Source organism: Pimephales promelas, chromosome 8 (genome assembly GCF_988280905.1).
Source record: "Pimephales promelas chromosome 8, fPimPro1.hap1.1, whole genome shotgun sequence".
Lineage (NCBI taxonomy): Eukaryota > Metazoa > Chordata > Actinopteri > Cypriniformes > Leuciscidae > Pimephales > Pimephales promelas.
This window is the reverse complement of record NC_142776.1, coordinates 32,513,489-32,576,470: the sequence shown is the minus strand read 5'-3', so window position 1 is coordinate 32,576,470 and position 62,982 is coordinate 32,513,489. Positions and strand designations below refer to the sequence as shown.

The window sequence follows — 62,982 nt, the reverse complement described above, 5'->3', positions numbered from 1 at the left end:
AACCACAGAAAACGGAAATTCTCGGGCCAGCATCAGGTGTCCAAATTTTAAACTTAACTGCTCTATTTCATCAGAAAACAGGGCTTGAAGTGTAAAATACCGGCCTTGTCCTTTAAGTCTAAATAAATCACCAGAAGTAATAAACTAAATGTAAGCTATAAATGAACTACACCACTGTCACATGACTTTAAAGTCACCATCACAAGCTTCCGACAACTCTTTCAGTCTTTATGTTAAAAAATATCTTATTTCAGGCATTTAGCTTAGGGTCGATGGAAGCATGCTAAAATGCTAACTAATCGCCAGGTTTTGGCCTACAAAAATACGTCATCCTTGCGGCACTCTATTGGTAATGGGACAAAGTGTCAAGTCATAAGGTTATGCGTTTTATTGGGCCCAAATAATGTGACTACTATGTTTGTGAGAGCTGCTAAGCTGTCTGGGCATATAAAGCATGGTCAGCTCCTGTGCATGTGAAATGGCACCTGCCCTCTGGGGCTACATACCCAACACATAAGTCATAATATCAATTTATTTATTAGTGCATCAACGTTATAAATATCATGTCCCATTAAAACAAGAATTGAACGTAGGCTCTTATATCGCCATAGAAACTACAAAATATGTTGAACTACTGAGATGAGTGCTGCTATTGTGGTACGTTTCAACATCACTTAGATATTTCTTATTTTACACCTAATATAAGGTCATTATATTGAGATGGTGTTAGATGGTGTATCTAACTAGTAAAATAGTCATAAATGAGATCCTTTTCTTTTCTGGCAAAGGTGAGGTTTCTGGCATATTGTCCCTGGCAATGGCAAATGAACAGTCATCATAAAAGTAACTTGAATGTCACCCTCACTATTTACAGAATAAGTATGACCATGGACCACGGACAGGGCATCTGACCCTTTGCTGCTGTAAACCTCACCCAAATAACAGATTTAATGTGACAGCTAATATGACTGCAGTGCTTGAGAGGTTTCAATTTGGCCCACTACTGTTTTATTGCTGAACAAAATAGAGAGACTGCAATAAATTGTGGGAGTCGAACACGGTTGTGTTGGCAGAGCAAGTTAGCTACAAGTGAAGGTGAGTTGCTTCTTGTTCTTTCTTCTTTTACTTCCTTTTTTTCAGACGAGAACATGAAAATATAAAATATGATACATCATCATGGATTAAAAATGTATATGCAAAATTATTTAAAGCAATTTTTAAAAATCTCAGATTTCAGGCTTGATTTATACGTGGAAAGATGTACTCTACAACGGATCTGATTCTAAGTAGTGATGCATAGATCAGATTCCAGATGGTACTCATGTTGTGATGCTCAGAATGCACTAAAGTGCTTTAGATGTTAAAGTGCTTTCTTTATATGTATAAATCGCAAAAATCTATTCATAAATATTCATACTCTAGTAGCGCAGTTATTGTATGAGTGGATTATCAGTAAAGGATCATTAAATGTGCCTTTCCTTGTAAATAGTTACATAGCGATTCTCCTCATACTTCAAAACTTTGAGGAGTAAATATTATATAATCTTATTAGTATTTTAAAAATGACTTTGCACTCCAAAGCTAAAGCATAATTGCTCTGGTAGCTCATCTCTGATAAGTTTATGAGGTATGTGACCAATCAGAGGCTAAGGGGTAAAGGCTAGCCTTGCTTGTAAAAATCATTGAAAGGGATCCTGTCAACTTTAACGTGCTGTTAAATTTTTTTAATGTCAGTCTTGTGTTACTTTACGTGCAAAATGTATAATATCACGTCCTGATATATCTTTATTGGTTCAGTTAATGGCATGTTTTTGGACAGCATCAACAGTAAAAAGTTATTATTTACATGTACATAGTGTTTTACCACGTGTTATATGGTTTACAGAAAGTTTGACAATGTTTTTTTGTTTTTTTTGTTTTTTTACAGAGGACATATTGCGTGAATTTTACTATCTTGTAAAGGGTGCATTCATGGAACACTGATTGATGTCCACAAGGACATATAGCTGACAGATAGTGTTTCATATTCCTTTTTCACAAATTCTGTATCAGGCCTTCATCAGTGGTAATTAATACCTTATGAAAATATGGTTCTTAATGACAATAACAAGAGTCTGTCAGTGAAACAAGAAGAAAACAAATGCAGCTGCTTTTGAGAGTTAATCATATCCATGGGGAGCCTATAAAGTGGGACACTTTATAATAATTTGTCCTTGGCTTTTACAATTATTATTATTTTTTTTCTAATATGCTGGGAAACATCAAGTGCTCACTTCTGTCCAGATATTGTGTGACATGCCCCCAGAAAAGATGTCAGAACAAAATAAGTCCTTTTGTGTCATCGCATTTTAGGATAAAATTCATTTAATGCTAATTTTAGTAACGGAAGAATAAAGTTAATTAAGCTTAGGTGTTCTATGTCAACCTTTATTCACCCTATTAACTGTTATAACGACAATAACAATGATTACATGTGCAATTGAATGTTTTTTTCTCTTTTAATAAGACACTGCAACTATTACGAATTCTGAATTTAAAGGCAAATCTTGCATTTTGAAGATGTCAAAGCCAGCAGAAGGAACGGACGGTAAGTTAAAATCATATGAGACATGCCAAATGACAAAATTCTTTAAACCATCTGAATCATTTAATGTAGATTTGCTTTGTTCCATCATCATTGATGGCTTTATTGTTAATCAAGCAGTCTAGCTGTCCAGACCAGAGGTTGTGATAAAACATCGCCATCATGTGGTCAACAACAGCAATGTCCACAGCTTTAAAGATCCTGCAACACTTTCCTGGCGCATGTTGCATTAATTTATATGAAGTAAAGTCATTCACATAAATATGCTATTTGATGTTTGTTGGCCTTGACTCTGTATAGATCCAAAAAAAACATATTCCACTGTTTTACCAAATTAAACATCATGGAATTGTTTTTATTGATTGAATTTAGTGTTGAGGATAACACCTTGAGATGAAACGTCTCGTTTTTGAGCACATAAACATTCACTCTCACTAAAGCTCTACCTCATCCCGCCTTGCCCGGCCCACCAACTCTTTATTGGAAACAAATCCATATATAAAACATAAAGCAGTATTAAGATGCATGACAACATTTAGCCCTTACATACACATGTCTATACATATACATACGCACACCCATACCCGTATATGTACAAATAAATTAATAAAAATACTGAGTGAGAATACTGTTCTGCTACTTCAGTGTCAATTAGGAAGAGATCCAGAGTGCCTGGTGTTATGATCACACAGTATGTTGAGGAACTTCCACCTGGATGTACTACTCCTGATTTCATCAGAAAACCCATAGCCTTAAATCTACAAGAAGGTAATAGTTTTCTTCATTTTTGACCATGGATCGTCTGTCTGTCTGTCTGTCTGTCTGTCTGTCTGTCTGTCTGTCTGTCTGTCTGTCTGTCTCTCTGTCTCTCTGTCTCTCTGTCTGTCTGTCTGTCTCTCTGTCTGTCTGTCTCTCTGTCTCTCTGTCTGTCTGTCTGTCTGTCTGTCTCTCTGTCTGTCTGTCTGTCTGTCTGTCTGTCTGTCTGTCTGTCTGTCTGTCTGTCTGTCTGTCTCTCTGTCTCTCTGTCTGTCTCTCTGTCTGTCTGTCTGTCTGTCTGTCTGTCTGTCTGTCTGTCTGTCTGTCTGTCTGTCTGTCTGTCTGTCTGTCTGTCTGTCTGTCTGTCTGTCTGTCTGTCTGTGATATAACATCACTGTTCCGTACCTTCAGGCAAACTGGCCTTTTTCAAAGCTGTTGTTAATGGAAATCCAGCACCGGAAGTTTCATGGGGACGTAACAAGGGAGACATCTCTAATTCAACTAAATATGTTTCACGATACGATGAGAAGAACGGAGAATATATTCTGGAGGTGAAATGAAAAAGTTTCTTGTTATCAGCTGTTTTAAATTTCTGTTCTAAATTGTACCAATTATTGATATTGGTAGTTAAGAAGGAGATAATATATTTTATATAAATACTAAATACATTTATTTCTGTTTGGCTTTCCTTAAAAATATTTACTCCTATAATACTCCTTTCAGATACCAAATGTAGATTCAGATCAAGCAGACACATACAAATGTCTTGTTATAAATCCTTTTGGAAAAGCTGTTTGTACTGCTGCACTTAATGTCATTGAAGGTAGGAAATTCATAAAGATAATTTGAACATGATCTTTTTAGTTTTCCATTTACGGTTAAAATAAAAGTATCATAGGCATGAATCAATCTGTTTCTCTTCTTTTCAGTTGGCTTCAAGAAAAGAGAGCCAGGTATGCAAGTCAGAGCTAATGATGCTTGAAATGAAATAAACAAAAGATCTATTTATTTGGTTAAAAGAGTTCAGTGTCAAAATAACTTAAAATATGTCTAATTTTTCAGTCCCCAAAAATGACCCTGAGGAGTTCAGAAAAATGCTGAAGAAAAGGTAATGTATCACTGCATCATACAGTATATTTATATTGTATGCCCATGCAACAAATTTGATGTAACGGGGGGAGAAATAATAAAGTAAGGGAACCAGGGTTAGTTAGTTAGTTGTCATAGTAAATATTTTTCAGGCTGGGTTTTTATTTATTTTTTAGGGCAAAGAAAACCTATTGTATATTTCCCATCATTATTAAAAAAGGAAAAGGATACAGGTGGTTGCATTCACATTGAACACTGGGGCATGTTGTCACACTACATTAAGTGGGAGTTGTAATAATGATAACATGTCTTTAAACAACATGTTTTAGACTATTTTGAAGGCTTAAAGTAAAACAGTCATAAAACACAAAATCATTTATCCAAATAGACATGTTCTAAGAACTTAAAATCTACCTTAATCATATAATTTATCATTGATTTAATGTATGCCTTATTGTGCTCACTTGTTTACCCAAACCTTAAGCAAAAGTTAAGTTTCCTATACAGTTTTCAATAAATGTTGTGGTACTCTTCATTTAGGGTTGTGAAGAGAAAGCAAAAACAAACGAAGGAGGGGGAAATCGATCCAATGTTCTGGGAGGTGTTACTGAGTGCAGCCAAGAAAGATTATGAGCGCATTTGTCTGGAATATGGAGTCACTGACTTCAGGTGGATGCTGAGAAAACTCAACCAGAAGAAGAAGGAAAGAGAGGAAGAACAGTCCAAGGTCTCTTTTGCTTTGAGTAGTCAACTCTATACACTGCTGTTTTTTATGCATGTACCATATGAAAAATTTCTACTCTTGATTTTTCTATCAAGTATGTTGAAAAAGTCCACAGCATGAAACAGATTGAGGTAAAAACAGATGGAACAGCAGAATTTGAACTCGACATGAAGTTGAAGGATCCTAACAGCAAAATCCTCCTCTACAAAGTAAGTGCCCTCATTCAAATAGCCTCAAACTCATTTTCAATACTTTAAGAGTAATGCACTTCAATTGACCCTAACCAGGATGGGGAAATGCTTGACTATGGAGATGGAACTGATGATTCCAAAAAACATAATATGCAGAAATTTGGTGAAACGTACTTATTCAGCATTAGAAATGTTGGCCAAGAAGATGCTGGGTTATATCAAGTAGATGTAGAGGAGGCGAACATGTTCTCAACTTCCCTGACACGTAAGAATTTAGAATACCAATGTGTGTGTTTTTTTTTTAATCTGTAAATATGAAAAGTAAATATTGCATACATATATATATATATATACACTCACCGGCCACTTTATTAGGTACCCCATGCTAGTAACGGGTTGGACCCCCTTTTGCCTTCAGAACTGCCTCAATTCTTCGTGGCATAGATTCAACAAGGTGCTGGAAGCATTCCTCAGGGAGTTTGGTCCATATTGACATGATGGCATCACACAGTTGCCGCAGATTTGTCGGCTGCACATCCATGATGCGAATCTCCCGTTCCACCACATCCCAAAGATGCTCTATTGGATTGAGATCTGGTGACTGTGGAGGCCATTTGAGTACAGCGAACTCATTGTCATGTTCAAGAAACCAGTCTGAGATGATTCCAGCTTTATGACATGGCGTATTATCCTGCTGAAAGTAGCCATCAGAAGTTGTGGTCATAAAGGGATGGACATGGTCAGCAACAATACTCAGGTAGGCTGTGGCGTTGCAACGATGCTCAATTGGTACCAAGGGGCCCAAAGAGTGCCAAGAAAATATTCCCCACACCATGACACCACCACCACCAGCCTGAACCGTTGATACAAGGCAGGATGGATCCATGCTTTCATGTTGTAGACGCCAAATTCTGACCCTACTATCCGAATGTCGCAGCAGAAATCGAGACTCATCAGACCAGGCAACGTTTTTCCAATCTTCTATTGTCCAATTTCGATGAGCTTGTGCAAATTGTAGCCTCAGTTTCCTGTTCTTAGCTGAAAGGAGTGGCACCCGGTGTGGTCTTCTGCTGCTGTAGCCCATCTGCCTCAAAGTTCGACGTACTGTGCGTTCAGAGATGCTCTTCTGCCCACCTTGGTTGTAACGGGTGGTTATTTGAGTCACTGTTGCCCTACTATCAGCTCGAACCAGTCTGGCCATTCTCCTCTGACCTCTGGCATCAACAAGGCATTTCCGCCCACAGAACTGCCGCTCACTGGATGTTTTTTCTTTTTCGGACCATTCTCTGTAAACCCTAGAGATGGTTGTGCATGAAAATCCCAGTAGATTAGCAGTTTCTGAAATACTCAGACCAGCCCTTCTGGCACCAACAATCATGCCACGTTCAAAGTCACTCAAATCCCCTTTCTTCCCCATACTGATGCTCGGTTTGAACTGCAGGAGATTGTCTTGACCATGTCTACATGCCTAAATGCACTGAGTTGCCGCCGTGTGATTGGCTGCTTAGAAATTAAGTGTTAACGCGCAGTTGGACAGGTGTACCTAATAAAGTGGCCGGTGAGTGTATATATATATATACACACACACACCTAAAGGATTATTACGAACACCTGTTAAATTTCTCATTAATGCAATTATCTAATCAACCTATCACATGGCAGTCCAATACATTTAGGGGTGTGGTCCTGGTCAAGACAATCTCCTGAACTCCAAACTAGGGATGGGGCCGATCCGATCCAGTATCGGTATCGGGACCGATACCAGCGTAATTCACGTATCGGATTTTTCCGATCCAACCTGCGGAGAAATCCGATATTTATGATCCATGTCTGCGCTTTAACGTTGGCTGCTGAAATGACTCCAAAAGGGATTCCCCGGGGCTGCTAGTCTGCTAGCTGGCTGCAAACTGTGGAATGGATATCCTGAACGGAAGTGCAGCTCAATCATAGACTGTAAAAAATAGGGCTCAATGAGACACACAGACGCCCGCTCAAGAAATCCATTCCGCAGTTTGCAGCCAGCTAGCAGGATAGCATTGAGCTACCAATATGTTCGCTGTGTGGAAATCCTATGGTGGAAATACTTCACACTGGAAACACCGCAGCAGAGCAAGACAGCAAAATGCAATGTTTGCAAAGCCGTATAAATGAATCTTTTTGTCTGTGATGCATGTTTGCAATTCGCAGTCCAGAAGAGAAAGAGAGAGAGATCTCTCACGCGGTGCCACAGCACGCACAACACGACAGCCCTGCTTAATGAGTGATGACAGAGAAAACATAGCCTGGTTACACTTTAGATCTGTGATAGTCTGATTTCCAAAGATTAAAGAATATATTGAGGTAAAAAAAAAAAAACATTAAACAATAGCCGCATTCTGTGTAGCCAACTTCCTTCCCATCGCGGCGGTGCACTGTCATTTCTCCGTAAAACTCAAACTTTAAGACAGAATCAGCACGATCGGTAATTGTTGTAAAATGCCGTCTCTGCTGTTGCTAAATTGCGGGACGCTTTTAGTAATAAAAAGAGCTATTAAAAGCACAAAATTTGCGCAAGAGGGCGGCGCGTGCTCCGAAACAGACAAGCAAATTATACTTTGGGCTTCATATGCGCGTCTAAACGATCAAATGTAGCCTGCACAAAAATGTCAAAACGACCGGCTTGGAGATTATCACTTAACTACGTTCATTTTAGACATAAACGGTTTATGGAAATAGTTGGGAGAAAATATGGTGCATCAGTAGGTAGACTATGAAATCCGCACTAGTTCTTAAAGGGGCAGCAGTATAAATGTGACGATTGCGACATTACTGAGAACAAAACAACCAAAGGCAAAGAGAAAATCACTCACAGCTCTTGAATGAATAACTTCAGCTTTAATAAGCATAAATCTATCTATGATAAACTTTGCAGTGCTATTTTACTTTTGATTACTTTATTATAATTCTTTTTAGACGATATACCTGAATAATGTTAGTAGACCTTCCTGAAATTAAAGCACTGTGTAGGCCTGTATAATGCGTATATCTTTGTTTAATTGTCTAAATATATATATATATATATATATATATATATATATATATATATATATATTGACATAGGCTACATACGTACGCATCATCCTTGCTTGTAGAGAGGTGTTTATTTCAGCATCATATAAAATCAACAATAATGATAAATAATGTTAAAGCAAACACAGGTCTGGCATCGGAAAAGTATCGGTATCGGCCGATATCCAAAGTCAGGTATCGGGATCGGATCGGAAGTGAAAAAATGTGGATCGGTGCATCCCTACTGAATGTCAGAATGGAAAAGAAAGGTGATTTAAGCAATTTTTAGCGTGGCATGGTTGTTGGTGCCAGACGGGTCAGTCTGAGTATTTCACAATTTGCCCAGTTACTAGGATTTTCACGCACAACCATTTCTAGGGTTTACAAAGAATGGTTTGAAAATGGGAAAAACATCCAGTATGCGGCAGTCCTGTGGACGAAGATGCCTTGTTGATGCAAGAGGTCAGAGGAGAATGAGCCGACTGATTCAAGCTGATAGAAGAGCAACTTTGACTGAAATAACCACTCGTTACGACCGACACGCACAACCACAACACGCACAACCTTGAGGCGGATGGGCTACAACAACAGAAGACCCACCACCAGGTACCAGGTACATCTTCCCTACAAATAGGAAAAAGAGGCTACAATTTGCAAGAGCTCACCAAATTTGGACAGTTGAAGACTGAAAAAATGTTGCCTGGTCTGATGAGTCTCCATTTCTGTTGAGACGTTCAGATGGTAGAGTCAGAATTTGGTGTAAACAGAATGAGAACATGGATCCATCATGCCTTGTTACCACTGTGCAGGCTGGTGGTGGTGGTGTAATGGTGTGGGGGATGTTTTCTTGGCACACTTTAGGCCCCTTAGTGCCAACTGGGCATTGTTTAAATGCCACGGCCAACCTGAGGATTGTTTCTGACCATGTCCATCCCTTTATGGCCACCATATACACATCCTCTGATCGCTACTTCCAGCAGGATAATGCAACATGTAACAAAGCTCGAATCATGTCAAATTGGTTTCTTGAACATGACAATGAGTTCACTGTACTAAAATGGCCCCCACAGTCACCAGATCTCAACCCAATAGAGCATCTTTGGGATGTGGTAGAATGGGAGCTTCATGCCCGGGATGTGCATCCCACAAATCTCCATCACCTGCAAGAAGCTATCCTATCAATTCATTTCTAAAGAATGCTTTCAGCACCTTGTTCAAGCAATGCCACGTAGAATTAAGGCAGTTCTGAAGACGAAAGGGGGTCAAACACAGTATTAGTATGGTGTTTCTAATAATCCTTTAGGTGAGTGTCTATTAAATGGTACAATGTTTGTATTTGGCAATATACAATATTTGAAGCTACTGTCATGCTTCTCTTTTATGCTGCATTAATTTAGACTCAAAATAATTTTTACTTGTTATAACCTCACTGTTTAAGAGTTGTTTTGTGCCTCCAGTGCCTGATGTGGAGTTTAATGGCATACTGAAAGACACAAAAGTGGTTGAGGGGCAGGATGCAGCATTTGAGTGTACCTTATCGGACCCTGTGCCACAAATCACCTGGTGCGCCAATGATATCTCTATTGAGCATGGGGATAAATATGACGTCACAGTGTCAGAAGACAAGCAAGTCCACAAACTAACTGTGAAAAACTGTTCAAAAGACGACAAGGGAGTCTACACGGCTATTGCTGGGCTCAGGTCAAGCCAGGGGACTTTGGTTGTGGAAGGTAGAAAAATTGGTTTAGCTATTTTCCCCTCTTTGCTGAATTGTGTTTGCATGTACTTTAAATTCATTCACTAGGGGTCAAAATTTAGGATTTTTTTTTTATGTTTTTGAAACAAAAATAAAAAAGTATTATACCAACAAAGGCTGCATTTATTAGAACAGAAGTACAATAAAAAAAAGTAATATTCTTTAATATTATTACAAAAATATTATCTTCTAATTTTCAATTTTAATACATTTTTAAATGTAATTAAATCCTGTGATGACAAAGCTGAATTTTCAGCATCACTCCAGTCTTCAGTGTCATGATCCTTCAGAAATCATTCTAATATGCTGTATTCCTATATTTTGACCGGTGGTGTATTTTCAAAGCATGAGTCAAAGTAAGATCAAAGTATATCATTGGCAATGTATTGTATAGTATAGTGTGGTGTACTGTATATTTTAACTAATACTGTTTTCAGATGATCCCAATGCCCGTGGAAAAAGTGCAGATGAACAAGCCAGACGTTTAGCTGAGGAGAAGGACAGACTGCAAAGAGAAAAAGAAGAGGCGGCCAGGAGGGCACAGGCTGAACAAGATGAGGCGGACAGGAGGGCTCAAGTCGAACAAGATAAGTCAGCAAGGAGGGCACAAGCTGAGCGAGACAAGGTGGCCAGAAAGGCTCTGGAAGAGCAAGATGAGGCGGCCAGAAAGGCTCAGGAAGAGCAAGATGAGGCGGCCAGAAAGGCTCAGGCAGAGCAAGATGAGGCGGCCAGAAAGGCCCAAGCTGAAAGAGATGAGGCAGCCAGAAGGGCCAAAGCAGAGCGAGAAGCTGCTGAAATGATGGCAGCCATGGCAGCAGGAAATGGAGGTGGACAAAATGGCAGTGCAGGAGATGGGAATGAAGGTGACGGAACAGGGAAGAACAGAAAAGGAGAAGATGGTACCTTAAGAGATGATAAAGGAGATGGGCTTGATTTAGACGGATCAGGTGGAAATGGGTCTGGTGATAAGCGCAAGAAGCGTGCAAGAGTCGATGAATTGCTTCACAACAGCATCATAGGTAAGTCTGAAGCTCCATATTAAGTCAATTGATTCTCAGTGGTAAAATGATGTAATTTGACATATTTTCTGTGCACTTTTTTTCAGACCATGGAGTCTGCTTCCTGAACGGGTTGTCAGATACTACAGCCAATGTTGGAAAATCAGCAGAGTTGTCCTGCAAACTTAGTAGTGAAGATAAAACTGGATTATGGTACAAAGATGGAAAAAGGGTACAGTATTGTATTATATTTATCCTACTTTGCTAAACAAATGTTTAATATAAATGAATGTCAGTTATCATTGGTGCTCAATTATTAATAATGGCTCTTATTATTAAAGATTTTTGCTGGATAATATTTTTATGGAAACTGTGATACATTTTTTTTCAGGATTCTTTTTAAGGAACAGCATTTATTTGAAATGGAAATCTTTTGTAACATTATAAATGTCCTTACTGTCAATTTTGAGCAATTTAATCCATACTTGTTGAATAAATAATTAATTTCTTTTCTTAAAAAAATTGTTTTACTTACCCCAAACTTGTGAATGTTAGTGTAACACGGTTTCCATAAAATATTAAGCAGCACAAATGTTTTCAACATTGATTATACCAATTTTCTTGAATGATACTGAAGGATCATGTGAAACTGTCACTTGAATTTGCCATCACATTAAATAATAAATAAAATGCATATATATATATATATATATATATATAAATATATAATTTCTTTTTTTATTTTATTTTTTTATGCATCAGTTAGACTCCAAGGATGGAATTACATTAGTCAAAGATGGGGCTCACCACAAACTAATCATCCATGACTGCCAAGAACGAGATGCTGGCAAATACAAGTTTGAGGCGGAAGGACGTAAATCAGAGGCTACATTAACTGTCGAAGGTAAGTGTGTTTTCTACTTGGCTATATATAAAACTGGAAGCAAAATGCTTAGCCACTAGAGGGAAGTGAGCAATGTTGGGGCAAAGTAGTTGGCGGGTGATAATAACCTCTCGCATGTAGAATTAGACAAGCACCTTATTCTATTTTGATGTAATGCCTTCATTAAATGAGTCTCCGGACCCATAAAAGAGACATTTCTGTGTGAACATATATTTCCTTCTATAAATAAACCAACACCTCTACCACCCTGCCCTGGTTTATATCAAAGCAATTCAATTATCTTTTCTGTCTCTTCAGATCCACCCAAAATCAATGCAGATGCCTTCAGTAAATTCTCAAAGTCTGTTATTGTGAAAGTGGGAGAAAATGCTTCCTTCAAGCTACAATTTTCAGGAAAAGAACCAATTAAGATTCAGTGGTTTAAAGAGGACGAAGAGTTGCTGCAGGGTCACAGTGTCAAGATTGAAAAGTTTTCAGATCACACCCGCCTACTTCTTACTAAGTGTCAGCGCAAAGACACCGGAGAGATAAAAATCAAAATCAAGAATGAATTTGCCACTATAGAGGCAACATCAAAACGTATTGTACTAGGTATGTATTGCAAAGATTAAGAAAGGGCCTAAATATTGTATGAAAGCATATTTTGGAAGAATATTAAATGTTAAGACATCATGATACACCTGTCTGCAATGTATATTTGTAGCATACAGCTCTTACAATGCTTGTTAGCTATGTGCATGCAAATTAAAGTACCAATACTAAAAATATCAAAATTACAAATAAGAGGGAAAACTCTGAGACAGACTGACTGACCTAAGCTATTTGGTTATTGGAAGACTAGCCAACTATTATATCACTGTGACCCATCACTACTATTTATAATACGACTATATGATATTTTTTTTTTCCAGACAGACCGACCCCACCACAAGGACCTGTAGAAATTGTAGAAAGCACGTTGTCTGCCATTGAGTTTAAATGGAGGCCCCCAAAGGATGATGGAGGTTGTCCAGTGACTAACTACAACCTAGAGCGGCAGCAGCTGGGACGAAACACCTGGACTAAAATTGGAGATATTCCTGGACAGCCCACATACAGAGACAGGAACATAGATTGTGGCCGAAAGTACTGCTACAGGATCCGGGCCAAAAACTCGGAGGGCTTCAGTGACGTCATCACAACTAGTGATATTGCTGCTGGCAATTTGGGTGAGAAGATTCCTTATTTCTGTCCATATTTTAATGTAGTAAATTACCAGTTGTTTGTCTTTAGAAAAAGTAAATGGGTTTTAAATATAATAAAAGGTGTCCTTTCTGTTCCCAGCATTCCCTGGTTCTCCTGCTCCTCCTAAAATAGTCAGTGCCTTTAAAGACTGCATTAACTTGGCCTGGCTTCCTCCCTCCAACACTAGAGGGGGAAATCTCATTGGCTACAATTTGGAAAAGCGCAAAAAGGGCAGCAATTTATGGAGTCAAGTAAACGCAAAAGACGATCCAATCAGAGGTCTTTGAAAATGAATTGAATTTGAATTAAAATAGCCTAGACTTATTTCATTTTAAAACAGCACAATGTTCATTTTGTCATATGATATCTAGACAAAATATATGCAGTAAAAGATGTAATCGAAGGTGCAGAGTATGAGTTCAGAGTGATCGCTATTAACACATGTGGCCCTGGCCAACCAAGTGGGCCCTCTGAATGTGCAATTGCAAGGGATCCCAAAAGTAAGACAAATTCATACTCAATGTCACAATATACAGAAATGATGACTTGTCAGATAGAGTACAAAAAAAATAAAACATTTCTTCATTTTTAAGCAAATATTTGTGATGTCATTGCCCCCAGAGCCTCCTGGTAAGGTCAAGGACCTCAGAATAGATGGATCGAGCTACACCAGTCTGTCTCTTTCCTGGACTAAACCTACAGAAGTCAAAGGTGAGGAAGATGAGGCAAAAGGCTATTTTGTGGAAATCAGGCCCGCAGAACAAGTCGAGTGGAGCCGTTACAATACAAACGCAGTAATTCAGACTTCCCTCACTGTTGTGGGATTGAAGTCAATGGCCATGTATTGGGTTAGAGTGATCGCCACCAATGAAGGAGGAGAGGGGCTTCCACAGAGTTTTGACAATTACATTATCGCCATGCCTCCTCCAGGTAAAGTTTCATATTTTTTATATACTGTATCACTTTGACTTTTAGTTTTACACAAAAATTAGTTAATCTGAAATTTTGTTTTGTTATTGTTGTTTTTTTTTTTTCAGTAAGGCCAAAGTTTACTGACAAAAAAATGAAAAGCTTTATGGTTGTTAAAGCTGGAAACACAGTTCGTGTAAGCGTCAGTTTTGAGGTAGAGTCTCAAATCATTTTGAAAAAGTCAAAATAGTTAAAGAGGACCTATTATGCCATTTTACAAAGTCTTCTTGATTTTCTTTTTTGGGTCTACTAGCATAGGCTTGAATGCTTGAAAATTAGAGAGAAAAAATAATTTTATCATATTTTACATTGTTGCATTACCTCTCTACCCCAAAATTTAGTTCCTGTCGAATCCCCTTCTTTCGAAAAGTGCACTGTGCTCTGATTGGCTGGCTGGACCAGTATTTTGTGATTGGTCAGTAAATGTTTCAGAAATGTCACGTCCCTTACCATAACCACAAGTCATCTATAGTCCCCTAAGTTGAAAATGTTAAAAAGCATAAGAGGTCCTCTTTAAAAGGTTTTCCATGACAATTTTATCTTATACCGAAAGCATTTTCAAACATTACGAAATGGCACATCTGTTTTTTGTATAATATATATTGGCTTTTATTTTATCCACAGGCCTCTCCTTTACCAGACATCACTTGGCTAAAGGATGGTGTTCCAATAGCCAAACATGTGACAATTACTAGTTTTGAAAAGGGTTCTCAGCTATTTATTTACACATCAGAGCTGTCTGACACTGGCCTCTATATGGTCAATTTGAAGAATATGGTGGGCCAGGACACCTTCGCTATTGAAATAAGAGTCACTGGTAATCAAATTTCTTACCTAAACCTTCTATATACCGGTATACAGTACTGTTTGAATGACTAGCTAATGTACTTATGGTAATTATATGGGTACCTGTTTATTCTTAATCGTCAGATGATCCCAAGCCTCCAGGTCCAGTAGAACTGGAACAGAATGTCCATGGCTCCGTGACTCTGTCATGGACTCCTTCTCCCGATGAGAAACGAGACAACCATCTGCATTACATGGTGATGAAGCGGGACTCTGTCAAGCAAACATGGCGCACAGTGGTTGACCGCTTGTTCAACAACAAATTCACAGTCATTAACATCTTGCCTGGAAGAGAGTACAGTTTCAGAGTGTTTGCCAAGAATGATATAGGTCTCTCAGAGCCATCAGTGTCTCCAGTTTGGGGAACCACCAAACAAAGAGGTTTGTGGATGACTTTGTTGACATTTTTTGGTTTAGTTTTTTTCTTGGTTCAGTTTTTTTAGTTAGTGGTTTAATTTTATTCTTACTAACGTTACCCTGGTGAAAATAATTTTATATTTATTTTATGCAAATATACTACAAATAGATTTACATATACGTGTACTTTTTATGTAAGCAATTGGACTTATTCTATATTTTTTTATACTTGTCTGCTAAATTGGAACAACTCATTTTGTACTTAGTTCACCCACAAATGAAAATTGTGTCATTAACGACTCACCCTCATGAAGTCCCAAGCCGCCGCCTTCAAGCCGCCTTTCCACTGCACACGACAAACGACCGCCGTCGGACCGGAAGTCATTCATTTCCAATGGAGAGTCGTACGGGAGCTACGGGGAGTTCCGATCATATGCGTATGCGGAAAATTCGGATCCGTTTTGAGCTTTGGATCCGTTGAAATATCTGAACGTCTGCGGCTAGACCGTATGCGACCGGCCAACCGGAAGTGATGTATTCTAATAAAAACTATGAGCGCGAGGCTAGAATTACCAATATTTTAACTCTTTAATGTTTTTCTGTAAACGCTCGCTCTGTAAAATGTTGGTTATAATTAACTATAGCGGAAAATATATTTTATAATTATTAAACCAATATTTATACTACTATATTTTTATTTGAGATGAATTGAGGGTCATTTGTTTTGTGTAGATATATTCATGCATGCATTACATTTATTAAAATCATTAATTTTACCATTGTGAATATCCTAGGCTAGGATATTCACAATGGTGGGTAACGGTTGCTTCACGACCAATTTCAAGTTCTCAAGTTTTCAAGTTCAAGACACTAGGGGGCGAAATGCGACAATCGTATGCGAATGTCGTGTGCAGTGACCGCCGTTTATCTTCGGAACACAGTTTAAGATATTTTAGATTTAGTCCAAGAGCTTTCTGTCCCTCCATTGAATATGTACGGTATACTGTCCTTGTCCAGAAAGATGTGTAGCTTATGCCTGGCTGTAGCTGTCATCGAGGGTGCGTTAACACGGAGGTTTGTTTACATAACGTTACCGGTAACAGCTTAATTGTCGTCGCCACAAGATGGCAGCCTACACAGAACGCTGGTCGGATTCTTTTAAAGCTCCAGTCCGTAAATTCTTAAAGGTTTAGTTCACCCAAAAATGAAAATTAAGTCATTAATTACTCACCCCCATGCTGTACCAACCCCGTAAGACCTTCGTTCATCTTCGGAACACAAATAAAGATATTTTTGATTGAATCTGAGAGCCGGGTCTGGGACTGGCTCTTGACGGCCCATAAAGTCATTAAAGAAAAGGTTTAAATATTCCATGTGCCTAAAGCGGCTCAATTATAAGTTTATCAAGCGACGAGACTACTTTTTGTGCGAAAAAAACATAAATAACGACTTTATTCCACTATTCCATTACTTCCTTATGGGCGCATGCGCGAGAACTGAGACGAGGACGTTCTCATTCGTCTACTTCTTGTTACCGGCTGCTCACCGCTTAGGAGTTTTACCGCCCCTTACCGTAAAAGATGATGTGCTGATATAGCTGGAAGCGCAAAACTTTCTGTTTACAAGCAGAGGAAGATGCGCGCTGTACATACGCTTTTCAACTAGCGTATTTTCCGCACTACAAGGTGCACTTAAAAGCCTTTAATCTTCTCAAAAAACGACAGTGTTCCTTATAATCCGGAGCGCCTTATATATGGATCATCATTTTATACGGTAGGTGGCGGTAAAACTCCTAAGCGGTGAGCAGCCGGTAAAAAGAAGTAGACGAATGAGAACGTCCTCGTCTCAGTTCTCGCGCATGCGCCCATAAGGAAGTAATGGAATAGTGGAATAAAGTCGTAATTTATGTTTTTTTCACACAAAAAGTATTCTGTAGGCACATGGAATATTTAAACCTTTTCTTTAATGACTTTATGGGCCCTCAAGAGCCAGTCCCTTAGGCAGTCTATATAGGACTGATCCAGCTCTCAGATTCAATCAAAAATATCTTTATTTGTGTTCCGAAGATGAACGAAGGTCTTACGGGGTTGGAACAGCATGGGGGTGAGTAATTAATGACTTAATTTTCATTTTTGGGTGAACCAACCCTTTAAGGTTAAATTTATCCCAATTTTTTTTTTTGAGCAATTGCATAAACAGCCAGTGTTAAAACCTATCTTCTTGCCTAAAACGGTAAGCTTGTAATAATGTTTTTAATTCCAGTGGGACTGGTGGATTTCCGCGGGAAAGCGTTACGCCGCATCTGGCTAGGCTATGTTGCGTGTGAGGATGCTGGAAGTGGAGATTTATAGCCTTTTCCAGGCCCACTCGAAAACAAGGATAAATATCTGAAGGGCATTAAATGTAGTATTACGCAATGCTTATGTTTTTAACATTAACAATTTGAGAACAAAGTATAATTAATTTGCATGGTTTGACGGGACATGGCCGGCTCTATCCCTTTGGTTGCCCTAGGCGAGATTGATTTTTTGCGATTTTTGGAGGGTTTTTTTCACTAAGGTATGCATGTGTATTTAAGGACCTCATTGCCACAGGGACATTTTAAAATTCAGATGCAATCATATAAATTTTAATCTAAAATCTTGATGGTGATAGAAAAAAAATCAATTGACTCATAGCCTATGCGTTAACTAATAAATAATTCTAAAAACAAATTATGTTTGGACAATCAGTGGTCTAAGCTGCAGATCCAGCGGTGCGGTGGTCTAGGCTACTTTCCATTGAACAGGCACCTTTTCCCAAAGCAATTTACAGAATACTAATTGCTGTGAGTCCCTTGGAGAAGCCAGAGATAAGTGTCTTGCTCAAGGGCAGTGATGATAGAAGATCTATGAAACTCTCTTTATGGGTCACCCTTATCCAGGTTCATACCTCTGGGATTTGAGCTGCTGTCTCTGACACATAGCCACTAAACTATCTCTGCCTTGTCTTGTTCTGAAAATGTTATGCCAATAAAGTTGACAGCTGCAGTAAGTCTTTCTTTTACACAAGCTCTGGATTATTTTTTTGCCAGTGATGATGATCTGCATTTGTTTTGCTTCGTGTGCTCACATAGCATTTACTGTGCCTTTACTGTACCTATTATTAAACTGAAATAATCTCTTTTTGAGTTGACTTTAATATAAATATTCATCATTTTCAGAAAAATTCACATACAGCGTACCTGTTTTAAGGACCCTCGACTTCCAGGCAGCCCCCAAATTTATTGTCCCTTTAAAACTTCACAATGCTCCGCCAGGTTATGAGTGCTACATGAGCTGTGCTGCAACGGGCAACCCAACCCCACATATCACCTGGTACCATAACAATGTCAGCCTCAACACAAACCCCAACTACTACATAACAAATGTGTGTGGTGTTTGTTCACTGCTCATCCTGAGGGTTGGACCCAAAGACATGGGAGAGTACAAAGTTGTAGCCGAAAACCCTCTTGGTCATGATGAGTGCTCCACCAAACTTATAGTCAAAGGTATGTTTTCTATTTGAATATTAATTCCGCTATTTATAATTGTTGCAAATTGTGTATTTTTGCAATGACTTTTTTAGGCATTTAACTACAACTTTTTTGTTTTCTTGTCTTACAGAGTAAAGAAAGGACAACTTCAAAGAACTGTTTATGAGATCATATTTCTTTTTGGAATAAATGTAATTTACAGTATGTGGTCTTATTAAAAATAATAACATAACATGTTTCTATCCATCCATCATCCATCTATCCATCTATCTATCTATCTATCTATCTATCTATCTATCTATCTATCTATCTATCTATCTATCTATCTATCTATCTATCTATCTATCCCCTTGAGATGTCTCAAAGACTAGAGGCCATCTACGCTAAATTCAAATGAGAAGACACAAGTCACAGCAGCCTACATCTCAAGTAAAGACGAGGCAGCCATTAGCTAATTTCATTTACATACAATGAAACTGTTGTGATACCCAGATGTAAAGCTCCACTGTCAGTGTTTACTGTATTATCAACCAGTCTGAAAGCTTCAGAAAGTCTGCCAAATAGAAAAAAGAAACAAAATTAAATGAACTGAAAAAAAAACCCACCTAAACACCTAAAAAATTACCTAGTTCTTACTGTAATACTTCAGCAAATTATTTTATTGTAACAGAGGACTACTGATCCATGGATCAGGATAGAGATAGATAGATAGATAGATAGATAGATAGATAGATAGATAGATAGATAGATAGATAGATAGATAGATAGACAGACAGACAGACAGACAGACAGACAGACAGACAGACAGACAGACAGACAGACAGACAGACAGACAGACAGACAGACAGACAGACAGACAGACAGACAGACAGACAGATAGATAGATAGATAGATAGATAGATAGATAGATAGATAGATAGATAGATAGATAGATAGATAGAGGCCTATTGACATCACGAGCAAGACAATGCACTCACAGTGGAGGAATAGGCAGAAAAGTCAAAGGCCTATATGAAGAGTTCAGATGCAAAAGCCTCTAAATGCCATTTGAAATTTTCTTCTAGAATGATCATTTTTATCAAGCTTGTATATTTAAGTTCAGTGATTTCACTTAAATGGGAATGATAATTACCTATTAATTGTTATTTAAGTGAAATTACTGAACTTAAATATACAAGTTTGACAAAAATCATCATTAAAGAAGAAAAATTCAAATGGCATTTAGAGGCTTTTGCATCTGAACTCTTCATATGCTTATTTGAAGCCTCCATCTAGAAATACAACATTTTCAAAATGTTATTTTGTGTTAGGCTATTCTTTGTTATTTTGTGGATTTTTTTATTTTTATAATACTCTATAACATTAAACCAGATTTTTTAAAATTCTTTCTTAAAATGATGCAATATTCAAAATAAATTAAGCTTTTTTGTTAAATTATGTATTTATGTAACATTGGGTAAACTAACCTACAATGTGCTACACAGCGCCATGAAAATGAGACCGCCTCCAGTGCGCAACGCCCCCTACTCACGGTCCTCGGACCTCTTGCTCAAAAGTTCACTTGATTGTTATCCGTCGTTATCGCCCAATACAGCGTTAAGCTCTGGCAGAGCGGTACCAGATTTTATTCAAATCACAGAATAATCACAGAATAGTAAGTGGGAGTGTTGCAGCAGTCTACAGTGCAGATCCTCCGCGAAGCCAAGATGACCAAGCGCAAAGGGAAAAGTGCCATTAAACAGGACGACAGTTTGCTGCTCTTGGAGACGCCATCTGTAACACCACAGAGGGGATTTAAAGAATATGCTGTCCCTGCCATTGTTATCTTTATTTTCGCTGTCGGGGGATCATCGGTACTTTGGTTCTCCATTCAGCAACAGCAAACCATCGACAGTTTGACAGAGACAGTCAATGCAATGCAACTTAGGATAACCAAGTTCCAACAGCAGTTGGGGATGGGTAATGCACAGGTATTTGATTTTGGGATACTCTACAGTTAGTTAGCAAGTGTTTTTTTTACATATATAAATTAACTTTGAAATGAAAGAAATAAGTTTCCTTACTTTTACCCAAAGAAAAACAATTTGTGCTTATTGGAACATTTTGTACTAAGCACATAGTGCTTGGCCAAGTTTATATATTATGGTGTACATATTGTATTATTTGTAATTTGATTGTACAAAATACTTTATAACAAGTCTCAATGCATGCCTCATGTGCCCTTTGAATATTCCATTCGCTGAATAGTGTCACGTGGCTCCCAGGCCATTAATAGCCTGTTCTAAGCAGGATCGTGTTTCCTTTTGCCAGGCTGGCGTGTTTAAAGGACTTTATACAAATGGAATTCAAACCAACATGTAAACATGAAGATATATTAAAAAAAAACATGCAAATTATGCCTCCATCTGAAAGGAGGTCAGCACTGCATTCGTGATCAGAAATGCAATGTATTAATGTATCAATAATTGTCAAGCAATTTTTCTTTCACTGATGATGACCGTTCAATAACTGCAGTACTAACGCTGTCAATTCTCTTTAATAAAGCAATAAGTCTTGTCAACTCTGCTTAAAAGGTCTATACCATCATGGATTAAAGTGCTCATCCAGCCTAAATAATGTTATAGTAAAATATAAAATCATTAGCACAATTAGCCCTTTAAATAATAAATTCATTTTGTTTGAATTGAATTTGAATTAAAGATAATGTCACTACTGTATTTTAAATGTCAGGGGTTTTACAGCAAATACACTCAATATGTGCTTTGTGAAAAAAAAACACTCTAAGAAATCGTTTCATCAGTTGGAGGATTTAGAGGCGTTTTTGGGTATGCTTTTACAGCTTAAATTTCATTTAAAACCTCACGATGCTTTAAAATGTCAGTGGTGTTGGGCTGTTCAGATGTATTATAATACAATTATAATCAAATTATAATCAATATATATACATTTTAATTACAGATTTCTTTAAAAACCTTGGTAACTCTAATCATCTAAAGATAAACACCAGCATTGTTTTTTACAATACCTTCCTTACGAAAATCAACTAAGTAAAAGTGTGGCCGGCGACACATCATCTGAGCTTATAAATTCACCTTATATGTTATATCCTAAAATATTCACAGTGGCCTTATATGAAATGATAATTGAATTACTATAACACTATAGATTGAATGTATGATAGATTAATTTTCAGATGCTAATTGCAAATGTAGATTGACACTGGACTGAACCAACACTTAACAGGCAGCTAGGTTATGCTCAAGATATGGCTAATTGGATGTTGCATAATAATCAGATGAGTAATTGAACTTCATTGAATTTCAAATATGTTGTCTATACATCTAGATCGCCAATGTGGGTGTTTTTGAAGAGCGTCTTCAAACACTGGAAAAGGCCTACACGCAGGCCCAAAAAAAGGCAGACGTCGCCCTGGCCACCTCAGAAAAAATCCAATCTACTGATCTTCAAAGCCAAGTCTGGTCTCTTCAGTCTGAGATGAATGGCAGACTATCTGAACTCCAGCAAGAGTTTGTTTCAACTGCAGCTTTGAATTCAGTGGTCAAGAATAAGACTGAAGAGATTGAAACTCTGAAGCAGAGGCTTAATTCTATCCTCACTGCTAACACTGACGTAGCTGTTACCATTTCTGGGCTCACAGACACCGTTTTGGTCACCAAATCACGTCTCGACCAGCAGATGTCTACTGTAGAAGGTCTCACATCTGAGTTGGAGGAACAAAGAATGGAACTTAAAAGCTTGAAGGAATATTTTGTTAGAAACAAGAAAGCTCTTGAAAGGAACAGACAAGAGGTGATGGACATCAAGTGAGTAGGGGTTGTGTGGGATGGGATCATATATAATGGAATTCTCTTTAGCATTTTGGGTTTTATCAATTTGGTGTTGTTACTGATACTGATTATTCCTAATTCGTCTTTATTTGGTCTCTCTACCAGGGATCTGCTGGAGATGGAACAGACAAGAAGATCCCAAGCTCTTGAGGAGCAGCTCGTGGCTGTCCGTAGGAATCTGGAGGACCATCAGAAGAGTACTCACAGCCTTCACTCTCACCTTGCTTCCCAGCTTGATATAATCCAGAATCAGGTAGTACTTACTGTTTCGTTTTCTCCATGTGATCATTTGGGCATTTGGCACAATGTTCTTTATGTATTTCAGGTGGTATCTGAAGGCCAGCAGCCCAATTCAGAGGAAAATATTCCAGTAGAATCCCAGCAAGTGGAGCAAGCAGCAACTCAGGAGAAAGTTCCAATCAAGGATCAAAAGGATCAAACCGTTACTGAGGTGGAAACCGTAACCGAGGAGGTTCATGTTGAAGAAGGCGAGCAATTGGTACCTGAGGAGAAAGAGCCAGCTGAGGATGTTCAGTTCCACAGAGAAGAACCTGCTGAAGAGCATGCAGATTTTCCTGAGGAAAATCAAGTAAAAAAAGATGCATCTGAGGAGCAAGTAGTAACTGAAGAGGATGACCAAGCTGATGGGGTTCCATTCCACAAGGAAGAAGTTGAGGAGGAAGCAGTAACTCAACAGGATGAAATACCGGACGAACTGCGGGTATCTGACGAGGAGGAACCAGAGGAGGAGGTTCAAGTCCTGAGGGAAGAAGAAGTTATTGAGAAGCAAGTAGTAACTGAAGAGGATGACCAAGCTGATGGGATTCCATTCCACAAGGAAGAAGTTGAGGAGGAAGCAGTAACTCAACAGGATGAAATACCTGAGGAACTGCAGGTATCTGACGAGGAGGAACCAGAGGAGGAGGTCCTGATGGAAGAAGTATTTATTGAGAAGCAAGTAGTAACTGAAGAGAGTATGAAACACGAGGAAGTTCAGATCAATGATGGAGATGCTTTTGAGGAGCAAGCGCTAACAGAGACGGATGAAGTAACTGAGGAGATTCCAATCCAAGAAGAAGAAACTGTCATGGAGCAAACAGAAAGCATTCCTTCCGAGGAAGACCCAACTTCCACGGAGGAGAGGGAAATTGAGGAAAGTGTGGCCGAGGCTGTGGAGAACTTCTCACAAGATCATGCGGTTGAAGATATCAGTCAGGAGGCGACACCACAGGAGCCACTAGATGAAATTGTGAATCAGAAAGACTTGGAAGAAGATGTGTCAGACTCTGAGGAAGAAGAACCTGCTGAGGAAGAACAAGATGAAAAAGACAATTTAGCCAATAAAAGTTACCAAGATAACGATTAAAAATTAAAGACTTTTTCTGAGGACTTTAAATGATCCAAATTTCCCACTGAATTACGTGAAACGTGATACTTCACCTTTGTTGAAATGTTCCTCAGTCTTACTTTGTACTCAAAAGTGAACTTTGAACCTAGCAGCGATTTTTCATATCCAGTGATGGATTTGGTTTTCTAGTGATATCTTGAATTGCTCTGTTTACACTGAAAATGTAGATAAGGTTGATATTGTTTTACTAGGTTACACATTTAAAGAATTGCATTTCATACAGTGGTTTGCCAGCTCACTAACCTCAGGAGTGTCACTTAAATAAAACTGCTTTCTATGTTTTTTACTATTTCCATTTCCCTACCTCTCTTCTGGTGTTTAGTTGTCAGTTGAAATGGGACACGTGCTGTGTGTGTGTTTATTTGCAGCTCTTAGGTCAGGGGTTCAGGAATGTGCCGCTGATCTGGGCACTGGGGACATGTGTGTCCCATTTGTAACTATAGTGCTGATTTAAGCTCATCAAATACCTGAAAGATGAGATGGGTTTTGCCCTTAAGCAAACCACAATTCATGTTGAAAGTGAAACTGACATGAAATGAAACATTTTGATTATCTACAGTTGAACAGGAATAGAAGTGATAATGAGAATAGACCAAGATTTAAGAATAATACAAAAAAAGGTAGGCTATGCATATTGTGCCTTAACACTTTAAATATGAATAAAAACAAATTAGGAGCTCAGCAACAACAGCTGTGACAACATTACAGTGATCAATTCCTTCAAAAATGCTTTTCTGTATATTGGAATATATTTAGGTCTAAGAAGCAATAGCAAAATAACAAGTCTGCCTCTAATATATGCATTTTAATATAGCAAATATATAATTTTTGCAATGCACGATACCTAAAAACATTACAGTATTATGGGAAGGCAGACTTTGAAGGCCAATTTCCTCAGGTTAGAAACTTATGATTTTTAAATGTGTTCTATTGAAACAAATAAAAGCAAGAGGACCATATTCTGATTATCTTCAATTAAGATTATCATAAAACTCATTTCTAATTATCTTAATGACGCTAAAAAAATACTTGATGAAATTATTTATTTTCTTTTTGTGACCCGGATATGGTCAATGTCGCGACTTTTATTATGAAAAAATAATAGCTGCTCTTGTTTTCCGCTTCATAATATCTATGTTCATAATTCAGTTCGCTTGTAATGTGTAATGCGGGAAGGTGTGAGAGAGAGGGGTTCACTGTCTCCTCGTGCCTCAGTCTTCCCCGCACTGACACTTATTAATGATACCAGGGGGCTTACAGTCACCTCGGGGGGTTTCTGCAGTCCGAAGCAAGTCAGCTCTCTATTTGTTATTGGGGAATTCGCCTTATTCACTTGGCGGCCATTTTGAAAATGGAACGCCGCTGAGGGGTACACTCACCCAGAAGGATGCATGCGACGCAGCAGCACCAGCAATGAAAACTCGCAGTGCGGACCACCAATCATTCCTGTCTGCCCGAATTAACGATGCAAAATGTGAAGCAAAGTGCCAGTGACTGAAACATCCCCCGGGCTGTGTTAATTAAGGGATACAGTACCTGTATCGGAGGTTTTATCCACGACATTGAACGTAAGAATGGACGCCAATTTACCTCAGTTTCTGCAAGCTTGTAGGAAGTTGACTGTGTACTATTAGAATCTATACAAATCCATTACCATCATTATTTTTATTCTTTATGAATCTATACATATATGTAAACTTGTATTGTCACCATAGCAGCTTATCATTGTCAGTGTGTAACAGGATCAGTCAGACCTTAAAATCACTTCTCTTTCCTTTTACATACATGTGAGTGATTTGATTGTTTTACATGCATGTGTGTGTATGTAAGCTACTGGATGTGTATCTATCTAAACAATAAAGTACAATTGTATCTAGCATAGTAACTTACACAGTCAACAACTCCATATTACAGCTTAGCTTTCTAACGTTAATTACCTCTGGCTGCTGCAAGCTCGCAGAAACTGGCAAGGCGTCCATTCCTACGTTCAATGTCGTGGATAAAACCTCCGATACAGGTACTGTATCCCTTAATTAACACAGCCCGGGGGATGTTTCAGTCACTGGCACTTTGCTTCACATTTTGCATCGTTAATTCGGGCAGACAGGAATGATTGGTGGTCCGCATTGCGAGTTTTCATTGCTGGTGCTGCTGCGTCGCATGCATCCTTCCGGGTGAGTGTACCCCTCAGCGGCGTTCCATTTTCAAAATGGCCGCCAAGTGAATAAGGCGAATGAACGACGAGAAAAGCCCGGAAAACGGCAAGAGAAACTCTGGGTATACCAGGTAAAATGAACCACTCACCGGCTTTTAGCTCAGAAATGACCATGACATATAGATATGTTTTTATTATTTTTTTTAATGGCAAGGCAAACAGAACCCTGACTTTCAACACACTTAAAGTGTAACGTTAGAACATTCACATTACCTAAATCGATAGTTCCAATCACTGTCTAAAAACTGGAACACACCGCACGACTTTGGAACGAATCTGAACCGATTTTAAAATACCAGGCATCATACACGTAGCTACTGACCTTGTAAATGGTTACAGAGGAAAACCTACTCATACAAAACGACTGTGGAGTGTGGACACACACCACTAATGATGGGGAGTCGACTCCAAAAGAGTCGATTCCTCGACCTCCACTCTTAAAGGGGTAGCTCACCCAAAATGAAAAATTAAAAAGTATCCCATTATTTTCCCACCCTCAAGCCATCACAGGTGTATATGACTTTCTTCTTTCAGCAAAACACAATCAGAGTTATGTTAAAAACTCTGGACTCTTCCAAGCTTTATAATTGGAGTGGAGTCCAAAAAGTGCATCATCCATCCATCCATCATAAAAGTAATCCATATGACTCAAAGGGAAGCAGTTTTGTAAGAAAGATATCCATATTTATATCTTTATAACTATAATCACTGGCTTTCGGTAACGGCCATATCTAGTTCCGGCCGAAGAGTGCTATCTGACCCGAAACATGATACACCTAGGATCTCTTGAAGGTGAGTAAATTCTATGATCATTTTTTTATCATAGAATCATATCATTTTTGAGTGAACTAACCATGTAATTACCCATGTGTTGGAGCACAGGAATCGAAATTAAATTTAAATAAATACGTTTTAGAAATTAATTAGCCTAAACAGCTCTGAGGTCAAAAAAGTTCTTAATTGATGTCATCAGTATGACTACAATTCGAATTGTTGAATCACTGTCTACATCGAACAGTCAGATTAAGGATGTCCAAAATGCAGTTTGCTAGGTTTTAAGACAAACATTGTGATTATATGATTATACTATACATACTTCTCTTGATACGACCCTGAATCTCTGGCATCTTCCTATTTTGATAAAGGACTTTTACTTAAACTTGTACTGTTATTGTTTAACAGAGGGTAGCAATCCATACCTACCTAGGTTTGTGTAACTGACAGAAGTAGTCTTACCTGAAAAAACAGCACATTTAGAGTCTGATACTGTAGCTTCCTTCTCCATGTGTTTTTATTTTCCTCCGTTCACAGTATTGAGCAAATGCTGGCTGTGAACCCCGGGAAGACGCCCATCAGTCTGCTGCAGGAATATGGAACGCGGATAGGCAAGACTCCAGTGTACGACCTGCTCAAGGCTGAGGGTCAGGCCCACCAGCCCAACTTCACCTTCCGTGTGTCTGTGGGCGACATCAGCTGCACCGGCCAGGGTCCTAGCAAGAAAGCTGCCAAGCACAAAGCTGCCGAAGCTGCCCTAAAAATGCTGAAAGGAGGAATTCTGGGAGGGGTCGAAGGAAATGGGATGGAGGGAGAAGGCTTTGTCGGAATTGATATGGAGGGAGAATGGTAAAGATTCTGTGCTTGAAGTCCATTTGAACAGAAAATGCATTACATGAAGTATAGAAATAAGTTGGCGTACTCTTAAAAAAAACAAAGGTTTCCAGTAGCACCTCATTGCAGTACATGAGATCCAGGGGGCGGAGTTGGATCCAGATCTAAGGGGTGGAGATGGGTAGGATTAGGGGTGGGGTTATGGATCAGGGGCGGAGATGGGTGGGGTTGGGTTAGGTATCAGGGGTGGAGATGTGTAGGATTAGGGGTGGGGTTAGGGATCATGGGGTGGAGATGGGTAGGTTTAGTTATATGTAAGGTGGGAGGAGTTGGATCCTCCCCCTGGATTTTGAGTTCTGCAGTGAGGACCAAACTTAAGGTTTTTCTCTTTACATCGTGTTTTAGCTCTCAGTCAGAGATGAAATCATCCAATTCAACGCAACAAGCTGAGTGCAATCCAGTTGGAGCTTTGCAGGTGAGTGATCATGATCAAGATCATTGGCCTTCACTGAACTGCAGATTGGGTAGATCTTCATAGATACTTCAGTTCATAGCATGCATAATATATAGTTTGATATTTGTGTTTTTAAATATTAGCGTCAACCACTTTTGGCCAATATTGGAAGCAGATAATGTCGGGGCTTACATCCCGTTTATATATATATATATATATAATTAAGCATACATGTTGATAATCAGCCATAAAAATAATGCAATGTAATTTCCACAGGAACTAGTAGTGCAGAAAGGCTGGCGTTTACCCGAGTACACAGTCACACAAGAATCTGGACCTGCACACCGGAAAGAATTTACAATGACCTGCAGGGTGGAGAGATTTGTTGAGATAGGTACGTACTTATTTTTTTGTCTATAGTCATTATTTCGAAATATGCAAACCATTCAAAGGATTAAATGTTTCTTTGTCAAAACTATGTCTTGTTACATTGTTTTGAAGGTAGTGGCACATCAAAAAAGCTTGCTAAAAGAAATGCAGCGGCAAAGATGCTCTCTCGCATCCATGATGTACCAGTGGACATGCGTAGCAGCCATGAGGCCGAAGCAGAAGAAGACACTTTCAATTCAGTATGACGGGCATAATTTAGTAATGGGTGTTACACCGTAGTCACAATTTCTGTGTGGTTTCAAGAATTTGCCTGATCTTCTTTCAACAGCAAATGGGCGGCAGACTAGAGGGAGGGAAGTCTAAAGGTCTGGGCTGCACGTGGGACTCTCTGCGGAACTCAGCTGGAGAGAAAATCCTACAGTTGCGCTGCCATCCACTCGGACAGCCCGACACCAATGACTCCAATTTCTGTTCTCTCCTTCATGAACTTTCTGAGGAACAACGCTTTGATGTCAGCTACCTGGACATAGGTGAGATACAAGGCTGCTTTAATGAGATATTGAAACTACTTTGCTCACGTGAATAAGCAAAACGAGAGCCAGCCTTAGTGCTTGTTTAGATTCTGAAGATGGATGTCTTTTAGAAATGTAATCTTATTTGTTCACTCAGAGGAGCGCAGTTTGAGCGGCCTTTACCAGTGTCTGGTGGAGTTGTCCACACAGCCGATTACCGTCTGCCACGGATTTGCCTCCAGCCTGGATGCGGCACGTGCCAGTGCTGCCCACAATGCCCTTCAGTACCTCAAGATCATGGCAGGGGGGAAATAAGCCAGAGCAACTGCTCAACTGTAACTTTTTTTTTCCCCTTTCTTTTTTGTTTCCCAGGGTAAAATAGGAAAATCAGGTGAATTCTGTGACGGGGCTTGTTTGTTTGACACAGTAGATGTGCTACAATGGTCTGCAAGGCATAATGGTCTGTTGAGTCCCAGTTGGAGGATGTATTGATTACATCTTCTCCTTGAACATGACAAAAAAAAAGTCTACCCTCGCAAACAAAGACTGGGTACACTGTTCATTTGAAACCTGAGGACAATTTCTACACAAATAATTTTCCCAGAAGTCTTCAACTTTTAACTTTCCCTCTGATTTTCTTTTTTCATTTAAATTATGACATAGATACTGTATGAACTTGATGAATTGATTAAACTAAAATAGGCGGCATGATTTTTTTTTTTTTAACTTTGTAAATATTTGACTTTTGTATATTTTAATTTCATAATTTTTTTAGTAATAGAAGTTATTCCTTAACATTTATTTTGTCTCGTAGAATATTTGTAAAACATTCTTTTTCTCTCAGCCATTGAAGATGTATCATTTGTTTTAATATGAGTCTGACAGTTTGTGGTAAATATCTACCTCGTTGTAATAGTTTCTGCCTCCCAGGCTTCATCATTGGACTGGCAAAGATTGAACTCTGTATTTGAGAGTAACTGTAATTTTCATAATCAGTATAATAGAATTGATGACCAACAGTAGTACTGTGACAACATATGTAATTTGTAACAAATTGGTTAATCTGCAATTTACTGGATATTTTATCTTGAACAATAAACTTGAAATTGACATTATCTTTAGTATTGATTGTGGGATTTAGTCCTTTGTCCTTTAACAAATTCAATTAATCCTAGACAACGGTATTTTACTAGAAAGTGTGTACTAGAATGTGGTCCTGTTCAAATAAATTATTTATTACTATTGAGTAATTACAAATAAAGGCAACGTGTACTGCCGCTCACTCATGTCAAGAATAAGACCAAAAAGTGCACAGAGTGAAAAGCCAAACACAAATAAAGCTAGTTAAAAAACAGAAGTTAATATGCATCACAGTAGGCTGCTGGGTAACACATTAAAGTCAACATGAAAGCAACATTAATGCATGCTCTAGAGGCCAGTTGCATGTCTTAAAAAACTATTATGATACAAGCAGTTAGCAATCTTACTTTTCAGAATCAAATGAGACCAATCTAATTATTATTATTTCAGAAGCTTAAAGAAACAGTTCACTCAAAAAAGAAAATTCTGTCATTATTTACTAACCCTCAAGTTGTTCCAAACCTTTATGAATTTCTTTCTTCTGCTGAACACAAAAGAAGATATTTTGTGTGCAGATGATGGAATGACATGGATGAGTAATTAATGACAGAAGCACAATTTTGGGTGTACTATCCCTTTAAAGGAAAAATAGATTCAGTTTATGCAACCGGCCACTGATCGTATTGTGCATGGATATTCCGATGAAAAAGTCAATCCAATAAACTCCTGATGGATAAAACCACTTGCAAACACTATTTCATGTTGACTTAAAAGGTATTAGTAGACACACTTTGTGCCTCTTCATTGGTGTTATGTTTTCTCTGGGGTAAAGAGGGAATGGTGCACATCCTCTTCAGCATATCCACTGCTGTCAGACTGAAAACTGTCCCCTCGCAGAGGCGACGCTGGGAAAGAGAAATGATAAATGTGTAAAAAAAACCGGATAGTTTACATAGTGTCAGCCCAGATCCGGCCCATGACTGGTACGCTTGGATATGGGCCAACACTATGTTGCTGTCTGGGCACCCAATTCTTCTTCAACTGTTTCCGTGAACAAAAACGAAAGTTTGCAGATTTTCTTGTGATTTCCTGTTAGGTTGTTTCCCTGTGAAACGGTTTAGCGATAAGGCAGACAAGATAAGCCGGACCAAATTCTTGCATTTTACCAGTGTTTTTAACAAGTCAGCACAACACCTCCCTTTCTCACCACATCAACACATGCTGCTTTCTGTAACCTTGTAAGGGCGATGTTGCTTATTTTGGTGATAACACTGCATGGCTGATTAACAGATATTCAGTTGGCTTGGTTTTACTTAACTGAAAAAAAAATAGTCAAACTAGTGGCTAAAATTTGCATCACATTTTCTAATCATGGTAATGACTACTCATGTTACTTACATTTGGAATGCTGTGCCGAAACAGACAATGTGACTATGGAGCAGAATTCTGATGAAGTGGCCTCCTCTTCCTCTGCACTGTGAACCTGAATTGAAACACTATACTTAATGATAACACCACAACAGTATAGAAAACTAGATCTTTACATTAACAGAGGATAATATCAGTGCTGTTTTCCTTTACTAAACTCTTGCTAATGCCTGGTTCAGATGACACGATTTTAGCCTGATTTTGCCACGATCCGTTACGGGATTCGTAAACGATAACGGGTGTCGGGAAGCAAGATTCGATCGTATCATCGACTCTTACCATCTGTCTAGGGACTGCAGATGAAAAATAGCCTTTAGGCTAATTCTGGCATATTGACAGAAATGTCTATGAATATACACTGTCCCTGTACTAAATAAATAAATAAAAGAAAAATAAATAAAAGAATCATCTCGTAAAGCGTGTCATAGTGGGCGACAACCTATGTTGCGTCTGCGATGCTTATAATGACATCACGACAAAAAGACTAGCATGTTTAATTTTTTTAACGGTCGTCCACGAAGGTTCCGTCACATGTATGAGGTTGACCAATAGGAGCACAGAAGCTTTTCCGTACACAACTTTCAAAAATGGCGAAACGAAAGAGACGATGGTGCTAACGTTAAAACTAAAAGTAAAAATAAGAAAACAATATTTTACCTCAAGTTCTCATTGGAGGATTGACAGCCCATACTTTCCTCTTCGAGTAATCCAAACATGTCCATTGTCGGGTTTTCTTTCTTTTAAAAAAAAAAAAATTCTGAACACAGGAAAGCCAATTCAACACTCACCGCTTCATCCATTGTTTGTTTACGTTCGTTTCCGTAAGTCACTCGCTACTAGTTTCGCCTTCTCAATGACATCACACGCGCCGGTAAAGACGGCATGCGATGACTGGTCAGGAAGCAACGAGTAGCTAGTCTGACTTGCGTCTTGTCAATGACAGGACAAGATTTTAGGAGTCAAAATTGCCTAATCTGACAGAAAAAAAAATTGTGTAATCTGAACCAGGCTAAGGTGTTCTTTATGGTTTTTAAATTCCTGACCTGAAGTAAGAGCAACAGTAAGAGTGTAAAAAGTAATGGTACAAAAACGTAAAAATATTTAAAAACAGCATTAAAAATAGCAACAAGCCGCATTACAATCTCTATGCAAGGGAGGCACACAAAGAGGAAGTTTGGATTTGGATTCGGCAATAAAGAGTTGAGTAATATCCTGTTAATGATGTCTTATGGGAGAACTTGTGTGGGCAAGCTTTTGCTTGTGCCAGAAAAATGCATTTAAATGATAGGAGATATCGTACCTCTTCCAGTTCAAAGGAGTTGCCTTGTTTACTCAGGTTTTGTGGTTTTACCGGGCTTAGGTACCTCTTGATGTTGGACGAACACTGCTCCTGTGTGTCTCTGTTGGGGAGGGTTGTGTCGTCCTCCCATCCAGTGACTGTGATCTGACATAACGACTTGTGTAAATTCATTGCGTTAGATTGTCTTACAAAAGGTTTATTTGTTGTCTGATGTGCTTTGGAGTCCATACTATTTGTCTGTAAGCAGCGGTAAGGTGCCTGATTGACACATTCAACAACCTGAGGACATATGATATCATGAGTAATGATAGGAACAGGTTTCATGGTAACGTCGGATCTTTTCAAATGAAGAGACGGCAGGGAACCACCTTTGGACTCCATGTCTGTTCTTGGCTCCTGGCGAGGTGTACACTCTGCTAATGTCTGCCTGAGGTTGTGTATGTTTTCATTTGTCGTCTCGGATAGTGGATGACAATGTATAGGCTCAAAATAATCAGTCCTTTCAGTGTTTTCCTCATATGTCTTCTCCTCAAGTTCTTTCTTGCTCTCTACAAACCAGTCCAAGTCTTGTTCCAAATCATCTACTTCCATTTGAAGGCATAAATCTTGGTCATTAGCATCGTCATTTTCTGCACTCTTCTCAATTACACCTGACAGACTATATTTACGCTTACGAGGTGAATTGCTTGGTGACGTGGAGTCCGAGCCTCGGGATCCTGTGTACAAGCACATCTTGGAGATAGTGTCTTTTAGTCTTTCAACAGGAGAGCGCGGTTCACTGCGGACACTGGTTCGAGACATGGTCCTCTCCACGATTGGGGAGCTGAAGGTTAACTGGGGTGGCGCAAGCTTCTGAAGTGGCGTTCGGGACACGTGGGAGTACAGCGAATAGAAAGCATTTGCCATTGCCGTCAATGCCTCTACTTGTCGGAAACGACCTGTGCCAAAACAAGATGAGCGGATGTGAAAATGTCTCTAAAGCTTTAGTAGGAAACATTCTGTGAGTAACTCTGTGATTCCTTACTTGCTAATGAAAGACAAGGGTCTTCTTGGTGTATCCTGGTGAGTTGGGATTCAAGGAACAGGCGGAAATTGATGCCTCTGAGCTGGGACGGAAAGTTGAAGAAACGGACTGGGATGCGGGCGGTCACTTGTGGTTCCTCGCAACCGAAACCCAGCTGGAAAAGAGTCTCTTCTGCATCTTCGGCACGCATCTGTAGGACCTCAGACACACTGGTGGATTTTTTGACATCATGAAAAGCAGAAGATATATTTTTTAAAGTATGTGAGAGAATGGGCGTCATTCACAAAGTTCTACACATTCTTCATCCCTTGCAAGTTTATTTGCTGGGTAATTAGCGCAATCCAGATACAAACAGGAGTGTAACACTGTATGTCAGTCCAATGAATTTTGTTTGTGTGAGAAATGAACAATGTGAAAATGTGAAAATATAATCAGTCTCAGGGTTGGCCTTCTTATTAGCAAGTACTTTTTTTTTGTTTTTCCAAAACCATTTACAGTTTAATCAGAAGAACAAATCAATCTTAAGCATGAAAGCAAAATACACAGTGAAGGAAATTGTTTTGCTTATTCCTTGTCAGGCACTAATCTGATAACCTTCATCCAATATGCCAGCTAAATGAGGTATTATTTGGTCGATTGATTGCCTTAGCCATGCCCTTACCTGGAAGCAGTCCTGCTGGTAGCGGTTGAGAAGGCACTGGATGCGACACTCTGGCCCATGTTGAACAATGGCAGGTTAAGCTTCTGTTGAGGAGTGCTGTTGATAGACAAATAGTCAATGTAAATACAAGGAAAGAAGGGATTTAGAAGCATAAATGAGAAACCATGAGCCAGAGAATGAAGGTGGTAATTCAATGGTGCAGCAAAGTCAACCTGTTTCTTACCTAAAATGTGGTCCACCTGATGCAGCATATAATGCATTGGCTGTGAAATAAATAATAGCAGGTATAAGTGAAGGAAAGAAAATCACTATGTACAATACCCTTCAAATATTTGGGTTCACATTTATTTCTGAAAGTAATACTGAATATTTTAAAGAGATATTTTAATTAAATAATTATTACTTCTGTTCCTAAAGGATTACTTCGTCACCTAAAGGATTATTAGGAACACCATACTAATACTGTGTTTGACTCAACAAGGTGCTGAAAGCATTCTTTAGAAATGTTGGCCCATATTGATAGGATAGCATCTTGCAGTTGATGGAGATTTGTGGGATGCACATCCAGGGCAAAAAGCGGGGTTCCACCACATCCCAAAGATGCTCTATTTGATTGAGATCTGGTGAATGTGGGGGTCATTTTAGTACAGTGAACTCATTGTCATGTTCAAGAAACCAATTTGAAATGATTCAAAATGGCCATAAAGGGATGGACATGGTCAGAAACAATGTTCAGGTAGGCGCTGGCATTTAAACGATGCCCAATTGGTACTATAGGGCCTAAAGTGTGCCAAGAAAACATCCCCCACACCATTACACCACCACCACCAGCCTGCACAGTGGTAACAAGGCACGATGGATCCAAGTTCTCATTCTGTTTACACCAAATTCTGACTCTACCATCTGAATGTCAACAGAAATTGAGACTCATCAGTCTTCTTTTTTTCAGTCTTCAACTGTCCAATTTTGGTGAGCTCTTGCTAAGTGTAGCCTATCCGACTCAAGGTTGTGCGTGTTGTGGCTTCACAAATACTGCATACCTCGGTTGTAACGAGGGGTTATTTCAGTCAAAGTTGCTCTTCTATCAGCTTGAATCAGTTGGCCCATTCTCCTCTGACCTCTATCATCAACAAGGCATTTTCGCCCACAGGACTGCCGCATACTGGATATTTTTCCCTATTCACACCATTCTTTGTAAACCCTAGAAAACCTAGAAATGGTTGTGCGTGAAAATCCCAGTAACTGAGCAGATTGGGAAATACTCAGACGGGTCCGTTTGACACAAACAACCATACCATCACCTTTCTTTCCCATTCTGACATTCAGTTTGGAGTTCAGGAGATTGTTTTGACCAGGACCACACCACTAAATGCATTGAAGAAACTGCCATGTGATTGGTTGATTGGAAAATTGCATTAATGAGAAATTAAAGAGGTGTTCCTAATAATCCTTTAGGTGAGTGTATATCTTAAACTAAACACACTCCTGTCTCAAAAGACCATTTATTCATTACTTCCTGTATCTGGCCTTATGCAAGTGTGTTCCTTTCCAGATGTAGGCCTAGAAATTTTGTAAGAGTGGCTCATTATAATAAACAAGATGTGCTGGAGAGCAGTGTTGGGAGTAACGCATTACAAAGGTAATACATTACAGTAACATATTACTTTTTGCTGTAACGCAGTAGTGTAAGGCATTACTAATCAATTTTCAGTAATATTTTACTCGTTACATGTTCAGTGAGGCTTGTATTACAGTTGTATTACAGTGTATTGTCTGCTTTTACTTCTTAAAGGCAACAGACTGTGTGAAAGTTTTAAAGCAGTCTTTTAGTGCCAGTTCAGAGCGGTCGCGTCTGTAACATTGTTTTTTCCTCATAAATGCGAACACGAACACGAAAACTACAATAAAATGAATATTTTAAGTTCTATGGAGACTGGAGAGCCAACCCTTCCTCATCCGATTTGCGCAGTGTAATTAACAGAATTACAAAAAATATATTTTGCCTCCTATTTTTTTGTCACGCATGAATGTGTGTCTTTTCCCTAATATTAAAAATAAAACAGACTAATATTTGTCTAATGTCTGGAGTCCTTTAAGTTAAGTCCTTTAATTTTTATTTCAAGTTTTGACTGCAAATGTCATGTCCATAATGCTGGACTTCCCCAATTTTAAATAATTTATCCTCAACTAGTTTTGTGGTGTAGGTCCACGTAATTTATAATGTTAACTTCAATTAATACTAATAGCCTAATTTAAAGATAAGGCAGCATTGGATATGGATGGTAAGGAGAATAACGCTGGAGTTGGAAGAGGTGTGTCGCGATTCTGTAGGTTCGTGGATGTGGCGAATCTTGATTTCGGTTTCATATTGCATATCGTTACAGCCCAAAAGTTAAGTTCAACTTAGTTATTTTGGTGAAAGTAACTCAAAAGTAATACATGAGTAATGTAACGCATTACAATTCTGGGACAGTAATATTGTAAGGTAATGAATTACTTTTAAATAACAGTAACAAGTAATACCTAATGTATTACAGTTTGGAAGTAACTTGCACAACACTGCTGGAGAGTAAGAGAAGGTTCTCTCTAAAACATAAATGTAGTGCTGCTTCATACAGCGTATAATCAATGCAATCAAACCGACTTGAGAGCCTTACTGACAAGTACAATGACGTCACTCAAGAAAGATGTTTGAGATTATAAAGAACCCAATTATTCAAAATGTATTGAGGTAGCACAGGGGTCTGGTACAAAATTGCCTTTAATTAGCAGTTAGCCAATATGTTGTGGAATATAATGCATACAAAATAAATTCTATGAATATATAGAGTTCAGTTTATGTGAAACTATTAGTCATTCACCAAACATTTTTAGAAGAGAGCTGCTCATTAAATGTGATGTGTGAGTTCTTTTACATTGTTAAAACACTCCCAGCTGTCATTATACTTGAGTTACAGTTATTGTGTTGCTTCTACTCACCTTCTGCACCCAGACTCAGATCATCCTCAAAACTGGTGCCTGTCCTCAAAGGGCCTGTAGGGTTACATTTGACAATTTTAGGAGGATTTAGACATGTCACAAAGATGTGATTGTCTATTAGTCAGTAAACACTGGTAAGTCTGCACAGAATCAGCACCTGCCAAGGTTTCGAAAAAGCACAGATTTCTGCAAAATTATAATGGACATCATTTATTATTTAAAGCTGTATACATCCCCACTCTTGCGTTTTTGTTTTTATCTATGAATTTGATCTATCTTAATACAGTCAAATAATTCCATGGATTTTACTGTACAATCATCCTGTAAAATGTGGAAAAAAAAGTGTACTGGTTTGACATTCATTATGAGGACCCAATGTGTTTTCAGGTTTTAGGCCACACCCCCTACATTATAAAGACCTCCAGACGTCCTCATAATTCAATAAGCTAAATAAACATACTAAACATTTTTTGTTTTAAATGTAAAAATGCAGAAAATATTCAGTGACGGTTATGTTTATGGGTGATAGAAAATATCATTAGCTCAGTATAAAAAACATTACACCTGTGGAATGTCCTCATAATGATGTGTGTACAGATTCTGTGCAGGCCTACTCGACATATTATAAAAATGACATATTTTGCAATTCTGCTCTTGGATGTGCAGGTTTTGTAGTCAAGAACTACCTGCTTTTAGGTGACTGCTTTTGGCAGGACTGGCTTCATTCCTACAGATAAGATGGAGAAAAGAAGACAGAGAGAGAAAGAGAGAAAGAGAGGAAATACAAATGAAAAAATCACTTTTATCAAGTCTGAATAAGCACAGGTCTGTGGGCGGGATGTGGGCATGCAGTGAAATACTGCGATAAAAATAGAAACAGCCACGCACATAAGACGTATTTCAATCCTTGTGGCATTATGTACCGGTAGCCCTTATTAAACAAATGCCAGAATGATAGATTATTAGGTCTTTTGCAAGTTGTCACAGAGACAAAAGTGGCTTTCCAAGCATTGTTCTGTCTCGCATCTGACTACTGCTGCTGTGAATGTTATTGGATATTAATTTACAGGCTTTGAAGAATATAATTCAATACCCTAAATGTTACATGTGCATTAATGTTAAAAAGTTATTTCCATTCCTAACAGATTGGAAAAAAAATGTGTCGATGCCTAACCCTTTCTGCAGGCTTCTCTAGGAACTTGCAATGCGTAAACAGTGAGAAACAATAACAATAATGTTGAATTTTTCTGCGGTTTCCTGATCCAGAAAAAAAGCACAATCTATAAATAGAGAAAAACAATGTAGGTCAAATATTTTTTTTCACAAAAAGCTTTCAGGTGAAAGTACCTTGTGAAAACAAAAAACATGGTCTTTGACCCTCAGAGATTGTTCATGTTTTTTTTTTAACCTACATGACCGTCAACAAACAAGTTCGAGGAAATTTGTGGTTTTCCATTCACTTGCTGTTATTGTATTACAACTGATTCACAATGACTGTCACGAAAGACACACAAACACTCACCCACAACCTTGGAGCCAGGTTTCAATCTTTCCTGCAGAGCATCCTGTGGAAACAAAATAAAAACGCACATAGTGATCTTAGCCTGTCTGTTTGAGAGAGAGAGAGAGAGAGAGAGAGAGAGAGAGAGAGAGAGAGAGGTGTAAATGAGCTTTCTGGTTTTGGAGTTTATCTAGTGGTAACCATGTACCGTTTGTGGTCTATCCTTTATCTCTCAAAGCAGCAGTTATAATAGGCTTCATTTAGTGGCCTAATTCAAATTGCTGCAATACAATTTTATTAACATTTGAATGCCAAATAACCTCCCGATCTATAATTGTGAATTTTTATTGCTGCACATCTAATAATGTTTTGCTTATTTACTAAATAAAGCATACTGTAGTCCCAAAAGATATTTGGACTGCACGACTATCATCAACAAATTATCAGGCCAAGTGCAGTTTCCAAGCAAAGCATTTCACTAATGAAATAATTTTCTTTAAAACACACACAAAAGTAAAGCCTTGTAAACACTTAAATCAGCCTGGTTGCATGTAGTTTTGAATTTCTTGGTAAAGAGGAAATAAGATATGCAGCTTATTTCCATATTATAGAACTATTGACACAGCTGAATGTCAAACATTCATTATCCTGATGCTCACCATCCACAAAGACATCATCTTGGAGAGAGAAATGAGGCTGCAGTTCTGCTGTTGGGCTGCGGTGTTCTGCATCTCTTATGGTTAACTTGCGGCGGCTGCTGCTGCTGCTGAGCGCCCACGCCTGTCGCCTCTCCGTTTTCGAAGGACTCTCCATCTCTGTGGCCACCTGCCATGAGAAAGGACTTCTTACTGGATCATTTAACCAAAAAAAAAACAAAACATTTTGCAGATGGTTTTAATAGACCCAAAAAAACCAGAAACAAATATAGAAATCACCCTTAAATGTAAACCGAGCAAATGGTCCGCTTTTGTGTAAACTTTATTATGCATCCAAATAAATTTTTAAAAATTAAAAAAAATAATTGTAGCCTTTAGCACTTTTCACAATTCACATGTTTCAAAGCAGCTTTATAGACAATTGTGCTGTTCATGTGTATAATAGACATTAATGCTAGATTAATCGTAGAGGTACCTTTCCAGGACTGTCATTTATAATTACAAATTAAGTTTACTTTTATACCTCAAAAATTGAGACACAACAACTTAGCCTATATCTGTGTATCTGTGGGCGAAAATGCCTTGTTGATGCTAGAGGTCAGAGGAGAATGGGCCAACTGATTCAAGCTGATAGAAGAGCAACTTTGACTGAAATAATGACTTGTTACAACCGAGGTATGCAGCAAAGCATTTGTGAAGTTACAACACGCACAACCTTGAGGCAGATGAGGCAGAAGACCCCACCGGGTACCACTCATCTCCATTACAAATAGGAAAAAGAGGCTACAATTTGCAAGAGCTCACCAAAATTGGACAGTTAAAGACTGGAAAAATTTTTGCCTGGTTTGATGAGTCTCTTGTGTTTGCGCAAGGAAATTTTCAAATCAAATTTTTTCTAATGTCCCTGTAGCAATGAGTCATATTTGAAATATGTAGCCTACAATAAAAATGATAATGGTTATGTAATGTTTATGTTTGGCCAATATTTCTGAAAAAGATCCTGACAAGAAGTTTTCAAACGATGTTGCTATGGTTACATGTTAATAGCTGCATCTTTATAAGGTCTAGACCTTATTCAAAGCAGCGCCATCTTTGTAGCCTACTGTTATTTAACGCGTTTTTGGATTGTTCTGCTGACGAAACACGACAAAAATATCTTTCCAAGAAACTAAAGTAGACATAAAACTCCAGACATCATGAGCTGAGGAAAACTATAGTGATTTAGTTCTTTTATAGGCTACAGGTTTTTTTTTTTTCAGCAGATGCCATTCAAAACACGGCAAGTCTTTCCCTTACATCGCTTTCATTCTCATGGCGCTGCTCTGAATAAGGTCCATAGATGAAAGTCATATAAAAAAAAATTAAAAAGTGAAAATACACATCTCAAAACCTTTTAAACCAATAACTACAATTGTGTTATATACATAAATAAAACTATACTAAAGTAACAATGACAATGTTTTGTTAGACTGAAAATAATTTTTTGAGTTATGGTTCCCCTCATCTTTTTACCATATGCCCCATAGGATAGGCTATAGCTACATGGCTAGCTTTTGTAGTTACTAAAATGTTTAAAGGCAAAACTGAGACACAACCAACCTACCTAATTTGCAACTGGCTACGTCCTTATATCCAAGCCTAAATAAAGCGCCATACAAACCCTGCATCTCTTTATTCACCTCACCCTCCCATTCGCACTCTGTTTTACATAGAGACAGCTTGCGTTATAAAGGAAATCACGCTCAAGCAGCAATCGCTGTCGATAGAGTAACACCACGTCTCCATATTACTTTCAATTAAGATATATCCGTTATATTGTTTATTAGGGGATTAAGATTAGTCTGAAGTGTCTTCACACACATACAGAGAGAGAGAGAGAGAGAGAGAGAGAGAGAGAGAGAGAGAGAGAGAGAGAGAGAGAGAGAGAGAGAGAGAGAGAGAGAGAGAGAGAGAGAGAGAGAATACGGAAGTTTATTAGTTAGTCTTTTCTAAATGATGGTTTCAATTGCGCATCAAGCCTACCTTAAAAAGTGCCTCGGTCCATTCTCATGGCAACGGCATAATTCACCGCATCCCGCTCACACGCTCATCTTAAAGGATGTCCATCGCAGAGAACTATAAGAAGCAAATTGAGAGCCATGGTCGATTGAGCCGCCAACGCAAACTTTCGTTCAGCTTACAGTCATGACGCGCTGTTAGCCTAACTGACGGAAGCGGTAGGAGGAAGATGTGCTGACAAGAATATAAGAGAACTCTGTTGTGGCCACACACTGGTGTAGGAAATACTGTTACACACCATTTACTGAGCAAGATTTATCGATTTAGGCATAGTGTACAAGATTAAATCGAGGCATAAAGGCACAGTGCCTGAAATTAAAGAAGGCTACTTTCTATTCAAAAGCCACTTGTTTTTAACAAGTTATCAGTTTTCGTCACGGCTGTCCGTTATTGTGGATTTGTGAAGTGTATGTGTGACATTGGCCTGCTTTACTGTAAAATAAGTGTTAGATTTGAAGATATCAGTGACACTGCCAGTAAACTGCAACTGAGTTAGTCACCATCAAAACTGGCAATTCTTCTTTTATGGAATATTGCATTATTCATTATGAATTATTTTTTCCATGCATCAATTAATGTGCACTCGTAACCCTCTCTTCTCAATGAATTTTTCAACTATCCCAAACAGCTAACCAAAGCATCAAGGCAGGTGTGGTAAAAAAAAAAAAAAAAAAAAAGGCTTGATATCCTCCACTGTAGCCCATGTATGTTTTCATTCTTTTTTGCAATATTAAAATATACAGTCTTGTGTATTTTTTAAACTTTTGAGGAGGCAATTTTGATATTTCAAAAGAGTGGAGTGGTAGAGGGAAAGGACAGGGATAAGGTGAAGAGCGGAGGAGGGAAAAGAGATGAAGAGAGAGAAATAGCAGAGATGTAGGATGAGGAGAGTAGGCATTGAAAGAGCAAGAGAAGTGAGCATACAGGAAGGGTGGATGAGGAGAGTTGAGAGGGAGCGAGACTGAAGAGGCTCAGATGGGATAAAAGCTTCTCTGATCATGTTATGAAACACAGAACAGAGGGTTCAAACTAATGTGAGCAGACCAGTCTGGCCACAATTTCAACAAAAAAAGAAGAGGAATGTCATAAGGATGCCACGGCCAAGAAAAGAATCTGTGTAAAAAGTTTCATAACACAGAGTAAAGGTTAAATAAATTAAGACAGCTGCAGTCATTTAAATTGTTTTAAGACTGTAAAATCTGTAAATGATGCTGTAATTATATCACCCTTTAAAAGTTATTTAAAATAATAACAATACTTTTATTTAGCAATGAGGCATTAAATTGGTTAAAAAAAGTGGCAGTAAATACACCCATTAAAGGAGTAGTTCACTTTAAAAAAAAAAAAAAAAAAAAACTTTTGCTGCGAATTTACTCACCCCCATGTCATCCAAGATGTCCATGTCTTTCTTCAGTCGAAAAGAAATTTTGATGAAAACATTCCAGAATTTTCACCATATAATGGGTACCAAATGGTTCAAGGTCCAAATGAGAGTTTCAGTGCAAACTCTCAGTTTTTTTAAGTAAACTACTCCTTAAATAAATTCATTTTTCCCCTCTTTCACAGTTTTCACAAAAGTAATTTGCATTGAAACTAAAATTCCTAAAATTCTTTTTGAAGGAAAGAGCAAAGATAGTGTTTGCAACAATGTACTGTCAAGAGGAAAACTGAAGAGCACCACAACAGCACTTTCTTGCTGTAAATCTGTATTTAAACACTAGGTGTCAGTGTGGGTTCACTTGTAATCAATACGGTTTTTAGACAGTATTACGTCTGGCAATTTTTTGAGAGACTGGAAAAATCATATATTGTGATTTATCATTTAGCTGAAGAGTTTGTCTAATTATCGGTCAAATATTTTATAATATTGCTTAATCAGATTTTTGCCAAAGGAAGAGTTTAAACTTTTAGTAGCCTACATTCACAGATTCATAATGGAGTTTTAATGTGCTTTTGTCCCCAGTTAGACTTTAAAAATATGACTGATGGGTCTGTACGTTATATTAGTTCATTTATAATTAAAATGTACAGTCTCTGTTACTGAACCAAACAATATTCCAAGATCAAATTAAATTTAGTCCAAATCCAAATACGTGACCTATTTCATCCCAGTTTAAATTGCTTATTTGGCCAAACCATTTCATTCAACAAATAGAAAGCAGTCAGGCCTATTCTTCCTTTCTTGTAAAATAATTGACTCTGGGCACTAGTGGGCTCACAACTTCTCATTGGTAACAAGGAAAACTGGAAAGTCTTTAAAGCTATTGCCATGGTTTGAAATTGAGTTTTTTTCAGAGTGTTAAAATTATAAATCAGTTGAAAAGATTGTCATACAAGAAGCAAATACATTTTCTATCACCAATTTATCATGTTCATTAATATCCACATTCACGTCAAATCCACTTGTTATAACACACATATATTTAATAAATACAATTTAATTCTTTTCAAATGAATCGCAGCGACAGCTTTATTTACAGATTATTTCTACAAAATACTGATGTGGGAACTGTTGAACATCACAAAAAAGTCATAATTTACTCACCCTCACATCCATATTCCTTCTCGGGAACTGATCTCTGAGCTGCTCTTATCTAACTTTATGAAGAAAGCATGTTTAGGACCCCCTTGAAAATTAGATTTTACATCTCAAGGGGATATCCTTTCAATAAATTCACAAATTATGCGTTACCATGTTGTCAGTCTTCATGAAAGCACCACAAAAGTCACAAGTACTGTAATACACTATAGGCTACTCAAAGTCTTCTGAATCCATGCAAAAGCTTTTCATTTAAAATGATAGGCTACTGTAACCCCTGTAGCTCTTGGATCTCATTTGTGCACATGCACATTCAAACTCATGACACGTCAGGTTTGAACATTGACTGCAAATGACATTTGGCATGTCTGTTCCTAAAACTATTGCATGGCTTTAGAAGAATATAGCACCAAAGTTATTCAAAATCATTGATTTTGTGATCCACAAATGAAGAGAAAATCAAATGGGTTTGAAAGAACGTGAAAGTGAGTGAATAAAAACAAACCTTCACATAAAATATGGAAAACGTGTTCATTCTGAATTCATATACTTTATGAAGTGTGGTTCATAACTTCATATACTAGAATGAATGGTGCTGACAAGTTAAAGGAGTAGTTCACTTTTAAAAAAAAACTTTTACTGATAATTTACTCACCCCCATGTCATCCAAGATATCCATGTCATTCTTTCTTCAGTCGAAAAGAAATTAAGGTTTTTGATGAAAACATTCCAGGATTTTTCTCCATATAATGGACTTCAATGGGCACCAAACGGTTCAAGGTCCAAAAGACAGTTTCAGTGCAAACTGTTCAAAAGGCTATAAACGATTCCAGACGATGAAAAAGGGTCTTATCAATTGAAACAATCGCTCATTTAATAAATAAATAACAAAGTTTAAGTTTTATAAGCTCAAATGGTCGCCTTGCTGGCTTGCTCTGTTCTATGATGCGAGTTCGCGACTCTCCTGTTCGAACTCGTTCATCAAAATGAACAAATCTTTTTTCGTGTCATTTGGTTAATTCAACGAACGAAATGAACGAATTGACTCGGAAAAAGATTAGTTCATTTTAATGAACGAGTTCGAACAGGAGAGTCACGAACGCGCATCACAGAACAGAGAAAGGCGACCATTTGAGCTTATAAAAATTTAAAAAAAAAATTTATATATATATTTTTTTTTAAATGAGCGATCGTTTCGCTTGATAAGACCCTTATTCATCGTCTGGAATCGTTTAAAGTCCTTTGAAAAGTTTGCAATGAAACTGTCTTTTGGACATTGAACCGCTTGGTTCCCAGTAAAGTCCATTATATGGAGAAAAATCCTGGAATGTTTTCATCAAAAAACTTAATTTCTTTTCGACTGAAGGAAGAATGACATGGATATCTTGGATGACATGGGGGTGAGTAAATTATCAGCAAAAGTCTTTTTAAAAGTGAACTACTCCTTTAAGAAATATTACGGTCAACAGGTCAAATGCTGTATTTAATTGCAGTGTATTTAAAGCGCTTAAATGTTACCTGGGGCCGGTTGCATAAAATACTTACTCATCAAAAAAAAAAAAAAAAAAAAAGTAAGACTTTCAGATCAAGCCGTTGTGATAAGAACTTACAGTTAGTTAGTTATGGGGTCATCAAATTAGACCAATCTACATTTTTCTGTAACAGACATTATGCAAGTCTGAAACCGAAGATCTTTGTTTGTACCTGATCTCAGATAGTTAATGGAGCTGTTCGGTTTGCCAGGAGCTTCAGAACTCATGCATGCAAGAGACAAGCACCTAATTGTTTAGGATTCTGCATCCAGCATCCCTCCATTAGTCTACCTCCACTTTCATTTCATATAGGCCTACTTGAACCCTTTTAAACAGAATACATTTCATCCAAAAGCAAAATTCTGTCATTGAGTAAAAATTCTTGTGTTCCACAGAAAAATTACAGCGTACAGGTTTGGAGTGACATGAGTGTGAGTATTTCATCTAATGGCAGAATTTTCTTTTTTGATGAACTGTTTCTTTAAAAGGCAGAAAATAAAGGCCTGATCACACCAAGGAGGACAATAACTAATGATAATAACTGTGATAAAGATATAGAACTAAAAATTGTTCTAAATATGAATGACTAGCAGAGTCCACACCACAAATATAACGATAACACCATAGATACATTATATCTTGGAATCACGTTCAGAACAATATTTTTCTAGCTGATTAATGATAAAAACAATGACAGCCAATCAGAATCCATCCTGCTTTTAAAGTGGCAGACGACATAACTGCAGCAGACGGTTAGATTAAACAGATCGATATCATCCACTGGTGTGGATGCTAATATAGTTATCATTCTATTTATCTGTATAGTTATCGATCTTGGTGTGAACGGGCCTTGAGCGGTTTGGAAAATGGATGGATAGACGTAAATGACTCCTGTTCCAAAAACAGGTACAGGTCAAGCATTATACTTTCGTTAAGATACATATTTTAGGCTGAAGAGGATTGCATGTCTATATAGCTGAGGTCTACTCTGCACAACATGTGTAAAAATCATATGAATGATTCCTTAGCTTATGGGATCTTGTTCTTTCCATGATGGTTATATACGAACTGCAGTCATTCCAACGTTCTTTCATGTAGTAGAGGACTGTGTCACACTCTTCTGGCTCCCGGTGTTCCTCATTGCACCCGTGCCTGAATGGCTTTCAGATCTCCACTGCCTCTTACAGCCACAGCGAGATGCCATTAGACAGCGCTGCATGAGATCCCGGAACAGATGACCAGCGAAAAACATGTAGATCCAGGGGTTACAGCAGCTGTTTAGACTGGCCAGAAGCATTGCAATGATGAATGCCATAGCTATTAGAGGCAGAATCCAAACAAAAAGTTAGTCACAGACAGACAGATAAGGGCTGAAAGAAAGAAAGAAAGAAAGAAAGAAAGAAAGAAAGAAAGAAAGAAAGAAAGAAAGATAGAAAGATAGAAAGATAGAAAGATAGAAAGATAGATAGATAGATAGATAGATAGATAGATAGATAGATAGATAGATAGATAGATAGATAGATAGATAGATAGATAGATAGATAGATAGATAGATAGATAGATAGATAGATAAATAGATAGATAACTCAAATTTCACTCAAAATCACTCAAATTTCATCTCGCACCACCAAAATATTACTCATTTACTGTATTAAACTTGTTTCTGGTAACATTTTTTTACCCAAGGCAATTAATGTCTTCATTCACGTACAGTATTTTATATAATTTACTTATGATCTGCTGCTCTAAAATTGCTGGTGGCACAATGTGAATTAAATTAAAGAAATTGCTATAATGGCAAGAATCTGATCCGGGTCCGGATATGATTATAATCCATCACTGCTTCTATAGCCAAGTCTTAAAATTGAACAATTATGCCATAACTTTTAATAATGTTTCAGAGATAAATCTCTCAAGAAGCATAAATGTCACGATCTTGAAAAGATCATGAGTCATGAAAATAATTCTTCCAAATCTTTCATAATGTTAATGGCTAATAAACTGAAATGGACAAAATTGTCTATGGTCATTTAAATCTGTGTATAAATTACACGGCTGATGCTTTGAGAATCGTCATTGAACCAAGATAGCAGAAAAGAGTTTCTGTCGGGTCTAGATCTGCAGACTGAAGCATTTTCCAAAAAAAGGGGTAGCACTTTATTTTCCAGTCCTGTTTCATAGTATGTGCTTATCGTAGTAATGACACAACTGGGTAATAACTAGGAACTAACCCTGAACCTACCCCTAAACATGACTTAATCCATTTAGTTAACCACAGTATTTTTGTGGGTGAGAACACTGTTGAAAGTGCACATAATGACAGCATGATTTATAGCGGTCTCTAAACACACTCTCTGCTCTATGATAAGTCTGAAATAAGTTCACATGATGGATTGATAAATGGGTAGGGGGTAAATGTGCACATTTGTAAATTAATCATTCTCTTAAAAATGAAAAACCATGGTCAATATAATCTGCCATAAGGGAAGAGCTGCAAGGAGATTCATCAGATTCTGTTTCACAGAAAAACATCAGCACACATGATAGATTCAAATAATAAGTAATGATCAAATTTTCTAATATAATAATCATTTTTGGATGAGTTACTTTATGTGAGATTTTAATATCTAATATTGTCCTTTCAATGCCTTGATATTATTTTGAATCCAATTATTATGAATTTATTGTCCTATAATTGTCTTTCAGCTATACTAACTTTAAAACCTAGACTTTGAAAGGCGTAAGTGTCATAGGGCTGCCAATTTTATGAACAGATAATGTTATAGCAGAGGCTGTAACATTAATTTGAAGAGGGGGGGGGGGGGGGAAGAAAGCTAAACTGTTAACGTAGCTAACCACTTTACAAGATGCCTAGTTTAATGTGAGTTACTGTTTTTCCCATTAAAATTATTTTGGATGGCATTTCTGGACTAAGTATAGTTTATTTTTTTTATTTTTTTTCAAAACAAACATTGCTTATGTTTTTAATCTTATATTGAAATTTAGAATCCACATTTTGTCTTTTGCAGCAGCCCACTTTATGCACATTTAGCATCTTATTTATGCACTAATTTCCACCCGTCTATCTTTACTGTGGAGGAGTCGTGCAGAAGAGGGGTGGAAAAGGAAATATGTTGCAGATGGATCCCTTACAGTTTGTCTTTATATGGGCCTTGTGGGTTTGACAACAGCACTAGACCTCCTCACAGTTGTGTTATGAAATTACACGGAAATGCCACTCCTTCTTGAAGATCTTATCAGGATAAATAGGATTGCTTTGATTGTCATGCTACATTTACTTAACCAAAACCACCTGAGGCCGTTTAAGCTTTGAACCTCTATATTACTTTGTACAAGACTTGCTTTTATCTTTCTCTGTCTATATTTATTCTGAAAAATATTTTTGGATTTTCAGTATAGGCGCTAAAGCACAATTTTTATGAAGTTAAAAAGATTACTGTAGAGGAATGGGGAGAATGCCATTACAATGAAGAGCATGAAACATCTTGTTTTATTGCCATATAATAGATTTCTCAAACTTTTTGAAACTCATTTTTTGAGGGAAAGATCAAGGACTGCCCTGATAGGCAACGCATTCTCGGGCGTCATCTAACTGACACTTTTGACCATGCGTCTAAATCCGACGCACATGGCAACGTTTAGCGTCAGTTAGATGACGCTCATCCTGGAGCGTCATTTAACTGACGCTTGTCTAAATCCGTGATAGGCCAAAAAAAGTATTCAAGGGAACAGTAGTTTAAGGATTTCTTGAAAAAAAAATTCTATATTAGTATACATATATTTAGCATATACACATATACATTTTGTAAACACAAACTTCATCATGTTAGATGCGATTATTCGCAATTAATCGATTTGACAGCACTATTCAATGTGTATAATTGTCATATTACATAGCCAAATATCAAGTAGCCTATATTTTTTGGTGAAATATTTTGCTTGAAAACGTGCTTGTATTATATTTTCTAGAATAAAGGGTTTGCGATAAGTGCTGTTTTACTAATGATATAACAATACGTTGCATTAAATTGTTTATATATTTTACACATTTTATGACCTGTTGATCAACCGAATTTCAACGAACCTTCTCTTGGGGCCATTGGATCCCAGGCTGACCACATCTGAACGAAGAAAAACGGCGTCCAGCAGATAATATAAGCCAGGACGATCACAAACGTCATTTTCACAGTTCTGATCTTAGCTTTGGAGATCAACTTGACGCTGCTGACGCGGGAGAGCGCGGTGCCCTTGGCGGGTCGGGGGGTCAGCGACAGGCACTGATTGCGTCGGGTCTTCAGCTTAAAGTTTTGCCATATTTTATAACTAATAAGTCCATAACAAACGCTTAAAATAGCTACGGGAATGATATAAATGGTGAGACTAATCCATGTGACGTAAGCCTTTGTGCCCCAGGGCTGAACAAAATCACCCCAGCAGTCGAAAACCCCATCACCCACTTCTTTGAGAGAGAAGATGTAAACCTGTGGTAAACTGAAGAGTAGGCTTATAATCCAAGAGGCCAAAACATAAAAACGGTCCTTTCGACGGCGCAAGGATCGCAGAGGCTGCCATATAGCCAAACATCTGTCGATAGACATCAGCACGAGCATGTAAGTGGACGCGAACATGCCAACCACCTGTAGGTACTTCACCAGGCGGCACAGAAAGTCTGGTCCATAAAAGCGAAAGGTGATGTCCCAGATAAGTTGGGGGAGGACTTGAAAAACTGCCACCACAAGGTCAGCTATGCTCAGATGTTTCATAAAATAGTACATCCGTGATTGACCGTGTTTACTCGTCTGGATAGCCACAAGGACGCACAGGTTGCCGGCGAGCGCCAACAGCAGGATGCACACAAGGACGGTTACTTCGACTTTAGCCACTTCTTCGTTGCGCTTAAGAGGGTTTACGGTTTGGTTCGATCCCGTGCTGTCGTTTCCCCTGCTTGAATTCACCCAAGAGTCGTTGAAGTGCCAGATAATCACGTCTTTCAGTAGGCTCTCCATTGTGCGTAAAATGCGCGGATGAGCGCGCTGTTATAGCGGCTCTCGCGCGCTATATATCGTGACACATCAGTCGAAGGATGCTGTTATGATGGGCAATTTGCAGTAAATGTCGATGACAAAAATTGGGTCCAGTTCACTGCAAAATAAACTTTAATCAATATTGTTTAAAATAATCTGAATGGTTGATTTTTTTCAAAGACAATTTCAATATATTTTTAGATGTCTTGTTAAACCCAAATTGTCTTTATATCAGTTAGCTAACTGTCAACTATCTTGAAAACCTTTTAAACAAAGCACTACAAATTTCATATGATATATTTGTAATGTAAAAAGTTATAATAACGACGGTGTTTTTGTTTTGTCAGTGTTACAACTGACTATATGATACTACTGACTCGTTGTTGCTATAGTAACCTCAAACGCAATTACTTTTCGCGTATCATTCACCGTCAGGTAAAAAAAAAAATATGCGACCTGACTAACTTTTAAGGTTAATGAAATATTCGATTTCAATTTAAACTTACATAGCCTACATACATATACATGTAACAACATAAACAGCCTTTTGTTTTTACTCTCTTTGGAGGGGTTGCAAGTCGGCTTTCTCTTTACCACGGAGCATTAATAAATGATTATATATAATTTATTATATGAAAATAAATTATATTTATTATTAACAGTGCGCTATTTAAATTGGAATACATACACTTAACTTTTTTAACGTGCCCCAATAGCAGAACCTTTAGTCACAGAATACTGGAAAATTGCTACATGTTAATAGGAAGTGATGATATACATTAGGCTAATATTATAGAATTTTAAATATTCATACTACTGTGACAAATACAGTTAAAAAAACCTACCTTAAATGTATTTAGGAAGAGATTCATTCTGTATGTCTTGGTTTTGAAATGGAAGTATTGCTCATAGGAAAACTGCAGCGTTTACTTTCTCCTGGGTTCTATGGCATACAGCAGGTCTATCTGTACAAACCTCAAAGCAGAGCGCAGTTATATGCGACTGCACTGGGTGGATTTGTCCTGCTGCACTTACACATTTCTACCACAGAGTGCCATTGTGCTGTGCCTACGCTATTTTGGCTGTGCTGGAATAATCAATGTAGGCTATTTTACCTTGCAGAAACAATAAGCAGTAACATATAGCAATTTCCCAGCATGCTATGACAATATGCTCTGCTATTGGGGCACATTGTCTGAAACTTTCAGTGTGTGTTTTCTTTTCTCCTGAGAAATTCAAAAGCTGTTTTGAAGCCAGGACCTTAAAGGGATAGTTCACCCAAAAATGATGTCATTAAATGGAAACTTCACCTGTGGAAAGATGAATGTGTATTTAAAATGGGTTGTTTATGTAGAAGAAATGTGAAATTATTTTTGAATTTGGAGCTTTCTAAACTGAGAAAAGCCAGAAAATTTATTTTTGGCTTATGAGGATGAAAGACAACAACTCCCAGAATGTATTTGCTTCGCTGCCCTAGGAGGCCACGCCTACCGGTAACAGAGAACAGTAGTTAAACAAGAAGTCTAGGCTACTAGTGAGTATTCTGTGACAACGCATTCTCACCCCAAGGCGTCACCTTTGACCATGCTTCAATATTTGACGTTTTAGGCACCCTTTAGCGTCACTTACATGACGTGATCCTACGGGGTCATCTAACTGACGCTAAAGGAAAGCGTCAGTTAGAGGACGCGGTTAGGTTTAGGTCTGGGGTGGGGTGGGGGTGGGGCACACGCGATCCTAGGGCGTCATCTAACTGACGCTAAAGGGCGCCTAAAGCGTCAGATATTAAAGCATGGTCAAATGCTTCCCAAGGCGTCAGTTAGGTGACGCCTTGGGGGTGAGAATGGGCTGTCTGTGATGAGTCTGCCCGAAAATGTGTTTCGAGATCGCCCAAAATGTCCGGGATTCAGCTTTTGCATTCTACAGTCACCATTCATCATGTTTACTGCGGCGAGCGGGATGATCGATGTCCGCGGGAGAACGGCACGAGGCCGGTGGCGTGATTACCGATGAGCGAGATGCATCAGCCTCGTATCTCTCACGGAGGAGCGGGAATTTTCTTAGCAGCGTTAAAACGCACATCAACCGATCACTTGTTTAGCATGTATGTAAACACTGCATTCAGATTCACCAATCGTAATGAATTCAGTTAGACTGAAACAAAAGGTGTGCATGTAAAAATGAATGGCGACTGCAGAAAGCAAAAGCTGAATCCTGGACATTTTGTACGATCTTAACGGCCGGACATGTCCAGGAAAAAGAGAATGGTAACCCCTACTACTCAGCTTTCTCCTACTAGAACACAAGCCTGCTAGCTTAGCTTGCAAAAAAAGATGGCTGACACTATGTGTACAGAGTCCGTTCTCATCCCAAAGCGCCATATAGGACGCTTTTGCAAAAGCGTAAATATCCAACGCACATGGCACCCTTTAACGTGAAATGAGACGCATATATATTTGGGCAGAAGGCGCCCCCTAGTGGTCTAACCCTTACCCTACACCATACCTAAACTTAACCATTAACCGAAGCGTCTCATTAGACGTTAAAGGGTGCCATGTGCGTTGGATATTTACGCTTTTGCAAAAGCGTCCTATATGGCGCTTTGGGATGAGAATGCGTTGGTGTACATTGTGTTTTTGAGATCCCACCCTCTACTGGGGGGTTGAAAACATGCAGAACAGCTCCTTCTACTGGCTGTAATCTTTAGTCTCTGGCCTAAAAATCCTCAGATGACGCAAAATTATGATTTTCCAGGCAAAAAATACATAAATCTCGGGGGGATATGAGGGTGGAAAGCATGGTAATTCGAAAATACTACAGGTTTTCTACTCGTACAAAGCTTAATGCTAAATCCTGAAATATCCCTTTAATTACTCACCTGGTGAATCCCACTTGAAGATAATTCTCTATTAGTTCATTCAAAAAGGCTTCATTCTTTTATGTATCTCATGTTCATTTCTGTCCTTTCATTGCATTTTCCACTGCTCTAAATATTAGTTTCCATTGTTTCTGACAAACACTGACTTTTTCTATATTTCCCTTACACTTAATACCCTTTCAGGTACAGTATAGAGTCTGCCAGCTGAAAATAAACCCAGTTTAGATGCACAAGAGTTTCAGGACACTTTCCATTGTTTACTTGTTAAACTTTGCCACAGCCAGTCTGGCCACTGATTAAAATTTATAACCGGTCATACATATTGATTAAAATATTCCTGCTTGGACAAACCCAAACTAAGATCAGTCAAGTTGTTTTTGACTGACATTTCTGAATAATCACTGAATTGGTCTAAGATGAGCGGCTGAATTTAAAACAGTGAGGGGGGAAAAACGGCCTGAGAAACGTGTCTGCTGGGTTACTGAGACAAGAATCAAACATTTATTAAACAATGAAAGTGTGCTCCAATTATTTGTCAAGGCTAATAATAATATTCATATCAATTCCATATTTAGCCAAGTCTGGGAAGTTGAACATTGTTTCCATACAGACAGAAAAAAAAATATTCCGAGAGTTCACACGCAAATAGTTTCTTTCCTGACAAATGGAGGATGTAACCCCCTCCGATACACCTCCATATGTGTTTTTTTTTTATGTTTATGAAAACGTCCTTTGTGGAAAACAAGAATCACTAAACAGACTTTCTTCGCAGTGTTTGTTAATGAAATTACAAACAAAATTATACATTACCAATTCAGACAATGAATGGTAATTATGATGTCACTCTCGCAATGAGCCTTCGCAAAGAGAACACGTATAATTAAACCACTGATTAGCACTACTATGATTGCACATCATCCTGAGTATCTTGCTGAAAAGACCAGATTAGACCAGCATGAATTTCTAACATGATGATAATGGTTGAGAGCTGGTGGGAAGTTGGGAACACCATAATTTAAAACTTAACGCATGCTGGTCACCAGGTATGTACTGTGTTCTCAACAGGGTATCTTATTAAAGGCGGCTACATGACTCGAAACTATTCTATTTTGACTTGCATAGTTTGTACATTTCCTCTTCAAGTTCAAGGTCAACTGGAATTTTCTATGGAGAAAATGGAGTCAGTCAGATTTTTTTAAAGGAAATGCTTTTATTCAGCATTAAATTAATCAAAAGGGACACCAAAGACATTTATAATGTTACTAAAGATGTTACAAAGTGCTTTGTGTTCAAATAAAACTTTCAAATCATCAAAGAAAGAAAACATTGTTTTCAACATTGATCATAATACATTTTCTTGAACACCAAATCAGTATATTAGAATGATTTGACATTGAAGACTGGAGTAATGCTGCTGAAAATTCAGCTTTGGAATAAACTACATTTTTAAAATATATTAAAATGGAAAACAGTTATTTAAAAAATTTTCACACTATTACTATTTTACACTATAGCGAGAATTTTTCTACCAAAAACATAAAACAAATTGTACCAACCCCAGTGAACTAAGACCTATCACCTCTGGTCACCTTATTACTACAATTAAAACTATCTCTATATGAATAATGTGCAAACAATCCTTGATCCCATATTTGTCACCTCTAGCTTAATATATATATATATATATATATATATATATATATATATATATATATATATGAAGAGTTCAGATGCAAAAGCCTCTAAGTGCCATTTGAAATTTTCTTCTAAAATGATCATTTTTATCAAGCTTGTATATTTAAGTTCAGTAATTTCACTTAAATGGCAATGAAGATTACCTATTAATTGTCATTTAAGTGAAAGTACTGAACTTAAATATACAAGCTTGATAAAAATTATCATTTTAGAAGAAAATTTTAAATGGCATTTAGAGGCTTTTGCATCTGAACTCTTCATATATCTATATCTATATATATATATATATATATATATATATATATATATATATATATATATATATATATATATATATATATATATATAGCATACAATGGTAATTCAAAGTTTAGAATGAATTAAAATAATCAAAAGAAACAAAAATAATTTAAAAAGTAATTCATAGAAAAACTTAAAGGAAAATCCAAACATTTATGTCTAAAACTTTACATTGAGCTAAATTGTTCATTTGTTCAGTACGTGCAAGTATTTCAATGCTTAGAAGAACAGAGAAAATAGGTTAGACTTTATTTTAAGGTGACGTAGTTACATTGTGTTTACTCAAATAAGTGATTAACATTAATTTACTATATATACCAACTTACAGGTTAGTTCCTTGTAATTATGCATAATTTACTGTTCTCCTGTATCACTGTAAAAAATATTGTTGGTTGAACTTAAATTAAGTAACCTGGTTGCCTTAAACTTTTAACTTGATTGAACTGGAACAAAGTGAGTTAATACAATGAAGGAGATTAATTTAATCATCAGAAACTCAAAATAATAAGTTATCTGAACTAAAGTTGATTTGACAAGAGAAAAATGTTGTGATAACAAATGTTGAAAATATTTTTCTACAGTACGTCTCCTTAAAATAAAGTTACCAAAATTTCATAAGTCTTTCTCATCAAACTGATGAGAAAAGTCTTTTTTTATATTACTGGTTAACACCAAGATTTATAAGCAATGTTAGTCTAAATCTTCATTGCCACAAAAAGCGCATGCATGTACTGCAATCGTGGTTTAGGAAAACCACACATCTCAGGGGGGAAAATGTTTTTTTCCTTAAGCTAATGAGTTCTGATTCTGCAATAGTGACACAGTTGTGTGACTGTGAACCATTCTGAACATTTTGTCCCTCACTTATCCACACAGCTTCAAATTTCAAAACCCGTTTTCATACAAATGCAATATTTGTCAAATTGAGCAGTTTAAATGCTCCATCTCTACAAACGGATAAAATGCAAATACAGAGGCAGAGAATGAAGGAAATTGTTGTATATTCCAGTTGGAGAGATGTTTATTGCTCTAGAGACTGAATACTAATCAATGTAATGTTGAGTACACATGTCACGCTCTATCCACTGCACAGATGACAAGAAAAAAAGACAGGACAAGACTACACGCAGGATAATTACACCTGTGTGTGATTGTAATACTGAGTACTTAAGGTTGCTGATAACCATAATTATAGGACCTATAGGACCTCAAATAGCAAACAAATAGCATTTAGCTTTTCTGAGCCAGTGATTTTCATAGATCAAACTTCTGCAAGCCATGATGATACAGATCAGTACATTTCCAATAATGACTTCAAAGCATTGGTTGCACTATGCCTTCAGTTCAGGACTTTCACAGGTTGGCAAGATCAGTGACCCATCACATTGTAAGAACCCCATCTTTTGGTCACAACCAGTTTTTCCCCCAGACAAAAGCCCTTATACCTGCATTAAAATCAGCTGCACTTTGATCATGACAAATCTGTTGAATATGCTGTGCTGTGCAGGATAATTTCCATTCAATCAGACATCCAACAGCGCATGTGCGTTAAAACTGCATATTCATTGCGTTTTTTTTATTTTTTATTTACTCAGCTATTAAGCTACATATGCATGCTGGCATGTCAATCAAAAAGTAACTTGACGCTTACATCCCACTTTAAAACTAAGTTAAATTAAAAACCAAACAACATTTTTTTTTTTTTGCAGATTTTTGTTCATTGACACTTATTCAATCAATAACAGAAGTGGTCTAAATATTAAAACATGTATATATCTTTATCTTCTGTGGAAGTGCCATGGTCAAAAATATCAATATCATCAGGTTGCATTAAAGACCCATCAGCCTGCACCATCTAGTTTCATTACAGATTTTATTTAAACTATGTCTTGAACCATAAACACTTGATACAGAATGTATAGTGTATTAATGATGACTTATTGTGCTATATTTAATATTGAACATACACTATTGTATATTATCTGTGTGTATTCCATGGCATCTACAACAATGAAGCTGCTCTCAGAGTCAAATATATTATGAGTGTAAATTTGATTGGCCACTGCGCTTCAATCTGCGTTTTGATTCTAACTGCATTGCTTTCCATTATGCTGCCTAAAATATTTGGAGCAATAAACAGCCATTTTGCAGGAGGCCTAAATCACTGGCCATAAAAGCACATGAAATCACATTAGGTGAATGATTGCATAATGGAAAAACACACACACCCTGAGAGGCATGTGAAAAGTACATATATGCATTTAGATTTTACATTTTCTGAAGAATCCGTAGTTATGCTGGGCGTTTCTATGCAGTTGCTAAGGTGTTGAGTGGTTGCTAGGGTGTTCTGTGCGGTTGCTATTTGCTAAGGCATACCTTACTAGCTTATGTCAAGTCAAGTCAAGTCACCTTTATTTAAATAGCACTTTATAATACAGTGTTTCAATTCGGCTTTACAGTGATAATCAGGAAAACGATGCAACCAGAGTTCAATTCAGCTCCGAGAAGACATCGTTTCGTAGACACAATTTCAAGGTGACGATTCTTTATGAATTTGTATGATGTGATTCATATGGAAACATTACATTTTTTAGAAAAAACAAAACAAAAACATAAGCATGAAGGTCCACTCCTAACCCCAATCGTCAGTGGGGCGTACGTGGATTGTACTAAAATATAAGAATGAGATTATTCAAACTCATATGAATTAACCACTAATTTGCCAAAATGTAAAATAGTCATGAATTGAAATGAGAATATGGCACATCTCTTCTCAGTAAACTGTATGATTTGAGGTGTCATTCACGTCAGGTATTCACGGGGGTATCACGATGAACAGTGAGGGGACCAGTGACACACTAAAGTTTAATACTTAAAATAGGGGCGTTGAAATATCTCAAGCAAGCACCACTAATGATAGCAACAAAGACCTCTGAATTTTCAGTATCAAACCAATCAGATCCTGTGGTCTGTATCCTGCCGGGCCAAATCTGTTCTTCATTGTCCCGTTTAGCTCTGGTTTGTTTCTGCTTGAGAATTTATTAACAGATAAAAAAACAAGAACAATGAAATGTAACTAAATTAGAGTGATTAAACACTATATGTCATGGGAAATATTTCTACATCATCATCACATTTGAGAAATTCTACTAAAGCCGGACAGGACAGATCCATCTGGGCCTCATCATTGCATGCGTATGGATTACAGTTAGGGGTTTGAGGAGATATCTGCTGTGCTCTGTTTTAGGTTGTACAGAAAGTTGAAGGAGTAGTTCACTTTAAAAAAAAAAAACTTTTGCTGATAATTTACTCACCCCCATGTCATCCAAGATATCCATGTCATTCTTTCTTCAGTCAAAAAGAAATGAAGGTTTTTGATGAAAACATTCCAGGATTTTTCTCCATATAATGGACTTCAATGGGAACTAAACGGTTCAAGGTCCAAATGAGAGTTTCATTGCAGCTTCTATGGGCTTTAAACGACACCAGACGATTATCTAGCGAAACAATCGGTCATTTCAAAAATAAATAAAAAAGTCCAAGTTTTATAAGCACAAATGCTCGCCTTGCTCAGTTCTGTGATGCGCGTTCATCGAGTCATTTCGTTCGTTGAAATTTTTTGACTGAAGAAAGAAAGACATGGACATCTTAGATGACATGGGGGTGAGTAAATTATCAGCAAAAGTTTTTTGAAAAGTGAACTGCTCCTTTATCTGAATCAAGTAATCCATGAGTCAGAACAAGCACAGTCATGCTCCTGTGTTCCTGCATTTTAGGGTGAAAAAAAATTGGTTTTATTTTAGACTTTGAGATCTGTGTAACAGTTCGTACAAACAAAACAAAAAATGCATGGGTGTACATTTTGCAAACAGAAATTTGACAAGATCCTACAGTAAATATAGATATTCAGAATTCAGTTTTTTAACAGATAAAATAAATAAATAACATAAATGAGACAAACTCAAATAGGATTTTAAAGATTATTAATATGCTTTTGTTCTGAATATTAACTGAACTCTTTTCAACATTGATAATAATAAGAGATAAGCACCGAAGTGGCATATTAAAATGATTTCTGAAGGATCATGTGACGCTGAAGACTGGAGTAATGATGCTAAATATTCAGAAATTTACATTTTACAAAATAAAAAAAAAATTGAATGATATTTCACAATATTACTGTTTTTACCATATTTTAGCATCAAGCAAATACCACCTTGGTGAACATTAAAACATTAAAAAGCCCAAACTTTTGAATGTTAGTGCATCTCCTTTTTACAGGCTCACTTGTCTTTAACTGAATGAGCAAGGAGGAATGAGGAGAATTTGACCTTTTCATATACATTTCACATCATTCATATCTTACGCCTTCATAATCCCAAAGTGTTTAAGTTGTTTTGACTGATGATAACTGTACAGTAAAACCAGTCATAAAAACCAACAGAAGCATAAACTACCTGAGAAGGGAAACATTCACGCTTAGAAAATCTTGTGGAACTCCCATGAGAAATGGTATTTGAGAAATGAAGTATCTCGCTGAGTGTAATCTGAAGCTTGAAACACTGTTCTTATTGGATTAAGCTCAAAGCCTGAAAATGTGCGTGCATGCGTGTGTGTGCTCAACAGTGCAGGCGAGCTGTGTTGACGTGCGTGTGAGCAGTAAAAGCAGTAGATGGTGTACACGTGTAGCCTTTCACACATGTGTACTTAAATCCACAATTACAATCATTCTCCCAGGGACAGGACAATCAGCGTCCATTTTCCTATAATGGACAGTCAATTTTAACCCTCTCACACTTTCTTTTTTCCCCACACGATCTAACAAAACCCCAATGCCCCCTTGTAAATGCCAGTACAAGTCAAAATATATTTCCTGAATGAGAGCTGCAAGATTTTCACATTTGCAGAAAAGATGTTTTCTTAATCAGAATCAGACTATTGTTAGACTGCTCTTAGGTGACTCATACATCAGGAGATTCAATACAAAAAAAAAAAAAAAAAAATCACAGCTCTGTTGGCAGTCAGAATATTCAGATTTATGTGATTTGAGGCTCTAAGTTTATCAGAAAACAAGTAAACAGCCATTCCATAAAATTAACAAAAACTAATTTCCTTTCCATTCAGTGTGCCCAATAAATGAACTTAATTGTTTCAATATATATTTTCTGTAGCAAAGCTTAACACAACTATTCTACTAACCAGATGAAAGGTCAGCAGCCTTTGAATTTGTTGAGAGTCTGAAAAATCAGTGTATATGAGCAGCCACTAGCATTTGCTCAGAGTGGACAGTCATCTCATCTGGCCATCTTCAGGCTGTAATCTGTTTAAGATCCATAAACGTGTTTCAGGAAGAGGAAACAACGTGACCTTTTGTAAATGCTATTTGTTGCTGCAGGTAATACAGACATTCGTTTTCCAAAGAAGTGGGATTTAAAATAAATTTTTAAAAAAACAGTTAAGAAAAGTTTTAAAAAATATATGTTATATATATATAATATATTATATAATACAATAGGAAATAGGAACTATAGAACTATTAAAATAGGAAATTAAATTAAAAATTAAATAGGAACTAATAGAACTATCCCACTGCTGTCACATGGACTACTTTGATGATCTCTTTATTCCCTTTCTGGACAAGGACAATATACCGTACATACATTTCCAATGGAGGGACAGAAAACACTCGGACTGAATCTAAAATATCTTAAACTGTGTTCCGAAGATAAAATGAGGTCTTACGGGCTTGGGACGTCATGAGGGTGAGTCATTAATGACATCATTTTCAATTTTGGGTGAACTGGTTTTTTTTCACACAAAATTTTTCTAGCGGTAATCAGAACTGCAAAAATAATGAAACAGGTTTCCTAAAACACTTGCGGAATGGTGAGTCATTAATGACACTTTTTGGGTGAACTAACCCTTTAAAGGGATAGTTCACTTTAAAATTAATTTTTGTGGTATGTATTAGCTTACTTCAAGGGCATCCAAGATGTAGGTGTCTTTGTTTCCACAGTATTTTCAATTTCGATATTTTTCGGTCAAACCGTTCTTGTCTGTCAGTCATATAATGTAAGTCTATGGGGATCTCCTAAAAGAGCATAAACAAAGAAGTCCAAATTAAACTTGATTTAATGACTTGTAAATGTAAATACACTTGATTTAATTAATTTAACTTGATTTAATGACTCGTAAATGTAAGCGCCCGTGCCTTCAGATCACTTGGATGTTGCTGTGGTTACAAGAGGTAAAAACGATATGTTCGTTTTCCCACACAAACCGCTCGTTTCGTGTCTTAGGCCATCAATGTGTACATTTACGAGTCATTCAATCATGTTTAATTTGGACTTCTCTGTGCATGCTCTTTTAGGAGATCCTCATAGACTTACATTATATGACTGACAGACAAGAACGGTTTGACCTAAAAATATCAAGATAGAAAATACTGCGGAAAAAAAAGACACCTACATCTTGGATGCCCTTGAGGTAAGCTTTCAAAGTGAACTATCCCTTTAATACAGAGATTGCTTCAAAGACCTGTTTCTGTTTTCTTACTAGCCTTTTGTTTTTATGGAAAGATCATGTGTCCAGGAAAGCCATCTGAATTTAATACCCACAGTATGATGCTTGAGAAGCTAAAAGGCCAACGAAAATTGGTCAGTAAGTAACACAAACTCCCAGGGTCAATAATCCACAAAACTGGCCAGATACCAGATGTGAAGCTGATCACTGTCACCTGAACAATTTGCCAAAATATTACTTCACTTTCATTATTAAAAGCTTTTATGCCCATCTAAGCAATCTGACACTGTACCTCCACAAGCCTCCAATTGGATTTCAGGCCACTCTTTTTGTGTGTGTCTGTATTACAGAAACAACGAGATTTCAAACCATCCTCTTTATTTCCTGCC

General features: G+C 37.6%; 5 protein-coding genes across 9 annotated transcripts; 3 read left to right on the top strand and 2 right to left on the bottom strand.

The window, feature by feature from the left end:
• The first annotated feature begins 2,559 nt into the window (after window positions 1–2,559).
• Window positions 2,560–19,095, top strand: igfn1.2 (immunoglobulin like and fibronectin type III domain containing 1, tandem duplicate 2). The gene is made up of 23 exons (XM_089134619.1): window positions 2,560–2,587; window positions 3,230–3,352; window positions 3,752–3,891; window positions 4,064–4,163; window positions 4,270–4,293; window positions 4,403–4,448; window positions 4,970–5,156; window positions 5,249–5,362; window positions 5,441–5,609; window positions 9,850–10,122; window positions 10,586–11,167; window positions 11,254–11,378; window positions 11,909–12,050; window positions 12,348–12,641; window positions 12,962–13,258; window positions 13,374–13,553; window positions 13,646–13,774; window positions 13,896–14,204; window positions 14,312–14,397; window positions 14,868–15,060; window positions 15,174–15,470; window positions 18,649–18,975; window positions 19,091–19,095. Exons 1-23 carry the CDS (start codon window positions 2,560–2,562, stop codon window positions 19,093–19,095), a joined length of 4,170 nt encoding a protein of 1,389 aa, XP_088990745.1.
• Window positions 19,096–20,481: 1,386 nt separating this feature from the next.
• LOC120459723 (uncharacterized) lies at window positions 20,482–24,507 on the top strand. Its single transcript, XM_039647137.2, has 4 exons — window positions 20,482–20,930; window positions 22,306–22,784; window positions 22,914–23,061; window positions 23,134–24,507. The coding sequence occupies exons 1-4, from the start codon at window positions 20,667–20,669 to the stop codon at window positions 24,172–24,174; spliced, it is 1,932 nt and encodes a 643-aa protein (XP_039503071.2). The 5' UTR covers window positions 20,482–20,666; the 3' UTR covers window positions 24,175–24,507.
• Window positions 24,508–25,337: 830 nt separating this feature from the next.
• tarbp2 (TAR (HIV) RNA binding protein 2) lies at window positions 25,338–30,510 on the top strand. 2 transcript variants are annotated; one of them, XM_039647180.2, is made up of 8 exons: window positions 25,338–25,536; window positions 26,452–26,502; window positions 27,743–28,054; window positions 28,445–28,514; window positions 28,770–28,887; window positions 28,995–29,122; window positions 29,212–29,413; window positions 29,553–30,510. In XM_039647180.2, coding segments are annotated over exons 1-8 (1,041 nt in total). In that variant the 5' UTR covers window positions 25,338–25,534; the 3' UTR covers window positions 29,711–30,510. The 2 variants fall into 2 exon arrangements, with proteins under 2 accessions (XP_039503114.1, XP_088990529.1); XM_089134403.1 differs by lacking the exon at window positions 25,338–25,536 and having other exon boundaries at window positions 26,450–26,502.
• A 99-nt stretch (window positions 30,511–30,609) lies between these two features.
• On the bottom strand, window positions 30,610–42,246 carry tespa1 (thymocyte expressed, positive selection associated 1). Of its 4 annotated transcripts, XM_089134402.1 has the most exons (12): window positions 42,047–42,246; window positions 40,028–40,193; window positions 39,390–39,432; window positions 38,554–38,594; window positions 37,868–37,921; window positions 35,112–35,151; window positions 34,889–34,984; window positions 34,228–34,436; window positions 33,204–34,141; window positions 32,561–32,640; window positions 31,874–31,958; window positions 30,610–31,380 (listed from the first exon to the last, which is right to left on the bottom strand). In XM_089134402.1, the coding sequence occupies exons 2-11, from the start codon at window positions 40,179–40,181 to the stop codon at window positions 31,907–31,909; spliced, it is 1,707 nt and encodes a 568-aa protein (XP_088990528.1). In that variant the 5' UTR covers window positions 40,182–40,193; window positions 42,047–42,246; the 3' UTR covers window positions 30,610–31,380; window positions 31,874–31,906. The 4 variants fall into 4 exon arrangements, with proteins under 4 accessions (XP_088990528.1, XP_088990527.1, XP_039503111.2 ...); XM_089134401.1 differs by lacking the exon at window positions 32,561–32,640 and having other exon boundaries at window positions 40,028–40,216; window positions 42,047–42,243; XM_039647177.2 differs by lacking the exon at window positions 32,561–32,640 and having other exon boundaries at window positions 42,047–42,243.
• Window positions 42,247–46,044: 3,798 nt separating this feature from the next.
• oxtrb (oxytocin receptor b) lies at window positions 46,045–52,159 on the bottom strand. Its single transcript, XM_039647167.2, has 3 exons — window positions 52,044–52,159; window positions 50,259–51,316; window positions 46,045–47,470 (listed from the first exon to the last, which is right to left on the bottom strand). The coding sequence occupies exons 2-3, from the start codon at window positions 51,178–51,180 to the stop codon at window positions 47,244–47,246; spliced, it is 1,149 nt and encodes a 382-aa protein (XP_039503101.1). The 5' UTR covers window positions 51,181–51,316; window positions 52,044–52,159; the 3' UTR covers window positions 46,045–47,243.
• Between the last annotated feature and the right edge of the window lie 10,823 nt (window positions 52,160–62,982).

Excerpts from the sequence above, each read along its gene's own strand:
- igfn1.2 (XM_089134619.1), top strand. The coding sequence starts at position 2,560 with ATGTCAAAGCCAGCAGAAGGAACGGACG. Across the intron at positions 2,588-3,229 it reads GCCAGCAGAAGGAACGGACG|TGTCAATTAGGAAGAGATCC; the intron begins GTAAGTTAAAAT and ends CTGCTACTTCAG. Across the intron at positions 5,610-9,849 it reads GTTCTCAACTTCCCTGACAC|TGCCTGATGTGGAGTTTAAT; the intron begins GTAAGAATTTAG and ends TTGTGCCTCCAG.
- LOC120459723 (XM_039647137.2), top strand. The coding sequence starts at position 20,667 with ATGACCAAGCGCAAAGGGAAAAGTGCCATTAAACAGGACGACAGTTTG. Across the intron at positions 22,785-22,913 it reads CAAGAGGTGATGGACATCAA|GGATCTGCTGGAGATGGAAC; the intron begins GTGAGTAGGGGT and ends TCTCTCTACCAG. Across the intron at positions 23,062-23,133 it reads TTGATATAATCCAGAATCAG|GTGGTATCTGAAGGCCAGCA; the intron begins GTAGTACTTACT and ends TATGTATTTCAG.
- tarbp2 (XM_039647180.2), top strand. Across the intron at positions 26,503-27,742 it reads AGAAACTCTGGGTATACCAG|TATTGAGCAAATGCTGGCTG; the intron begins GTAAAATGAACC and ends CTCCGTTCACAG. Across the intron at positions 28,888-28,994 it reads GGAGAGATTTGTTGAGATAG|GTAGTGGCACATCAAAAAAG; the intron begins GTACGTACTTAT and ends ATTGTTTTGAAG.
- tespa1 (XM_089134401.1), bottom strand. The coding sequence starts at position 40,181 with ATGGAGAGTCCTTCGAAAACGGAGAGGCGACAGGCGTGGGCGCTCAGC. Across the intron at positions 38,595-39,389 it reads ACCTGGCTCCAAGGTTGTGG|GAATGAAGCCAGTCCTGCCA; the intron begins GTGAGTGTTTGT and ends TCTTATCTGTAG. Across the intron at positions 34,437-34,888 it reads ACCAGCAGGACTGCTTCCAG|TGTGTCTGAGGTCCTACAGA; the intron begins GTAAGGGCATGG and ends AAAATCCACCAG.
- oxtrb (XM_039647167.2), bottom strand. The coding sequence starts at position 51,180 with ATGGAGAGCCTACTGAAAGACGTGATTATCTGGCACTTCAACGACTCT. Across the intron at positions 47,471-50,258 it reads TCCAATGGCCCCAAGAGAAG|CTATGGCATTCATCATTGCA; the intron begins GTTCGTTGAAAT and ends TGCCTCTAATAG.